Source organism: Anoplophora glabripennis, unplaced genomic scaffold, assembly GCF_000390285.2.
Source record: "Anoplophora glabripennis isolate ALB-LARVAE unplaced genomic scaffold, Agla_2.0 scaffold392, whole genome shotgun sequence".
In the NCBI taxonomy this organism is placed as follows: domain Eukaryota; kingdom Metazoa; phylum Arthropoda; class Insecta; order Coleoptera; family Cerambycidae; genus Anoplophora; species Anoplophora glabripennis.
The window spans coordinates 362,711-434,799 of record NW_019416500.1 but is presented as its reverse complement, the minus strand read 5'-3'; the positions used below and the strand labels follow the sequence as shown (position 1 = coordinate 434,799).

Genomic DNA, 72,089 nt, shown 5'->3' with positions numbered 1-72,089 from the left:
ACATATCAAAGTTAAGATAAAACAAAATGCAATTTTCGCCTGAAATAGAGCCAAATTAATTAATCTGTAAATTTGAAACATATAGATTTCGACTTGGCAAAACAAAGTTGCCTTTTCAATTCCCCTGAATGTCTGTGAGTTTTAAGAAAATAATATACCATCCTTTATTTCTCCCCATGAACATTTTTTTACACGACGATTAATTTCCGAGACATTAAGCCGTTTCCATTAAAATGAAAATGAGACAATTGGTATTTCAAGTAATGCGCTATTTTTATCGATCCTGTTTTACATTCGACAATAAGTAATAAACAGCGTTAATTAATATTGACATAAAATAAATTAATATATCACGAACGTATTCTAATTAAATACATAAAAATTCAAAACAATTAATGAAGAGATAAGGAGCTATTTTTATATGAAATTATTATAAATGCAATAAAATAATAAATAATGTTTCCATTAACCATTTGATAATTTCAGAATTTTATTGGGGGTAATAAATTTTATGCTAAACAATTCGAAATAAACTTATTACTTGTAATTTTATGTTTCAGGTACACATCAAACTGGTAATAATACTTGTTTTATTATTAGAATATAAAAATTATTCGTTCCTATTTATGTAATTTTGTACAAGTTTACTGCTACACATTTAATTGTCGTCCTTAATGGATGTATACATTTATCCAGGATAAAATTAGAACAGATCTATCTCATTTACCTATTTCCGTACAAGTTCCTGCAAACCTATATCTGAATATCTCCTTTGCTCACGTGCTACATTTACAAGAATCCAGTAATCACGTACTCCTTGTTTGGACTATAATAGGGTATACGTTTCCTTTTTTAATACTGTACTTATGAATATCGACAAAAACCTGCTCAAATACCTTATATGCGATATTTATTGCAACCTCTACTATCGCGATTTATAGTCGCTGTTGTTTAGGTACCATCTGCAACTTATTTATTAAAAAAAAACCTCACATCCATTGTTGTTTAGTGGTTGTCATAGATGAAATCGTAACATCAATCTAGTTTGAGTATTGGAGAACGAATCTATTGGCAGAGTAATAATAAATCACTTTGTTCAAGAATGAAATCATCGGATCACTAAAATGATTATAAATCTCCTTCCTTTAGCGTCTTGTACAGGACCGTAAATAAATGTACATATTTTGAACGTGTTTGGTCAATATTGAATTTTAAATTATATGAAATTTAGCTCAAGGATCTTACCATAAACGATAATAAATAAAATCAGATATAGCTACGTAGAATGTTTAATATTGAACTGCGTACATATTGTTACGGCGAGTATTGAAAGACCATTTAAAAAACTCCTGTGTTGATGAATTTATTTTTGGAATAATTTATGTATCTTTGAAGACCAAGTCAAATTTCAGTACGGGAAAATTTACATAAATTTGTAATTAGAAGAGTTCACCCTGTATAGTTTTCTGGTAACACGTATTTTTAAATCAACTGTTCAATAATATTGTAGCAGTGAGAATTGGAACTAATCTTCTGTATAGTCTTTCCGAAGTCAGTTGAACATGCATAAAAACGCCTAGTAATAAAATTTAATGAGTTTCATAGGCCTCCCTAAAAAAATTTCTATTATATGTTCATTTGACCAACAACATATTTTTATTATTTATGTCCTCAAACATTTTTATTATGTATTGATGGCAGAGCTGGGTAATTCCTGGTGAAAAAGTAATTAGCAATTACAATTCCCTTTTTTTCCCTGTAATTCTAATTGTATTTAAGTACTATTTTTTATTAAAGTAATTTGGAATTGTAATTACAGCAAAATTGTTATAGAAATTGTAATTTGTAATTATATTATTTGAACTATCGAATTACAAATTACTTCTATAAGTACAAATACTTTTTCCAATTACAGTTACTTTTTCTAATAATTATAATTACTTTTAAGATCATGCGTATTGCGTAATTGCGTACAGACTTGCAGACTTCTATTATTTCATTTGAGGAAAGCCTTGTGCCGCGTGAACAATAATAAGTGATTTGGTGAATTAACCTCAGAATTAACAGAGTACATTTTATTTTATTATAATTATTATTAATTTAGAAAATATACGAAGTAAAAATATGTTGTCTATAGCATCAAGTTTTATAAAAATATATATTACGTATCTATGTGTATTCAGCCTTTCACTCGTACTTGTTTGATTCGTAATTTTTTTAATAATAATTATTGCTTTCCAGTCTACCCAAAACTACTGTATTCTATATTTTGCAAATGTACTAACAACCAAAAAAAAGAGCATCGGGTTGAATTAATTGCCTGACCAATAATATAAAATTATAGTATTAACTGAACTAGTTTAAATTATTAGATTAGGAATAAAAATATAAAAATTCTATATTAGAAAATGAATAAGAATAATTTTTTCATTTTAGTATCAATTCTAATAAATAATAAAACGCAATATTACACAACACTTTTAATTTAAATTTTTAACTTAACTTTTTCCTTTTTCTCTGTTTGGTCACTATAATTTACTTTATCATAAAAGTAATTAGAAAAGTAATTAGAAAAGTAATTGCTAAATCCATTTTCCGTGTAACTGAAATTAAATTAATATAATTCCTTTTTTAAAGAATATACTTTGTAATTGTAATTAGTTCCTTTTTTTAAAAAGTAATTTGTAATTGTAACTATTTTTAAATTACAAGTAATTACCCAGCTCTGATTGATGGTAAATTTCGTTTTGTTCCGTTTCAAAATGCCATATTGTAATAATATTAGTAAACAAAATATCCCTCTTATTTCTCCCTTTCGCAATTGGAATATGAATGATTAATAGAATCACACCAAATTTCGCATTGCTTCACTGCACTGCTAGGCCATTTGTTGACAACTGAATTTATGGCCAGGTCGCCGAGTGCGGCTGTGTTTGTGCCGCGTTTGCCCGCGCGCTCATTGTTCAACTGGGCGACCAAACCTGTATATGGGTATGGCTAAATAAATATGGGAACAAGTTTTTCAAATATTTCAGTGCTGCATTTTCGAGTTGCTGCGTCAGCGATCGAATCTGGTACATACTGTCAACCTCTTGGTTCTTCAATTAAGATCAGAAAGACTATACCAATAGTGCCAAAACTTCCTATTTCACTCACTGATCATTGACCAAGAAATGTCTGTATTTTTTACATTTCTCATAACATATTGAAGGTACATGCATGTGGCAAAAACCATGCATTTTGTTTTTTTGTCACGCTGTTTTGACTTTGAAATAACAATGAAATTCCGATAATACATTTTTTTAATCACCTTTCCAATATTATTTAGCAGTAACAACCATAGCTATTATTCGCGTAATTTATTTTTGTTTTAGTAATACCACAACTTCTTCCTGTAATTTTACGCTCAAGATTAAAAATTCCAGTTATATTTGGAAAACTTTTATATGCTTGTCTCATCGGTAAAGTTCCCGTTGTATATATTTCAGGGAGTTTCAGTATCTACATTAGAATTTAGTTTCTGCATTGGATTAAGTAATTAAATGTCCTACAATGGTATTTCCCTTTTACTACAGTTAACGAAATCTTCATTACAATCATTGAAAATTTGTAATCTAAGTAAAAGTAACAATTATTTTCCTTCTCTTAAAGAAAAATTAGGAAAAAGTCTTAGTATACTTTAATCGTATTATTCTACATTGTCGTAAAAATAATAAATTTTCAAAGTTTGTATTATTAGAAACTCACATTATAATGTTTTCAACTGTTTTTAAGTGAGAAAATGTTCTCAATAGGATCTACTAGCTTTTGTTCCTAGTGCATTAGAAATAGTTTTATTGGAAACAATGAGTTTATAACATAACGTAAGCATTATATCGGAATGAGCATACTTCTGGCTATTGGAAACTGTCTTGGATTGCGGTAGAAGCAAAGCTATAGCAACTGAAGCATGGACATATTGGATATAACTGTTCTCAGTGCTAAAATGTTATTGATTAAAAGTGTTAAGGAATTCCACTGTTAGTTCAAAAGTTAAGGAAGTAATTCATGTACTTTTAATGATAATGAATTAGTAGAAAAATACACAGGGTGAACTTTACTGTTGACCACAAAAAAGACTGGGAATTTTACCAAAACCGTTCTGGAATTTTTGAATTGTAAAATCAAATGTGATTGGTATTTTAATTTTAGAAGCAGACGCCTATGATTAAAATTAAATTTGGTTATATCAAAATAACAGCTTTGCAGACAATTACTTCAAACTAAAATGTCGAAACATTTTTTATGGTTTAAAAATACTTGTTTCTTTCATTATTTGACAACCAATAAATGTATACATCCATATTGTTGACATTGCCCTTCTACTAATTTCGTTAAAAATATTTGTACTAATATGAATATTCCTTTCCGTTTTCTTCCAGCAGACAGCTACCAATACCAACTGCAATCCATGTGGCAAAAATGTTGGAATACCAATCAGAGTCTTGTTCACAACTTGCGCTTCCGTGAGAGAGGGCCGCTGAAGTCCTGGAGACCCGAGACTATGGCCGAGGCAATATTTTCCGTACTCAAAGAAGGACTGTCCTTGTCGCAGGCTGCCAGGAAGTACGATATTCCGTATCCTACATTTGTGTTATACGCTAATCGGGTGCATAATATGCTGGGACCTTCAGCTGACGGTGGATCTGGTGAGTATTTTTTAAGAGGATAATAGTCACAGAGAGTTATCACGTGCCACAGAATAGTCTTTTAGTTTATTTTCCAAATTTAGTTAGAAGACAAAAAAAACGTAAATTATCCAGTTTTTCCTTAGAAAATGTGTTGTTCAGTCAAAAATTTCTACTCCGTCCTTTGACACGATCGAATAAATGTAATTTACATAAAAAGTAAATTTTATTTTAAGGTCCGACAGTAAATCGTACATCCTAGTTCAGATCCGTACTTTATTTTCACATGATGTGACGAAAAATAGACATATTTGTAGAAGCATCATTTTGTATACAACAATGACTTGGAAGTAAAGAAACCAAACATTCTTCTGTGTTAAGGGCGGCAGCAAGCTTTAAATTTTTTTTAAAACACAGCTTGATTTAAGGGAAAAGTATTAACGTGTCAAATTTTTAGTAGCAGTTACGGTATTTTTTAAACCATTCTTATCTATTAAAGCTATCATTTTTCACGAATTAGGTTCTCGTAGCACCAATACAAAAACCATGTTGCCAGCAACTATAAATTCAAGTTATTATTGATGTGTTAGGCTATGATGCTTTGAATTAATTGTTCATTATTTTGGTTGTTTTATGAAATATTAGGGAAACAGCTCATTTACTAGTTGTTGAAAATGTCTAACAAGCAAATAGTAGTGTTTAATTTGAGGAAAATGTAATATTTCATTCATTCCTTTAATGAAAGGGATTGTCTAAAACTTAAAAAATGTAAATGTTATGTTTACATATCCATCTACCTTTTCTGGTGGCTCCTACACAATGTAATCCTAATAAGAACATCGTAATAACTAATATTAACCTTTTTCTACAGACTTGAGGCCAAAAGGACGAGGAAGGCCACAGCGAATATTATTAGGTGTTTGGCCAGACGAACATATAAGAGGTGTTATTAGAGCTGTAGTTTTTCGAGATTCGCATCAAATCAAGGAAGAGCCGCATCTAACCACATATCCTAGGCTGCATGTAAGTGTTTGTATATTATTTTTCTTGTTTTCGTTCAAATTTGATAATTCTTGTGTTGTACTTTTTCGTCTTTGTAAAAATAGTCGGCCTCTGAATGGTACTTTTGATAAATTAATACTCACGGCAACTTAAAAATGCATATAGGTACCTAATGTACAGGGTGGCCCATTTTGGCCGAGATTGCTGTGTACAGGCTAAACAGTGCTAGAGAGAAAAAAATATAGTTCTAACATTCTCTTCTTATGCGCTAGATACGTTTAAACAGATCATGACCAATTCAATTGTTTTTCAATATACAAAGGGTTTCTCGAATCTAGCCGATTTCTATCAGCCCCCTATATCTGAGCTTTTATAAGAGATATATAAAACGCTGTAGTTTTTTTTCTTTATTTCAAATTTTGGGAGAAATGTCATTGAAGTTTATTATTTGTAATGGAACACCACCATTATTTGTAATTTGTTTTTTTATATTACTTTTGCAACACTATAAATAGTCTATATAAATATTACTTTTCTTATATATTACAAAAAAAGTACTTAAAAATTATTAAGTTTATGGTTTTACGAGAGGAATTATTGTTACTAACACACGTACTGAAAACTTTCTACATATGTAAATTCGTCATAATTTGTTGGTTTTATTAATATTTTAAAATTTACATTAAGGTACTCTATTATTTCTTTCAGTGTCCCTGTTCTGAGTTTTGAAAATTTTATTTCTCTGTTACACTTCTTCAAATTTGTCATTATTAGTTATTACAGTGCTTTTAAAATATATTTAGGTATGTCCGAAAATCTGAAAAAATTTTGTTTAGTAGGTACCTACTAACAATACTGAATCGTTTCCACCCTAAATGGACCAACCCCCTCACCCTCCTTTCCCCCTTTATACCCCCTTAAATGCCGGAGAAACCATCGCTTATTAGAGGAATCTTTAAAGAGCTTAGAGATGCGAAAGACATTCAATTCCTATGAATCTTACATATAAAGAGTTTTTTGGTTCGCTGATCACGAGTCTGGTCTCAGAATCACGAAATTCAAAATGGCGGATCCAATATGACGGACAAGAAAATTGAAATGTCTTCAAAATGCACGAATCTTTTTGTAATGGGGTTTTTTGGGTCTATGATCTATGATACGAATCTGGACTCTAAATCACGAAATTCAATAACAAAAATTTCAAATGTCTTCAAAATGCATGAATTTTTGTGTAGTAGAGTTTTTTGGGTCTCTGACCACGAATCTAAAGGCAACATTACGAAATTCAAAATGACGTATTCCATATGGCGGACAAAAAAATTTAAAAGATCTTCATAATCCTCAAATATTTGCTTATAGAAACTTTCCTAGATCACTGATTACAATAATTATGAATTCAGAATCACGAAATTCAAAGTGGCTAATCAAATATGCACAAACATGTATGTATAATTATTGATTTTTTCTAAAGGTAAAGGAGGGTCAGGGGGTTGGTCCGTTTAGGGTGGAAACGATTCAGTATTGGTAGTAGGTACTAAAGAAAAATTTTTCAGATTTTTTCAGCCAAAAACTGGCCTTAGGGGCCCTCCTCCTTTAAAACATAATTTATGAATTTTTTATAACAAATATTCATTTCAACTATTTTCTTAATATTAATAATTAAACATTTAGAAACTTGGAGAAAATATTTGAAAGGTAACTAAATCTTGGTGAAAAAATTTGATTGACAGAAGTGTTTTTTGCAAAAGAATTAGGTACCAAAATGAAAACTTTTTAGAAATTGCTGACTCCACCGATAGCAGGTCTTAACAATTTTGATTATTATTAACTTTAAGCGCCATTTTGCAGCTCCAACTATTTTGATTATGGAGAATGGTTGTTATTAATGCATTCTACCTACCTGTCATTAAAAAAAAATTCTTTAAGTTTGTAAACGCCCTGTATTTTAACAGCACTGTAAGAAAAATTTATAATTTTTACCTCCTTACAAAAAGATGTATGGAGAACTGATTAAATTAGCCAGGATTTGATGCCACCCCAAAATTTAGCTCGAAAAAAGGACCACAGAGTAGTTTTTTTGTCTTGATTTAACCTGTACCCTGCAATCCTATTCAAAATGGACCACCCTGTAGATCGGTGCTGTAATGGTACAACAACGATACATTTGTTGGAATGATTCTACACCATACTTTGACGTTTTTCGCATATTGTGTGTATGTATTTTTTATAAATGCTTTTTATAAAAAAAAAATATGTAATAAGAACAATAATAATTGAAGATTCTGATTTCTATCAGCCCCCAATATCTGAGCTTTTATAAGAGATATATAAAACGCTGTAGTTTTTTTCTTTATTTCAAATTTTGGGAGAAATGCCATTGAAGTTTATTATTTGTAATGGAACACCACCATTATTTGTAATTTGTTTTTTTATATTACTTTTGCAACAATATAAATAGTCTATATAAATATTACTTTTCTTATACATTACAAAAAAGGTACTTAAAAATGATTAAGTTTATTGTTTTATGAGAGGAATTATTATTACTAACACACCAAGCCCCGTGATATTTTTGGCATAGATGTACTTTTTATAAATGCTTTTTATAAAAAAAATGTAATAAGAACAATAATTGAAGATTCTGATGCAAGGAACAGAAATTGAACTCATCAGACAAAATCACTTCCCTGTGATGGACTGGTACAAGAGTGGGAAAAATTACATGTCACTTATTCTGTTTCTACATCACATGTATTGGTTTTTTGAACTTAGTATTTATCTTGACCATTTTTTTACATTTATGTATCGAGAGAGATTTTGACTATTACTTATCCACCTTTTCCCCCCCGAAGTAATTTTAAAAATAAATAACACGTTTTTTGAGCAAATTGTCTCACTTTTTTATATAAATATTTCACTCTAACAACATATTGTCACTTTTTTATATTATTTATATAAAAAGCAACTCACTACTCACTCTAACAACATATGAAAATATTATACTTATTTATTTAGCCAAGTGATATGACAAAAAAAATACCAAAGTAAAAATCTTTTTTTGCATCTTTTGACAAATTTACCTTAAAACTGCATGCTGAAAACCCATTAATACATTATTAGCCACGTAATCGACCTGCATATTGAAAATATCGAAATATTTGTTTTCGGCATTGAATCAATTTACCGAATCTGTGTTGTACCATATTGATGTCATACAGAAATGTTGTTCACCGATCTGTTAGGAGGACTTAATTCTATTAGATCAGGAAAATTAGCGAAAAAAAAAAGAAACTCGAAACAATTTCTATCCGTGATAGCGATTATTGTAAAATTGTCTAAAGGAACATAATACAAGACATCTCCCATCTCGTGAGTCAAAAAATTTTATTAGCTAACTTTTCTATTTAAACATATAAGTGAGGTAAACAGTTTTTTCACTTTGCAGGGAAAACCATCAATATTAGCGAAAAGTAGGGAATAAAATTATCTACAAAACGAGACTTGTTAAATTAAAATCGGTTAATAAACAAAAAAGTTATTGCAAAAAAACAAGAAAAGTGTCAATTTTTTCATTTGTTTATAACTATCGAATTTATTGTAAAAATTGTATAAAACCTATGACAAGTTGAGGGTTTTGTCATACTTTAAAAGTGTGCCAAAAGTGGGCGCTGTAGATGCAACAGTTTTCGCACAATTCAATTTGTTTATAACGGGGGCTCCAAAAGTTATGAACGTTAAGCCTCTGTACAGGCGTTAATTTTCAACCAAACATGATTCTGAAAGCTTCATTGTAATCTTAAAGACGTAATTAAGCGACCTATTAAAAAATATCACCGTTTTTTTGACATTAACATTCTCAAATTGTGCATTAAAAAACCGTGCGTTTTTCGCTTATAAACAATTTGAATAAAATTGTTGCTATTTATGCTACTTCACCGAAAATAGATGCAATGGATAGCTGGCAAAAAATACAAATTTAAAAAAGTACCCTCTACGACCAACAGGAGCCAAGATAATAATTTTTTTTTTAAATCGTAGCGCAATTGTTTATAAACATTAAGACTTGAATTTTTCGCAAAATAAAGTTTACGACGTAAACTACGATTTCCCGTGAATTGCATTGAAAAATGTGGAAAATTAACGACTCACGAACCCTTTAAAGAGAATGTACTTGCTAAGTAAAATGTTCGGCGTGGTGGTGGGGGAAGCTGGTCCAAGCGAGTCGCGTGCGTGAGAAAAGTGAAATCCAAAGTTCGCTATAAATTTTGCAATATCTCGGCTTCTATTCATCGTAGATTTTTTTTTTATACTGGGGTAGCTCGACAAAAAAATAACAATGGGCATATTTACGAATTCGTAATTTTATTCCCCACAAGCTGTCTTTAAGTCACTTTTCGCTAAAATTGATGGTTTTCCCTGCAAAGTGAAAAAACTGTTTTCCTCACTTTATTTGTTTAAATAGAAAAGTTAGCTAATAAATGTTTTTGTCTCACGTGATGAGAGATGTCTTGTATTATGTTCCTTTAGACAATTTTACAATATCTCGCGGATAGGAATTTTTTCGAGTAAAAATTTTATTTGCTTGGCCTATATAGCAATTATATAATTTTGAACTGTTTAATACCAATTCTCAAATAATATTAGCAGGATTCTATTCTCCTAAATTTTGAATTATCTCTTCGATAAACTATCGAAATTTAGTCCAATAAATACTTTTATTTTTAGGACGGAGTAACGGTCCAAAGTTACCAAAATCAGAATTCATGTAGTAACGGATCAGACCCAAACAACGTGTCACCTGGAGCCGCCGCCGCCGCCGCTGTGGCCGCCGTGGCCCAGGGCTTGAGACAGCAGATGTGCAGCATGGTGGCCGCAGCGCACAGCCAAAGTACGGCACACGACACCAACCCCGTAGCTAGTTTAGTAAATTCTCTGGCCCTGGCTGGCCACTGCGGAAATATGACGATGCCCAGCAACGGGGCACCTCCGATGAGCATGAGTCACATGGCTTCCATGCGTAGCATGAGCAGTCCTGCAGGGAGCATACAAGACTTGAGGATAAGTCCCGCAGAATCTGCACTAGATAGTCCCATATCTTCTCCACTAGGTTTAACAGTCTCCAGTTCCATGGAGCCCGCCATTAATATGAACATTGGTAATAACATGGACGTCGGCATTGGTGTGTCGGGAATGACATACAAACCGGCGAGGTCATTCACATCCCCCAGGCCCGAAAATCTCTTCCAAGAAGACATTGACGATTTGGTCAAGCCAATGCATTCTTCCACTCCACGTCCGAAAGATAGTATGGCCACCATAAAAATGGAGCCTCTAGCAGAGTGTCGCGGCGAATGAACCGAAACAATGTTACAATGTAATGTGATAAATTATTATTAGTTTTAGGGAGAAAGTAACCCTACACATTTTATTTATATTGTTAAAAAAGAAATTGAATTTTAGTGTGTAGTATATTTTGGACAATTTTATATAATTTATCTAGAAGCCAAAGTTTCGGCCAGTTCTATGAAAGACTGTTGTTTATATGTATACTATTATTCTAAATTCAAAATTAGTATTCGATTTATTGTAGTGGTTTGAGATCACATTAGCAGGGAAGAGATATCAACATTCCCCATTCGCTTTACGACAATCTGTTTTTGGAATCCAGATGGTAACTCTGTAGGACTTTGTAACCGTGGTGGAGTTGTGCATTAAATATCCTACAACACTGACATTATATTGTATTCGGGCCTCTTGAGTGTAAAGATTTAAACAAAATTACGACGATATTCTAAATAGATACACTATCCAGGCACCTGTACACGTATACAAATTTATTTTAATTAACATTCAAGTGAATTACATTACAAACGGAATATTTATGAATGCACGAAGTGTGTTCATTAAATGGACTTAATGATGAATCTGTGATATTACGAAGGACTTATAAGTTGCGGTTGTTTTCATTTATTGAAACACGCTAACTTGTTCAGATATTACTTGAGGCCCTATCTTGCAGTGCACCCAAAATATTTTAGGAACCGTATAATTTTAGTTGCATAACAATAATAGTTACTACTTAGTATTGAAAGAAATATGATATGATATACAGGGTGTTTGTAGATAAGTGCGAAATATTTTAGGGAGTGGTTGCCGAAGTTACTTTGTGAAAAAAAGTTCATATAAAACTAGGTCGAAATATGCTTCGTTTCCGAGATAGTGTTTAAATTTTAATTTTTTATTTATTTTTATGAATTATTTCAGTTTTAAAGATTTAAATTTTTTAATAAAAAAAATGGGACGCCACTGACTTTTTCCCGTTTTGATATTATTTTAGAAATCCGCCGTCAATTCTGAATGAAATTGGTCACTTCAATTTTTTTCATAGCATGCACTGTTTTTGAGGAAAAAATAAAACATTTTATTGCAAGTTGTGTATTTTCAATTTCTATTGATACATTATCTAGTAGGTTGCTGTCAATATTTCTTAATAAAAAAATACGTCCATCAAATTTCGAGTCAATATCTTTAAATAAATAAATAATTAATAAAAATAAATAAAAAATTAAAATTTAAACAGTCTATATCTCGTAAACGAAGCATATTTCGACCTATGTTTATATGAATTTTTTTTCACAAAATAACGTCGGCAACCACCCCCTAAAATATTTCGCACTTTTTTACAAACACCCTGTGTAAAAAATGATAATTAAACAGTATTATCCAATTTTTATTAAAATTTTCGACCTATATCGATATCTAAACTATCTAAACTGCTGAAGAAAAATTAGTTCTATATTGAAGTATTACATTTTGGATTTAACAGAATTAAAACTACTAAATTTAATATTGGATTTCTTTACACATAAATTTTCTGAATATAATTATTTTTAGTATTAATTATGTAAATTTATTACAATATTTACATTAGGGTGGCTTAAAAAAACGAATATTTTTTTTCGTGTCTCTTGTGAAAATATGTTACTTTATCATGTTTTAAGAGCCCCCTCAAAAAATCAGCTCAAAAAAATTTTTATAGAGGTCGATGAAGGTTTTTAAAAATTTCCAATATCGTCAAACACTGAATTTTTTAAAAAAAATTTTTTTCGTTACTTTATCATTTTCTAGGTTGAAAAAAATCTCAATTCTGAACATTTCAAGATATTTTAATTTTTAAAGGTCACTCGTAATTATTTTAACTTTCAAAGTAGTGTCCCTATATTTTCGAGCAAGCTCTAAAAATAAATATCAATGAACTAATAATTTTTTTTTATTGAATTTGATGAACAAAAGAATAGAAAAAATTTATGAGACACTTAAATTTTAAAAAATTAAAAAATTATAAATATTTGACTCACAATGTGGTTGTAAATTTTTTAATTTTTTAAAATTTAACTGTCGTGATTTTTTACTATTCTTCTGTTCATCAAATTCAATAAAGAAAAATTATTAGCTCATTGATATTCATTTTTAGAGGTCGCTCGAAAACATTTTAGGTACACTACTTTTAAAGTTAAAATAATTATAAATGACCTTTAGAAATTAAAATATCAATTTGAAATTTTCAGAATCGAGATTTTTTCAACCTAGAAAATGATAAAATAACGAGAAAAAAAATTTAAAAAATATTCAATTTTTGTTGATTTTAGAAATTTTTAAAAATCTTGAGCGACCTCTAAAAAAATTTTTTTGAGTTGACTTTTTGAGGGAGCTCTTAAAACATGACTAACATATTTTCACAAGAGACACGATAAAAAAATTCGTTTTTTTGGGCCACCCTAATTTACATATTTGCAATACCTGAAAAAATTATACAGAATATTTAATATTTGATCTCTGCTGTGCATTACATTCACTTTGTTTTTAAAATATTATCAATAAATATTACAATACGCTTCGGGTTTGTGTTAGTTTAAAAGAACATTTAAACGAAACATGTAACATTCAGCCTCTGACAATTTTACTCTAATAATTAAATAATTATGTGAACATCAGTATTTTAATAGTGGTTTTAAGGCTTATGCTGATATTTAAACTACCATAGTTTTCCAGATTGTTACCCCATAGCCTATATATCGGGTCACCACAGTTACCGATTTACATCACATTTCCCTAGCCTCAAATAGAAATCCTTGACCTGCCCATGTTGCTCTCGGTCTAGGCTCTGTGGGGGCGGATCCGCTATCGAACCCCCTAGATTTGCTCTATTGTTGATTTCGGTTCTTGTTGCTGGTTCTAAGACCACTAAAGACGGAACCGCTCCTCGGACACTGGTGATCCTCTGACAAGTTCGTAGTAGCTTTTGTAACTGGTGACATCCAATGTACCCAAACTTTTCATTCTTCACTTTCGGCATCTTATGATGTGACAGTAGCGAAGCGTTTGAAAGCATTGATTACAACCCGTTACCGATGCTGCTCAAAGGGTAATCGTTGCCTGAGAAGTGGTTCCGTCCGTAGCGGCTCTAGAATTAACAACAACGACTGAAATCAACATCAGGACTGACCTAGGCGTTCTGGTAGTATGTCTGCCCCCACAAAACTTAGCCCGAGAACAACAAGGCAGGTCAAAGGTTCCTAGTTAATACTAGAAAATGCTATGTAAGTCTGTACTTAATATCACTATTTTAGGCTTTTAATAGTTTACTATTTTAAAAGAAATGCAATGAAAGAATCAAAATTCAAATTTATGAAATAACAGCTCGTGCGACAAGTTTTTTTTTAAATTATAAAACGAAGTCTATTCGAATAAGGTTTTTTTAACGTGCAAAATATACTTGTATAATAAATGCAAAGGCACTGTTATAAAGAAGAAATATATTCTTTCGTCTCTAATCTAATATCGGCCTGAAGAAAAGTTGTAAGTAAATTTTAGCTAAGATAAATTTCTTGTAATCGAAGTGGTGTTAATACGAAAAAATTTAACGGCCGCTTTCAAATAAATTATATGTGAAAAGAGTGAAGACTGACGCCAAATTGATTATTTTTTTAAAATGTTTCTATGTCGGGCCATGCAAGATTAACACAAATTAAAAATTATATTTAAACGTAAGATTGTGAATCTTCAACTATAATTTACTCGTGTTTAGTGCAATTTTAAGCAGTTCTGTAGTTCACTTGATGAAATTGATCGTTTAGTTTTATTCCTTGTTTTAATGTACTGTTAAAATATTTACGTTTTCTTCTTGTATATTTTAGTTTTAGGTGTACAGATGCGTTAGATATTTATCTTCATATTATAGGCATAAAGAATTCTCATGTTAACAAACTAGAATTTTATTTTATTAAAAAAATGTAAAAAATATACACCAAAGTTGTTTGATAGTACGAGAAAATATTGTAGGTACAAAGATATATAAATGAATTTATGTATGTGCGTATTACATCACACATTTTACAATACTAGCCCCTACATACTAGCCACTGTGTTGTTTCAGTGCAATAACGTTTCTTCAATTTTTAGTTCGTCGAGAATAACAGGCACACAAAGAATAATCATATACTTTTTATCATAGTATGATACCCCCCTGTATTTTGACCCGCTGAAGACGATGGAGTCGTCAGAAATACTGCAACATATCACGATTTTCCCTATTTTCAAAAAATAGCTCAAAATCAGTGGAAATCTCGATTTTTTTGTTAAAACAGGTAAGATTTTGAAATTAAAGTACACAGACATGTTAACAGAGTCAAAATAAAAACTTTCCAGCCATTTTTAACCAATTTTTAACATTAAATTGCATATGATCCTCAAGAATATAATTTAGAGAAAAAAGTGTAGAAATAAAAAGTTTTTATTTTGATATATAAACAATGTAAAAAAAAACAAATAAACGCGAAATATTCTTTCCCTTTCCCTTTTCTTTTTTTTTTAAGTTTTGGGAATATGTCTTTCCAACATCCTACTATTATATTCATGTCCCAACTTATACCGCCGTTTCCTATCTCGAATATCATCTTTCCCCTTGCTCTTCGCTATAGTCTCCAAGATTTTCCCAAAAGTAATTCTTATGAGAATGTAAGAAGTGCCATTTTACATTCATTAAACATAATTTTTTTAATTTTCCACTAGTTTCTCCACTAACGTTAGTATTCTTACCTTTTTTGCCAAGGAAATTTTCAACGTTTTTTAAACTAAGCCATGCAACTTTATCTATAGATCTTTATCTATAAGATAAAAGAGAGGATGAAAGAAATATAAATTGTAGTTACAAATAGGTACAATAATTTAAGTTTTTGTAGATATACTTTTAATAAAACCTTTTTAATACAAGAAAAATTTACAAAAATAAACTATAAATAACTAAGAAATTTCTTAAATCTATGTGTAAACCTACAAAATTAAAAACGTTTTGTTTCCCCTACAAAATACATACACTATTGGACGAAAGTAAAGCAACAAACTGCCAATTTTGCATTTTTCATTTTTTTATCAATTTAAAATCGGGATATGACAAGAAATAAACTTTTATTCGTATATCTTAAATGTAATTGTCACCCATAACAAACAGAAAAAAATTATACGTCAATGTATTAGGTATTATTATTGTTATTATGTATTAAACATTAGGTACTGTGTTATAAAGTAATAGCAAAAAAGTAAAGCAACATTATTTAATGAACAAAAAAATCTGACAAATCTGTTAACAATATCCCAACTTAAGACTTAATTATTAACAGAGCTGGGTAATTCCTGGTGAAAAAGTAATTAGCAATTACAATTCCCTTTTTTTTCCCTGTAATTGTAATTGTATTTAAGTACTTTTTTTTATTAAAGTAATTTGGAATTGTAATTGCAGTAAAATTGTTATAGGAATTGTAATTTGTAATTATATTATTTGAACTATCGAATTACAAATTACTTCTATAATTACAATTACTTTTTCTAATAATTATAATTACTTTTAAGATCATGCGTATTGCGTAATTGCGTACAGATTTGCAGACTTCTATTATTTCATTTGAGGAAAGCCTTGTGCCGCGTGAACAATAAAAAGTGATTTGGTGAATTAACCTCAGAATTAACAGAGTACATTTTATTTTATTATAATTATTATTAATTTAGAAAAAAAAACGAAGTAAAAATATGTTGTCTATAGCATCAAGTTTTATAAAAATATATATTATGTATCTATGTGTTACTGCTCTTATTTTGAGTTGAGAAAACTTTTGGTTCGGTTACTCAGCCTTTCACTCGTACTTGTTCGATTCGTAATTTTTTTAATAATAATTATTGCTTTCCAGTCTACCCAAAACTACTGTATTCTATATTTTGCAAATGTACTAACAACCAAAAAAAGAGCATCGAGTTGAATTAATTACCTGATCAATAATATAAAATTATAGTATGAACTGAACTAGTTTAAATTATTAGATTAGGAATAAAAATATAAAAATTCTATATCAGAAAATGAATAAGAATAATCTTTTCATTTTAGTATCAATTCTAATAAATAATAAAACGCAATATTACACAACACTTTTAATTTAAATTTTTAACTTAACTTTTTCCTTTTTCTCTGTTTGGTCACTATAATTTACTTTATCATAAAAGTAATTAGAAAAGTAATTAGAAAAGTAATTAGAAAAGTAATTGCTAAATCCATTTTCCATGTAACTGTAATTAAATTAATATAATTCCTTTTTTAAAGAATATACTTTGTAATTGTAATTAGTTCCTTTTTTTTTAAAGTAATTTGTAATTGTAACTATTTTTAAATTACAAGTAATTACCCAGCTCTGATTATTAATAGAGTTGATTGCATAACCATTATTTGCAATAACTTTTGCACACCTTCTGAGCATGGACAAGATCAACTTTTGGATAACGTTTTCTGGTATACTTTGCCAAATTTCAATTATTTTATTCTGTAAAGCTTTTTTGTTACTGAATATTTCTGTCCTTATCTTTCTTTCTACTTCTTCCTACAGGTTCTCAATGGGATTTAAGTCAGGTGATTGTGATGGCCAATCCAAAACTCATACATTATTGCCACGAAACCAATCTTTCACAAGCTGCGAGGTATGCTTAGGATCATTGTCCTGCTGAAATATGAATCTCGGAGGCATTTCCCACTCTGCATATGGCATCATAATGTTCTGAAGGATATCTCTTTACACAAAACGATCCATAATTCCATCAATGAAATGGAGAGGACCTATTATGTTTAAGGAAAAACATCCCCATAAAAATACAGTTCCACCGCCATGCTTAACACTTGGTGTTACATAAGCAGGATGGAATCTCTGATGTACGGGTCTTCTTATGCGACGCATACCATCAGCTAAATAATACTTTTTTCCGGTCATTTTCAGTCCAAGTCAAATGAGCTTTGGCAAACTCTAGCCTGGCAGCTCTATTTCTTGCTTCTACTAAAAAGCTTCCCCTCAACTAACTTTCTACGAACTGTGCGCTCACAGATGTTTAAATTTCCAATATCCGCCATAATTCTGGGACCTGACTTCCATGGATCCGAGCGACAAATTCATTTAATCAATCTGTTGTCATTTGCTGATGTTTTTCTAGGTCTGCCCGACTTCGGCATATTATTTAAATGTCCACTTTCTTGAAATTTGCACAATATCCTCGAAACTGTGTATCTGCCCACTTCAAACCGACGTGCAATGTCTGCCTGACTCTCCCCGTTATTAAACGCAGTTAATACTCTTTGCTTTGAGTCAGTATTGATAGCAATACCTTTAGGCATTTTGAGAAAACTTGTTAATATCGTAGGATTATCGATTATTCACTTAAACATTAAAGAAGAAAAAATATCGAATAAATAAAATTAATAACTGTTGCTTTACTTTTGTCTGCTTAAAATTAGCACACTTAAGACAAAAACCATATAACAACAAAACTGAACTGTCAAACCTAAAACCAAATAATTGAATGACAGCAACCTACTACGTAACGCTTGAAATTACGTTATTTTCTTAATTTTTTGTTATCAACTTCAGACAAAGTCAAAAATACATTTTTTACATAAATGTTGCTTTACATTTGTCCAATAGTGTAGGTCTTCAAAAGTGGTGCGTTAAACATACAGGGTGTTTTTAAGTAGAGTTCAAAAATCCAGGAGTGTATTGTATAGCCAAAAATAAGGAGTTTTTGTTATGTAAATGTGGGGTCTTAGGACAGCCATTGTCCAGCAACAGCGTTTCAAAAATTAAAAAAAAATCAGTTTTTAATTTTTAATTTCTAAACCGCTTGAGATAATTTAACCAAATTCGGTGTGCATATTTAGTATGACAGTAGGTATGAAACAAAAAATTACTAGCTTTAGAAACTTACCAGTGGTGGAGGTGTGGGTATCATCAACCATTATTTGCAAAAAAGATATATCACTGTATAGTATTACAAAGAAAATTATCTTCACTTTTTGTTTCTTTACACTTTTTTGTATTCCAGACCGATTAACAACAAAATTGACTTATTTGATCAAGTACATTTTTACGATACTTTTTACATTACTTAAAATAATAACAAAATAATTAATTTTGATCTCTACTTAATAACAGGGTTCATAGTATAAAAGTAATAAAGAATTCCCTGACTTTTCCAGGTTTTCTCAGACTTATAAAAAAAAATCCAGGTCACTTGTTCATTTTTACATACTAATTGGTATTTATGCATTAAATTTTTTCTCGACTGGACTTCATAATCTTTTTTATACCCTAATAACCTCTTATAAATAAAGGTTTCAAAACCACAAAAAGTATTCTCTTTCAAGAATCCAGGGCCGGCTTTCACAAAATTTCCAGTTGCAAACATTAAATTCCTTGAGTTTCATGAATATTTTTTAAATTCCCTGACTATTCCCTGCTTTTTCTGAAGAATAACAAATTCCCTGACTTTTCCCGGTTTTCCCGGCCGCTACGAACCCTGTAAGAAACACCCTGTATACTTTAACTCCGATAGATAATTTTTTTCTTTTTTATTTAAAATTCAAGAGCAAAATTTTTAAAATATAGAAGCATATTAGCTATTTCTTAACATAAAATTTAATATTTTAAATTTTTTTTCTCAAACAACTATTTATACTAATTTACTACCATTGTTTTTTTTTTAATATGGTGTTTTAATTTTCAAAATTAAAGTTTAACTAAATAAAATATTTTAATAAAAATTTCCAATATATTCCTGGTTTAAGAAAATTTTTATACTTTTTCGAATTTCTAGGGGAGGGTCAGCTGCCCTCCCCTACCCCCCTTTACCGACGCTCTTGCGTTGTTCATTACTTCAACAAAAGTTGTATCATTCAACATGGTACGAATGTGGGACCCGTCAAATATTCCTTCTTTTAGTTATTTGTCAGGATCAGGAGGCTGTGAGAAAATTTTTCTAAGTATTTGAAACAGTTTCCTTCTTTACTTAAAGCTCTTACGAACTGTTTTAACACGCTTGTATAGTTTAATTTCAAAATCTTAACTGTTTTAACAAAAAGTCGAAAATTACACTGATTTCGAGCTATTTTTGGGTTATGGGAAAATTCTTACGTGATGGGGCATTTCTAACGGCTCCATCATTTTCAGCGGGTCAAACTATGGCAGCGTATCACTGTTAAAAAGTATATGAATTTTTTTTTTATGCTGGTATTTAACTTATTTGAGAAGGTCAGTGATTATCAGTATTTTATTGTAATCTTGCTGGTCTCGTTAAATTATTATTTTATTTATTTAGTACATATTGTAATTACATCAGATGTATAGGTATTTTAAACGTACAGATATAAGCTTTGTTAATTTCTGCCGTTAGCTTCTGCATCTCTAAATAATCCCGGTCCTCCCGAGCGTTTCCTCTTGCAGGCGTGTGTTATGTAAATACGAATATAATCAAAATTGCATGCAAACAAACGAGTAAAACTGGGGAAGTAAGGTGTATGGAATCGGGGAAACGCACGGGAGACCCGTCCCAGTAAAGTTTGTACATGATAAGAAGCTATAATTCCATGAACTGTAGCAATGCCAAATGTATCATATATGTTATGACGTAGTAACAATAATAGTGAAAATAGGTGTTGTGTATGTACAAAGTGTAGTGGAACTCGAACCGTAAAAGTGTTGCGCAACGTCAAAAGTTGCCGCTCAGTTCACCATAAGTAGCACATACATTAAAACCGCAGACGTTTATTCTTTCATATTAGTTTTAGGAGGAGTCACGGAGCCAACATAAAAATATTTTTGTGATTTGTTTAGAATATAGGATATGAGATAATGTACAAAATTTATATAAATCTTGTAAATGTAGAAAGAAAATATTACAATTTAAATGAAATTATAAATGCCTTCCTGCCATTTATGGGTCTACCACGCTCGTTTGTCTTTATGCATGTTGCGAGGTGATAAATATTTTCAAAAAGTGGCCTTTAAACTTTTATTAACTACTTTGGATGTTATACGCAAAGTCTTGGATATCTATTTCTCTAACGTTTTATTCATTAGTAGTGATCTTATGTTCGACGACTAGGCTTAGATGTGTTCAAAAATGAAGTAGTAAGTGCCTTCCAAAAACTATGACCACTTATGTCATCCGAGATACTAAATTTTTAACAAAATTGTGCATTTTGATGTGTTTCAGTATGGTATCACCCTGAATGGCATGTTCTTTTTCATATCTCTGTAAATTACATTTATATAAACTTTATTATGTAAGCGAAAATAATGTGAGATTGGCATTTTTAGATTTTTAGACGTGTAATTACCCAAAATTCAGGTAAAAGCTTTATTTTAATGTATACTATAAATATAGTTCGATGTTAGTTCAAATATAACATAGCATAACCTACCTAAAGTTATGATAAATAGCCTCTTTAGTCAGTACGCAATAATTATTATTCATTCAAGTTGTGCTACTCGTAGAGACAGTCTGAGATTACATGCAATGGTCCAGTTGTACACAGGATAAGTTGTTATTAATATACATGTGCAGTTTACTTTGTATTATTTTTATATGACTTAATTTATTCAACTCCTTGAGTTTTTTCATTGTTTGAACTTATGCACATCATTATTTTATGTCTGTATGGTAAATAAAAATTTAAAAAACTGAAAATGACCTCACTTCGTTTATTATTCTTCCTTTTCATCTCTTCCCCCATATACCCCCAGTCATAATGTCATTAATTTTAGGCACAGCGATCAGACGTTATAGCGAAACAGCTGATTTCCTATAGTAGGATCATATTCGATGCAAAGTAATATATCATTGCCTGTCAAGGAATCCAGTGCAGTACAGTTTTAAGGGGTTTAGAAATTGAATAATAATTTCTTTATGCATTATGAAGGGATCATAAACTATTTATTTTAAATGTAAACTATTTATTTTAAATGTAATTATAAATGCAATTTGTCTTTTAAATTTCACATATGTACTTACTACATGTCACCTCTATATGCGCCACTGTTTACTTGTTTTTTGGAGACGGTCTCTGATTTACGACCAAGCTTCCCAAGTTAATATTTGACGTATAACCAACCACTTCTACACTCGATGCATCTGGGCGACTACAGCTACTACCAGAACACACCATTTTACATTCAATTTAATTTTAAATTTGCAATGGCTCATCTTATGCTTCCTAAATATGATGGCATGAGTTTCCTTTGATAAATCACTGACAATTTTTTGCTCTACTTTGCATCGAATATGATCCTACTATAGTTGTAGCCTCGTCCAGTTTTGCAATTGCTTTCAAAATCAAAGTGCAATGGATCTCAACTTTATTAAAATTTTATGGACAAATGAGTAAGTGTTTTTTAGACATTTTTGTCATTTTAAATAACCATGTACTATACATCTCTGAAAAGTAATACAATAAGATATATGTACTACAAACTGAATAATTATCTACTCGAACATATGTAATACTATAAAAATCAATCATAAATAACAGTGAAAACGTTAAGAATATTAAAGTTAGACCGGACAGGACGATGGGTAAAGATTCACTTTCGATGTAGGTCGGTGGTCAGGATGGTCCAAAACAGGGTTTAAATAATGATTTAAAAATTTTTTTTTTCAGCGTATATATGCAATTTAAAACTTTAATGGCGTATTTGTATTCTACTCATTTTTCTCTATCTTTCCTTAAAATTAATGACATTATGATTGAAACACCCTATATAAAAACTACTGAAATGATGATCAAGACAAGAGATTTCAGGGCATTTACTTAGAGAAGTAAAAGTGAAAAAATAGTTACATAGTAATAGTTGGGGATGGGACAAAGAAATAACAGTTTTATTTCCTGCCGACGAATGGAGATAAAACTGGTTTTTCTACAATCTATCCCCGACTACCATCATTTGAGCAAAAATTTTAAGGTTCCAAAAATATTTTTAAAGATAAGACATTGTTGTGTGGACATCCGCGCGCAAAACAATATTGTTAACTTTGTGGACCCACATATCTGTAGATTCATGCGAAAAAATCTGTATAAATCTGTAACAAAAATTGCAAACTGTAAAAAAAATTCATAAAAATTGAACGTAGCGTAGCTATAATTTTTGCTTGAGGTGCACCCAGGGCTGCACAAAAAAGCTTGCAATCAGTGACTTAAACTTGAACACGTTTTGATTTGATTAAAAATTGTCACACAGTCATCAACTTACCGATATGACAAAGATGATAATATTAGATCTTTTTTTTCTGGGGAGAGCCGTGCCTGCACCCTTCCCCCCTAGCTACGCTTATAAAACCAGTGATAGTGATAAAGAGCTTTGTTTTATTTATTTGATGTCTCAGTTATTCTCACCTAATTGGAACAGCATTCAGAATAGCTGAGATCTCACTTAAATAAAACTCGGCTAATACATTAGCTAGAGCATGCACTGTCTAAGATACCCCAGTTGGACTAAACTCTCGTAACTGTGCGCGCTATCACAAAAAAAAACAGACCTTTTCCAGACAGTCCATTTTATTTACGACTACAGCACAAAAAAATATTTCACTTATGAAAAGAAAACATGAAATGAACAACAAAGATCCTGTTTGGGATTTTTTTTCAAAATGTGCAAATATGGAACCCAAAATTGGATTAAAAAAGTTTCATTATCTTCCTTCAATTAGATTAGCTAAAAGATGGAGATAGTTTAGGACCTACAAGATTCACAATAGCCAAGTTTAATTAAGGATAAACATATTTATCAAAACCATAAAAAATCCTTAAATTTATAGTATTTAAAAATCTGAAATCGTGTCAAAAACCCGTAGATTTTCTAGTTTTTCCACTTATTATGGAATGGAATCACCCTTATTTGTCCCTTATTTGAAATGGTTATGATTTCCTCTGTCATTTATTTATATATCATTTCCTAATGTTTTTCTAACATTAATAGGTACATCATTCTTTCAAAAATTTAGTGGTTAATACCTATACTATATTTAATGAAAAAAAAAAAATCTATGATAAAATCAAACAATATAAAAATAAAAGTATATTTATTTATGTTCCATTGTTCCTATTGCAATTTGATGATAATGAACTTACTTTGCTCCATACAATAATGCATACTACATTCTTTAATCATAGGCAACCAATTATGCACTTGGTTTTGTTGATAATTGAGAGAACTTTTTTTGTCATTGAAGGAAAACATTCTACATATTTTTCAAATAGGTAAGTGGGAATACTAGAACAGAATATATAATTATTCTACAATTTTACTAATTAGTTATATTTTTATCATGAATCACAAAATCGGTGTGGATGGAAAGAGAACTGTTCTTGTATGGTCAGCTTTAGTTTAGGACCTTTTTATATTTAAGGTTGCACCGGCACACTGGCTATAAGCTGTCAAAATCGCCATGTTTTAATTGTAACATAAAGTGGAGGTGATTGATTGTCAGGAATGTTGTTATTAAATTTATATTTTTACAAAGGTATTTTGACCGTATTTGAATTACACCCGTCCCTTTTTGGTTGTCGTTTCGTTTTCCTTTTTAATTTCCTTTTCATTGTAAAGGTTGATACCCGTTTTTATTTGTTCGTCCTACTGGCTCATATTACCAAAATTTGCTTAATATACAAAATTCAGATATTAAGCATTTTCTTTCTAGTTTATTCACCAGTTTATTATTTTAAGCTTAAAGTGTGTAGAAATGAAATACCACGACTTGGCTTGTGTTCTATTTAGATTACTTTTAGTTCATTTAGGTACCTATATTGGTGTCAAGTTTGATGGTTAGAGAAAATAAGTATTCGTGTTTTAGAATGATATCCGAGGTGATGGCTAATGGAACTAAGGAAAAATGGGACCCAGGTGAGCCCAGAGTGCATTGGATATTGTTTTATTTTGTTAGCAATTTTATTTTCGTTGAACTTATTAAAGCTATCTTTAGTAGGCTTCTTATGGTTTGTTTTTAACATAACTTTAATATTGACTGCAATTAATTATTACATCCTGAATATTGTATGTGTATTTGCATTGTTTGGATTTTTCAAATTTGGATATGTGAATGTACAAGAATTTTTTCGTAATAAAGTTTTGTGGTAGGTACCTAAACATTGGTACATTAACTAGGTAGGTATTAGGTGTCAAATAACAATAAATGCCTGGCTTTTATGACTGAAGACATCAACCTGTGCTTTAATATTTATCCACTTAATTTTATCATATTAAATATGAATGTTTACAATGAATGAATTAATGCATGATTTTTATTCTATTTTGGGCATCATATTCCTAATAAATCATACTTTTTGATTGTGAAACTGTTTAAAGTAAGGGTAATAGCACAAATTTAAGTATATCGTGAATTTTAAATTTACTATAAATTTATTTTAAAGTGCATAAGTTCTGTATATCTGCATACTCGTTAAAAAAGAGGATAAGTACCTACCTAGCAAAAAATAACAAATCTGCTTGCAAATCTGTAAATAACAAGGAGAGTTTTTATATTTTAAATATATGTCGGATTTGTTATTTAGGGCATAAAGTAAATCAAATATATTGCTTCAAATTTCTACTAATTAGGTGCCTATACTATCAGTTGTGTTGAAACAATACTAGGTACCGAGATAAAACCGGATAATCAGTTAGTAATATACATATGTAGTGTATACAGGGTGTCCCGAAATTAATGGGACACAGCAAGTTTGGCTTCCTGGTGATAAAATAATGCGAAGCAGCCAAACTTAGCTTGGTCAAAATTCTTAAAATTTTTGGAAAGGATTCGAGGGTTTTCTGGGATGAGAAAAACGAATCCGTTGTTAATCTTGCTCTAAACGCTAAAGGGCGCTACATAATGTACTTTTTTTGGATAAACATTGGTCATAACTTTTTAATAGAGATATTTTCTTTGTCTCTTTTTCATCGTCAGAAATCTACTATTGCTCTGTGTTCAATTAACTATATATCACTAATCACTAATCTAAATAAAAAAAAATTAGATAAATATGGAACGAATACACTGAAGATGAATTTTTCGATACAAAACGTCTGAATCTTGTTTGGACTGAGGCGATATAGTATTGGGGGTCATGAAAGCTTGCAAAAATTGTAATAAAATGTCCAGGGTCGTATTTAAAAAAATGAAGTTGATGATGGTCCTGGAAAGACGAAACATTACATATAAAAATTGATTATGCCATTCGATAGAAGGCAAAAAGTGACAATGAGAAAGTGTTCTTCTTTTTTCAATATCACTTCAAATAAGGCTGACATTAAACAAAAACGGATTTCCAAAATTTCGGATTTCTTCAGATATTTCGAAAACTGATCATGTTAGCCTTGATTTCTCAGAGGCATAATGTTGGTCCCCTGATTACGGAACTTTGCCCCCATTTAAGGTACTTCGTACATCTTACTGCTTCCGAGAACCCTGTAGTGAGAAACGAATTTGTAACAGCCTGTATAATAAAATGCGAACGTATGGGAGTCATATGGAAAACTTTCTGTTTTGCCACCGAACATAAAATCGATAGTCATATTATGTTTTCGTTCAGAATAAAAAATCCAACCACTTTAACACATAATGTTTTAAAAAGTACAGTAGAACCTCGATAATCCGAACTAATTGGGACCGGGGGTGGTTCGGACTATCGAATCGTTCGGATTACCAAACAAAGTGCTTTCCAGGCATAGTAGCATGCAAAAAATGAACAGTGACATACTATTTCCCATAAAATGAGGAGCACGTTGTATTGTTAAAGGTACAAAATAGTTTGTTTAGTAGTAAGGTAACTATATTTGTTATATAACTGTTTACTGTAGCAGTTAGAGAGCAATTCTGATTACATACTATTTTTATTTTTCCCAAAACGGCGTTCGAATTGTCGAGCGTTCGGATTACAGGGGTTCGGATTATCGAGGTTCTACTGTAATATCATTTAAATTTATCAAAATATGTGCTCAGAAACTAAAGGTACCTATTCACATTACAGCACCTGTGCTGCCTAGTGTAAGTAAATAAATAAATAAATAATTTGTAATTGTATTTATTCTAATATTTTATTGAACAATTTTGCTGGTTTATTTTTTTTATTGATGTTGAGTTTATCTCATAATTCTGCAACATATATTTTTTCAAATTGTGCTTTTGTGCATTTTAGTTTTTACATTATCCATCCCGTTTCAAGCTGTTTATTTTAAAGAATAAATATTATTGTGTTTTATTGATGCTTATTTATTCACTCGGTTAAAAGCAATCTATAAAAAAATAAAGACAATGGTGCCGAAGATTGTTTTCATTTCGGAGTCGTACTGGCGCTGTAACTTTAAAATGCAATGGTAAATGATCGATAATTCCGAGGATAATTCCTTGAGATGGGTTGTTTAAATATTAATCGAAGCAATAAAATAACAATAACTTGCAGGCATTTTATTTGTAATCGTTGTTGACTGCAGCATGCCCTTGATAGAAGTATAGTGTGAATATTTTACTCGGATTTTCAAAATAATTTGTGATACGTAAACGGAAAATTAAATTTTGTGGAACTATAAGTATTGGATTAGTTGTAAAATTAAAGATTTTGCAACAGTTTTAATACGTGTTTCGTTTTGGATGTGGAACATTGTGGAATATGTAACATAGGTAATGCCGAAAAATGAATACAGGTCGCTTATGTGACATCGATCTTAGGTCCATTAATTTCAAAGGTATTTAGAATTATCAATTAAGCACAAAATTTATCTGGTAGTAAAGCCTATCTGAATATCGGTTACAATAAGTACATCCTGCTTCATTCAGAGAAATTATAGTTCGAGAAACAATAAAGACAACAGAATTGACAATTGAATACGACAGACGTAGCTATGCTACGGGATTGGGACTTCAGTTACATATATTTGAAAATATTACAAATGATATCACATCTTTGTATTATGGCATTAAATAGAGTGAAGTTTGGATAAGTAAATTACATACTCATTTTGATACACATGTTTGAGACAACCTGTATATATAATTATATACAGGGTCGGAAAGTCCCCGTGGTTCATCGATCGTTACGTGTTAGCGATAAAGTAAGTCATGCCACAAATAAGAAGTGGATCTTATTTGTGGAAGGGCGAAATGGGCGGTGTCTATTAGAGGCCTTCATTATAGCCATCTTTCTCTATCGCACGGATTTCTAAGACTTTCTTTATCGCTCTCACGTAACGGCCGATGACCCATGGGGACTTTCCGACCCTGTATAATAGACCAATCGAAATAACTGATTTAGAGGGGAAAAATGAAAATTGTTACCTGGACTTAGATAAGTGGAAATGGTAAAGGGGCTTATAATAATCATAAAAAAATTAATGCGTGAGCAAGAGCGACGGAGGGTTGATTTGAGGGATTAAAAAGTTATGAAAAATTGTATCACTGGGATTTCTGGCGAAAGTTGACGTCAATAAAAAAGTATCCAATACAAAAGTTGTAGATCATGATCATTTTTCGTTTTTTATTTCTCATTTCCGCAAAAATAATAACGAAACTTGGTGAAAGTATACCTTTATGTGTCTTAAATAATCACAATTTTTTTTAGATAAAAAAATCACGAAGTTTCTGAGAGGCCTGAAACAATTTTTTTCAAATAAAAATTCTACTTAGAAAAATCATCGTACAGAGTTCTGCCGGTAATCATTTTTTTCGTTTTGATATATACTATTTGGTGAAATAAAAAAATCTGTAATCACATTTCAAAGACATGCTCAAAAATGCAAAAAAATTAAAAAATAACTTGCAACAATGAATTTTTTAATTTTTCAATGAATGTTTCAGTAATTGTTGCAACAATGAATTTTTCATTTTTTCAATGAATGTTTCAGTAATTGTTGATAATTTGTTTAAATTAAAAAACATTCAAAAACTGATTACACCATTTAATTCTACGGAAAAAAAATACAAAAAACTGTGTCTCATTGTTTGATCCAAAACTTTATTTTTGTACAGTATAGCTATAAACATAAAATCGAATAGTGAATAAATAAAATAAACAATAATTTTTTTCGTAGGATCGATTACTGTACTTATTTTATTTTTTTTTTAATTTTGATGAATTCATAGATATACAGTGTGTCCAAGATAAGGATGGGATAGCATTAAGATCTGGGAAACGGTAAGAGATACGGGGTGGCTCAGATTAGAAAAAAGTTGTGTTTTTTTACCTAACAATATGCCGTTTAGAAAGTTTTAAAATTCCGGGCAGTTCCGGAGATAGCCGGAAAAACCCGAAATTTTGCAAAATTGTTTAATTTTTTTCTGGCTTTATTTGAAAACGAATTTTAAAATAAATTACATATTTACAATGCCACTTTTTTCGCTCTATGGCGTCATTTTTACAATCCGACGTTTCATCTTCGAGGGGCCATCATCGGGTTAATTTTTTTAAATACGTCGCTGCTATTTTCATGACAAAATCTAAAGTCATTTTTAATTCTGAATTAGAGGATATTACTGCTGTAATCGCTTAAAAAGTTTTTAGCTTGATTTAGCTGTCATTTAAAATTTTTCCTGAGTACGGCTCTGAACGCTTTCAAAATATCTATTGGATGAAGTCACAATAGTATAAAAGTCAATACCGCACAAAATATCCAACAATTTTTTTTACTACTATGTACACTCGACGCAAGATAAAGATTTCCAACCTAAAAGGCATACTACTTTTACAGGGGTGAGCCGGTGGACTATTAATAGGAATTTTGGGAGGCATCAATAATTAGGGGCGTGTCATTTTTTTTTGTGTAGGCACGTGCAATACATAACAAAAAATTGCAGGTCTGAAGTACATATATGCATTATAAAAAGAGAAGAGTATACAGGTTTTGAAATAATTTTGTCTTGCCACATTATTTTTCTTGTCCATGAGAAAATTAATATTTTGAAATAAGAATTTGTGTCATATTTTGCAGAAAGTAGGTAGGTCATGAAGGCAACAAAATAAAAAAAATATCGTAAACTACAGTTTTATTATACTTATACAGTTTCGGGAGGAAAGGGAAATATTTTAAGGACGTGTTCTGGAAGTGAAAATAAGTAAATAAGTTCAAGACATTATGGGTCCCGAAATGTTTCCTTTCCGAGATAGATGTCGAAAGAAATTTAAAATCAGGTTTTTTCTAAATAGTATCTCGAAAACGATTTAAGATATTACACTGCCACTGTACTAATTATACACCAAAGCTCAGTGTAATATCTTAAATTGTTTTCAAAATATTTAGAAGAACAGGATTTTTTTAAATTTTACATCTATCAGAAAGGAAGCATTTCCGGGCCCATAGTGTTATGAACTTATTTACTTATTTTGACATTATTTTATAAACAAAACAAAAACAAAACGAGTTATCACGGAAATATTATTTTTGGGGGTGAACATGAGGGTTAGTTTGCATTCGTTTTAGGATAAAAGAAAAAATATTAGTCGTTATTAATATGTATTTACCTTTTTGAGATTAAAAATGGATATTGAGCATACAATAATTTAAAGAAACACATGTTTACTGACGCACGCGCATTGACAATAGCGAACGAAATAATCTATCTTTGTCATAAGCATACGAGTTGTCCACAACTTCGGTACCATGAGTGCGACAAAGCTAACGTGATTTTTTATTTTTGTCCTGGCAGTGTCGTAGGAGCTAAATAAAATTCAAAATATAAAAAGGTAAATAAATTTGTATCTGTCTAAAAAACAAACGTAAAAAAAAATCGAAGGCAACTTTTCATTATTTTAAATAATCAATGGAATAGTATAGAAAAAAAATTGTTTTAGTTTTGTTACATCATTAAAATTAACGACTAAAAATTTGAACTTGTTACAACTTTCTTATTAAAAATTAAAAATTATATCTATTTCTCTGAAAAGAAAAGTTACATTTTTTAAGTAGATTGAAAAAAAAATACAAAATTCATTTTTTTCTGCTTATAATTTTTTTTTAAATTTTTGAAATCTTCCCTTAAGTTCCAGCCTCCCTAACTGTTAATTTTAATAGTACAATAAAAAGTCAAGAGGCCATTTTTATGTAGAATTGTGTGCTTTACAACTTTTATAAGAAACTTCAACTGATCATTGAGGGCACCTATACAGTGTTCATTAATGGCGTACAGAAAAACCAGAGGCCCATTCTGTGGCTAAAATTAAGTAAATTTTTTTACACACACGTAGGCTTTTAAGGCCGACGCACAGTGGGAAATATTGGAAAAAATTCTCGCCACTCGCCAATTTTCATCGTCTCGTCGTGATTTTTTTTTTTAATAATCTCGTGGCAATCTGAATTTTCATATTCCGGAGAGGTTTTTTCGAAAACCCTTTTTTATATTTTTTAATGCTTAGGGAGCGACCCAACCTCAATGTCGAAGAAAATTTTTTTAAATACTCGATGTTCAGTTGTAGAAAAAAATGTTTAAGAAGTATCTGCTATTAATAAAATTGATTATTATGACCCTTGATGATATATTTGGAGTTAGGTTTTTGAAGAAAAAACATCAGATAAGTATATCATCAAGGGTCATAATAAGGGGCGCTCCCTAAGCATTAAAAAAAAGTTTTTCGAAAAAACCTCACCGGAATATGAAAATTCAGATTACGAGATTATTAAAAAAAAAAATCACGACGAGACGATGAAAATTGGCGAGTGGCGAGAATTTTTTCCAATATTTGCCACTGTGCGCTGTATCCGAGCTGCAGGATTTCCAAAATTAAAAAAAAATTAAAATTTTTAATTTTCTTAAATCCATTCAATCTAACTATTCGTAAGTAGGTAGTAGACGTTTTGCAAGATTTATTAACTAGGATGAATCGATTTTTCTATTGTAATATAAATGCAACTCTTTTAATAGAAACACGATAATAAAAAATGCATACGGAGTCGGCTATAAGAGTTTGTCGATTAGTCCCATTTTAAAAATGCCATTCTACCAGGAAAGCATTTTTGTACAAAACTCGTAAAATGTCAGATGTGACGGTAAAATATTGTCACACGAGTTTAATGGGAACGCCCCATATAGACAAGCGGTTAAGCCATCGTATTTCAAACAAAATACGATTCAGATTGGAAACCTTTATCTTGCGTCGAGTGTACATATTGGCAATATTAATTAGAAATAATAAAATATATGAAATATTTTAAATCGTATTATTTTTTTATTAGGTACAACTTTTTAAATTATTGATTAAACAAAATTGGTTCATTAGAAGGATACGAATTATGATAGGATTTTGTTGAAAATTTGAATACCCAGGCCAAGAACTTTTCAATCAAAATATTTTCAAAACTGTTACACTTCCGCATATACCGGAAATTGCATCAACTTTGTTATTTTTAATAAAACCCTGTATATTATTGCATTTTTGGATTCTACGTTAAATTTTAGGGTCACATTGTATAAACTTTTCTATTTTAAAATTAGCCGTTTTCAACATAATGCGATTTAAAAAAATTGCATACAGCACTGTTAGCGTCAAAAATATGCCTCGGAAACAGTTGACTCGGAAATCTTTATTTTTGGGATAACAAAAGTAGTAGTCATGGGGTTCCTTACGATGTTTTCAAAATTAGCCAGTTTTATACAGGGCCCTGAAAACTAATTGACAAACCTGAGGAGATAAAACAAAGTAAACTAACTGTCGACGAGAGCAAGCAAGACACAATCACATCCGCACCATGTAAATAACCACACTGAACTTGACCTAGTTACTGGATTGTAAACAGTTGATCAGTTGATTTAGTAGGGCGATGTAGGGTCGGCGTAAGGTTCACGTAATAATGTATTATCAATTTCCTGGAACACACTAGTTCACAGGCTGCTTAGCGAAAGTTGTTTATTTCCATCCTTTGTATCTTTTTGTATCTTTTGTATCTCTTTGAAGGATTGCACTTATTCCAGAAACACGCTGTATATACGATATTTAAAAACTCATATAATGTTAACTCTTGTGTTTCTACCAACATGGGTCCGTTCCAGCCTCGTTTATGTCTATTATTTCACAGTATTCTAAAATGTTTCATTTTCTGACATTTTCAAAATATTTCCAAAATGCCATTAATATTTATATGATTTGGGTTGTGAAATGTATTTAAAATAAACATATTTTAAGTATTCAAATAATGTACTCAATCAAGAGTGTGCGTACAAACTAGCACTTAAATAATTTTGTAAAAAAAATATGTACGCCACAGACTTTTCTGCTTTTCTTTATACAGGGTGTTGCCGTTTTAAACGTAGCAACTTTAACAGTTGATAGAGGATTTAAAATTTGAAGAAGAAAGTGTTGAATTTCATTTTTTTAAAACTATTTTCGTGATATCTAAAAAACAGTAAGTACTAACGAAACCAAATTAGGTACGTTTTGTGGCAACATGATGTCCTTTAAAGAGGACCTATAAACGATTCACTACAACGACCAGTGGCGTGCTAGATGTGTAGTTAGTGCCCTCTCTTTTTAATAGAATTTGTCTGCAAGTGACCCATTTTAAGTATCACGTCGAAGTCACCACTTGAGGGTTGCTTTCGGTGTGCATCAAAATAAAACTCTCAACGGTAAAATAAAAGTATTTTTATTGAAAACAAAGTGTGGTGAAAATAAATGTTGTCGGGGCGAGCGTTCGCTGAAGAATCCTCTTGTGGAGTCGCTTGCAGGTATATGTATTCAGTCCCTGGCACCAATCTGCCGTGGTACTCTTCCGGGAACTATAGCGCTTACAACGGTTAGTCCGGTCAAGCGTCAGTCTGGCGCTCTTAACATGATACTTAAGATGGGTCACTTGCAGATATGTACCCACAACAAGTTAAGAATGATAATTAAGGATAACTCCTTTTTATGTCGAACATTTAAAATGGTCATTTCGTTGAGATGTTCAACGTTTATGTGGTTTTCAGCCTTAACACGTCTCCTTACGTCCCTTCAGCAAGCTAGCAACCTGCCATCGACCGAGGAGGAATTAGGATTTCTGAGCGATTTGCTACAATCAAAGGAACTACACGCCCTATTCATCGTTCACCACAAGGTGATCAGTAATGGAGCAAGCGACAAGTTCTTCCCGATGCTGTCGACATCGATGGATGTCATGGCTGATGTCCTGGAGGAGCTCGTCAATCGGCCGTACATGTCGGACGACTGCAAAGAACTTTTTTACCTTCTTCAAAAACCTCATGTTCAGGTTTGTACTAGGTAGTATTACGGTTTATTTTACGATTTATTTCAATATATTTGCAATTAATACAAGATGTTTCTCTGGTTATGTTTTTAAACTCATCTGTAGAGAGCCTTAATTACCTACACCTGACTGATAGAATAGGTATTAGCTTTGTTTGTGGTAGCGATTTTGAACAAGTGATTCCAACCAAGGGAATTTCACCCTAGTTTTAGGTACATTTGCGCTTGTAGGGAAAAAGGAAGGACAAAAAATCCAAATCTTTTGTATACAGGGTGATTCAGTCATAATGTCATTAATTTTAAGAGCAGGTAGAGAAAAATGAGTATAATACGATGGCGTGATTAAAAAAAAATTTAAATGCATATTTAAGCTGAAAAAAAATATTTTCAAATCATTATTTAACCCCCTTTTCAGGCTGTTACTGACCGGCTGACGTCACAATATTATGCACGGCTACGATATGAACCTATGAACAATGCGCCCTAGATGCAACGTTGCCATATTTATATATTTTCGCTCATATAAAGACAATAAATAAACGGTTTTGCTCACGTCAGCCAATAATAATTTAAAATGCTATAAATTATTTTTTATTTATGCAATCAACATATTAAATTGTTATTGTTGCCCAGCAAGAACCTCGAGGTCTAAGCATGCCTTGCCAAAAATCAGTTTTTATTAGCATCATAATTTTAATATTTTAACAACATTTGCTGTAAGCCCGAAGGGGAAGGTTTTCAAACAATTCTACTAAAAATTAGTAACGCGGCCCATTCAGATGTTCAGGTAGAAAATGCGGCCCAATTAAACGATCGCCATTGACATTGACACCGAATCTCCTCTGAAAGCTATACCACCGACGAGTAGTGTGCGGGTAGTAGTGTGTTTCATCTGACCAAATGTGACTATTATGGCTGCAAAGAAATTAGCTGTTTCACTTTAAATAAGATTTAATATTGAAGTTACAAAACCCCAAAAGTTCAAATAATTTAAATTTCATTTCATAACCATTTCAATTTCGTTACAGAAATAATGTCATAAAAAACCAACACTCACTAGATAAATTATAAAGAGAGGATAAATTGTATGCAGTATTTAAATATTGACTGCAATTAGAAGAGAGACTTGTATATTCCATAAAAAAACAATGGGACGGAGACAAATAAACAACTCGGTACGTCGTGTTTCCGACCTAGGATAACCTGTGGTTCAGTAACCTTTTAACCCAGTTTTAATTTGCACACGTGCACCATATAGTCCAGGAGCCAGATGTGCAAACAACTTATTCTTAAATATTTGACCTCTTGAATCCAAAGAAACTTGGTCGCAAAGCCTGAAAGTGGTCAGTTTAATTGTTATCAACAAATTAAATGTTTAAATGGCTGTAAAAAGTTTATTTTTATAGCTAGTACAATTTATTCGCTAATAGTTACGTTTTCTCATAACAAATATGTATTTTTTTGAAAATAAAAAAAAATTAACTTTAACTAAAATTATTGCAAATTTAGGGCAAATTTCTTACATTTTCCGTCTCCGTGCGCACTAATTTTACCATATCTGGTTCTACTGGACGGATTGAGACGCACGACATCTCATTTTAACGCTTGAACTTTATTTTACAAGATAGGTAAGTTCTATTTATTTATTAATTTATTTAATAATTAATGGCATCTTAGAAAGTTGTGAAATTTCAACGAAAATGCCGGTTTTAATTGTTTACAAGGTTTTTTTTATTATTCAACTTCGACGAAAAGCCAAAAAAGTTACCGGATATTGTTCTTTGCATTCTAACAATCAAGCAAGGCATGAAATCATTGTTAGGATGCGAGGAACAATAACCGGTAACTTTTTTGGCTTTTCATAAAAATTGAATAACAAAAAAAGTTTTATAAACCAATAAAGCCAACATTTTCGTTGAAATTCCACAACTTTCTAAGCTGCCATTAATTTTTAAATAAATTAATTAATCAATGGAACTTACCTATCTTGTAAAATAAAGTTTAAGTTTTAAAATGAGATGTGCGTCTCAATCCGTCCAATTGAACCAGAGATATGGTAAAATTGGTGCGCGCAGAGACGGAAAATGTAATATATTTGCACTAAATTTGCAATAACTTTGGTTAAAGTTAATCTTTTTTTAATTTTCAAAAAAATATATGTTTGTTGTGAGAAAACGTAATAATTAACAGATAAAAAATTGTACTAGCTATAAAAATAAACTTTTTACAGCCATTTAAACATTCAATTTGTTAACAACAATTAAACTGACCACTTTCAGGCTTTGCCACCAAGTTTTTTGGTTTCGAGAAGTCAAAATACTTAAAAATAAGTTATTTGCAGCCGTGGAATTCTGTTTGGCTACGGAAACCTATCTGGCCCCTAGCCCCTAGACTAATACGAGTGTAGTAGCAAAAAGTTGTCGGTCTTTTATCAAAGGAAAATCGTATCAACAAATTTAATTTAAAATCTAAAATACCGGCTATGTTTTCGTAGTAGCTGTAGTCGCCCAGGTGCATCGAGTGTACGAAGTGGTCGGTTATATGTCAAATACTAACCTGGCGAGCTTGAACCTGAACTTGGCAACGCTGTTCCTTTAGCCGACAACTGTTCGTGACATTACGTTACAAAATTTTCCGAGCATCCGGGCATCGGCAGGGCAGCCCTCGTAGCGGGAGTTATGGGTTGATTTCCTTCATTTTTAAAAGTCGAGTAAAAAATTTTTTTTTCCGATTTTCTGTCTTTATTAAGCCTTCCGAATACGTGGTTAAAATTAATGACATTATGACTGAATCACCCTGTAGAATAATGTATAGAACAGTGGTTTTAACAGGTACCTACCATAGAATCATAAAACCGTTTGTGAGGCCCATTGTTAATTTTCTACGCCAACCAAAAATTGTCAAAAATGAAAATATGAGAATCTAAATTCTATTTAACATGAAACTACACGAAAAATTGTGTCATCCCGTGAACGGTGAGCAACTATGTATCATTTTAACTCAAAATTAGTCAAGTTTTTATTATTTTTTGTCCACATTACCGATACGTAAAAATTAAAAAAGTTTCAGTCATATTTGCTCCACCGATAAGGGATAATTACACCAAAGATCAAATAAATTTTTAAATTCTCCTCTTGAAAAATATAACTAGTGAAATTTTCAAGTTGCTTGATGAACGAACAGTGAAGAAAGTGGCTAATTCTAGAATTGGTTTGTTTTTTTAACCGTAACATCAAGAAACTCCTTTAGAAAGCGGTTTTCGAGATTTCAAACTGTCTTGAGCAATCAATGATTGGAGAAACATTCGGATTCGTGATTTCATTGCTCCATAACCCCATATCCTAGTAGCTTTATTACCTCGTAACCCCATACGGAGTGGGCGAGTATGTAGATCCATGAACTATGTGGGAAGATCGACCTCATACAGGACCCAAAGGACCCAAATTACAGACTGTGTGTTGACAGGCGTTCCTAACACCATAATCCTACAACCCCTTAACGCCATAACAACTCAAGGTGCGCCAGGAGGTATAATCGCGAACCTCTATGAGAATAAGGATTTCATATATCAGTTGACTTTATGTTGATGAGAAAGGAGGGTTAAATAACTCCATAATTCCGTAACCCTATATCTCGAGGAATTGGGTCCCGTGCAATCTTTAACATGTGGAATGTAAGCTCCTGTAGATCCATGATCTGGGGTCTACAGATTTGTGTTGCAAAGTCACCTGGGTTTTTTCTTTTTGTATCTACACTCGAAAAACGTAATCGTAATTCCTTGACTGTGATGACGATTTTTTTCGTTCAAATAACAGGTTACAAAATTATGGGGTTATGGAGATAAGGGGTTGTGGGGTCATGAGGTTACGGGGTTATAGGGTTGCGTTATAGGGACTACAGAGTTATGAGGTTACGGGGTTACGTAGTCATAGGACTACGGGGTTATGCTGTAAAGAGATCAGGAATTCCAATGATTTTAAAATCACTCAAACCGGTTTGATATATCGAAAACTGCTTTCTAGATGAGTTGCATGATAGTCAAAAAACGAACTAACCCTCGAATTCTGATTTATTGACTCAAGTTCAGCTCTGTTCTATTTTTAATGAAACACGCTCTATTATGCACTGAATAATACAGGGTATTCAGGTACTTGATACAAAAAAGTCGAGTACAAATAGATGAGGTCACAATAATAACAGTTCTTCATAATTTTTTTTTGATACAGGCGTTCAAATGTGGAAATTCAAAAGTTATATTTATTTACAGTCTCTAAACTATTAACTTCTGCATGATGCAAATTTGGTGATCGATAACACATACGTATAACTTGTTTTTGATGTTATAAGTGAAACTTCATTATGCCCAGAACGCCAGGGGAGGTCTATGCTCATTATTAACAACCCAGAATTTTTGCATAGAAATGCTTTTTCATGTATGTACAAACAAATAACATTCGTAGGCTTCAGAGGTGTGTGGAGGTGGAAGGTGTCCATATTGAAAATGTATTTTGATAGATTGCTTTCTTTTAAATTATTTTTTTAACTTCTTTTAATTTATCCTTGTTTTATTTTTCTATTTTGTGTTATGTGTAAAGTGTGTTTGTCAAATTTTGTTAGTGAAAATTACATTAGTAGACAGTAAGATTTTTTAAGCTCTTACTTTTAAAATATGTACGGTTCTAACATAGTATTTATGTCCAATAAAAAATTAAAAACAAAAAATGGTGGAGGCACCGTTCGATGTGCACTCTGATATAAAATCACAAATATTTCCTAAACTGTTAATTTTAGCGAGTTGAACAAAAAGGGTATTATCGTTGGCAAATTCTTCAGGGAACTTATTTTTGATACAGGCAGCTTGCGATCGTCATCTATGCAAACATTGTGGGTTATTAACCATTGGGCATAGACCATCCCTGGCGTTCTGGGCATAATGAAGCTTCACTTACAACATTAGAAACAAGCTATACGCATGTGTTATCGATAACCAAATTTGCATCATGCTGAAGATAATAGTTTAGAGATTGTAAATAAAATACCTTTTTAATTTTCACCTCTGTTGGACCGTAACTTATTAACGAAGGTCCGTATGAAAAAAAATTATATGAAGAACTGATATTATTATGACCTCATCTATTTGTACTCGAGTACCGGGATACCCTGTATATAAACTTCCCCGTTTTATTACCCCATATACCTAGACGCAGGTATATTTACAGTTCATTTGTTTTCAGAGATTATTTTTTTCAAATTACTGTAAGTTTAGGTTTTAAAAAATTGCCAAGTTATGTTAGAGCATAAATACAAGAAAGGTAAGCTAATTAAATGCATAAGTTACGGTTATTATATATATTTTCAAAATTACTTAAAAATTATTATTTTTGTATAAATTTTTCTAATTGTTGAAGTTTACGGAATATTTTAACTGATATTCCTTTGAATCGAGCATATATTTTTCTAAACCAGACATCGTGAAGCCTTACCGCGGTGTTTTTAAAATGAGGTCAAAACACTAAGTCAAGGAAACTATCCGCAGTGAGGATAAAATAGGAGATGTATAAATAACTTGATCAATACTTGAAACAACCACTTTATAGGACACGTGAGTGCAATGTGTTCCGGATTAAACTTCACACTATCGTGCTGTTTACAGGAAAACTTTTTAAATATAACTCAAAAACTATCATTTAAATCTAGATGGCAAAAATAAATATTTATTTTGAAGCCGAATATAATTACTATACCCCTGTGTTATTGTACCGAGTCTTACTGCATTATATATGAAAAATTATAATTTATACAATATCTTTATGAATCCGTGAGGTGAGTCAAAAGTATACAAAAGTCAAAGAGTATTGTTATTTTCGTATTACCTTTTTTTTATTGTACCTACTTTCGATTTTTGTTTCCTAATCATACACCTCCTTTACTTTTAAATATTTTTATTGTTTTCTCAAGTTTGTAGGTGTAGTAAAGCCACTCAAAAATTGGAAAATTTTATTTATTACGATGTAAATTAATGTCCAAAATAACAAAAACAAAAATTTTATTTATTAATTATATCAATTTTTTATATGAACTAGTGAACAAAATTTGTAATTAAGCATCATAAAATCTTAGAAATAGATGTTAAGTCGATTTTTTTCGCGAATTAAGGCTTTTAGGAACATTGTAGAGTATATTTATTTTCGACAGGTTACCTCGGAAAAAATAATTCTATAATACAGCTAGGATGATTTTGGGTGGATATTAAAGTGCATATCCATATTATGTATAGCAGTGCAATCAAACCTACTTATTTTACCTTCAAAAATTTGATATTCCACGCCGTAGGTATATGATACGCACTGTTTTGGATTTTAGGGTCTCCTATGTGCTCACGATTCTGTAGCACAGAAGGATTACTACCCCCATTTACCCGAAATACCTCCTCAAGACGTTGACGAAGATGAAGAAACAATCAAGATAGTGCAACTCGTCAAAAGTAACGAACCATTAGTAAGTAGCTATGATTATTTGAGTTTTCACGCAACACAATGTACGCGAATACATTTTTCATTTTCTCGATGTACATACATAGATGAATGTATTATCCTCGTAACGAAAGCAATACATTTTCGGTCATAAAACTGTATCTCTTAAAATACACTCTAAAAATATTGTGCGACGATCATAAGATGTGCCTTTATGAGTCAATATTCTGAAAATATACATGTAACACATGCAGTATTTATAGAACTGGAAGGAATTCATATACTTGCAGTTTAAGAAATACACTTACTGGTTATAGCATCTTTATGAATATTATATTGATATTCGTTTCAAGACTTAGCAGTAAAAAAAACGGCGACGGCGTTTCTTTCAAATTTTCCCCTTATGATAGGTAGGTATATAATTAATTACTGATATTAATATGATACGTGCTACGTGCTTACATATTTTTCCCTGAATAAAATAAAAAAATTTGTATGTATCCAAAATATAAACGTAGGTAAGATGAGTGACTGGGCTGTTTTATAAAAATAGATAACATTCCACTCCCGACTTTTCTAGAACTAACTACTGCTCTATTAATTCTGATTACAGTGACTTTTTCATAAATATTTTTTGAGTTGTCGGTTTTTAAAGTGACGAGAGTTACAGGCAATTAAGGTAACTGATGAGATTATATGAAGCAAATTAGGATGGAAAAAGTATTTAGTAGTTTCATTCGATAGTATTTGGGACATATACATAAAGATATTTTCTTACAGCGTCCCACAAAATTAATTTGATAAGGTGTGGTGGCCTTCTCAAAATTATTTTAATATTCAGGACATTATATATGCATTTGTTTAGGGAACACCTTATATTGTTTTAGCTGGCAACAGTGTGTAGCTTTAGTCTTACGATTATAGAAGCAGATTATTTTAATAGAATTCCAAAGAAAAAAATTCCTATACATGTGTCGAGAAATGCTTATTATCCAGGTTAGAATTTCTCAAAATGATTTGAATGAATATAATCGGGACGCCTTGTTGTACAGTGGTTTTTAGGGGTTGAAAGGGAAAAATTCTTTTATTAGCTGTAAGGTAACTTTTATTTTAAATAATTGTACAATTTAATCATTCGAAATCTTTAAAAAGTAATTTTTTATCATTATTTTTTGCATAGGGGTACTTTTCAAGGGTTAAATAAAGGGTCGAAAAGATCAAATATATCATAAAACATGTTCGAGAAGATGGAACATTATTTAATCTTTGTGCTTGAACAAGATTTTTATCAATAAAATGCTTAAAACTTAATTTTTTCACTTAGGGGTAGTTTTTACCCCTAAAAACAAAATGCGTCAATCGGGCTTATGTCACTTTTGAACTTGAGCTTAAGATGAGCTTTATTCTGAATTTTCATGCAAATCCATCTAGTTTCAAAGAATTCGGAGGTTACAGCTGATTTTCAGCTTCAATAACTGTACTAAATGTTTTCATTTATTTAAAACAAACAACTTCATTTTTCAAAGAAGGTAAATAATTTAAATGTTGCTAGTTTAGATGAAGATATCAAAATTTATCTTCTGACCTTATTAAATAAGTCAAAAGTTGACCTATTTCAAAGATATTTTTCTTAAAAAGTATAAAACTTTATTACCTACAATATCTGGAAAAAACTGTTGTGAGCAATAGACTTTTTTTAGTAGTGACGTCACATGCGGCAAATAATAGGCAACCCCCTAGTGCACACTGTCATGAAGAATTTCTTAATATTTTTGCTAGATCGATTTTCGACCTATTTGGACATAAAAAATGGTCACAAAAAATGGCTTCTTTGTCATGACCTTAAATATCGAGATATTCTGGAAATATTTAAGAAGTTTCAAACCCCAAGTGACAAACTAATAGAATTATAGAATTTATATATTTAAATTTATAGAACAATATTGACTTTTATAGTAGGTAATTAATAAATTACAATTATATCAATGTTACTGAGCATGCGCATTAAAGATAATTTCATGTAAGCGAAGTAGCCGCGCAACAGGATATCATTCAAGAAAAGTTTTGGTATTGGTTAAGAGTACGTCTATAATAAACCACTTGAAGAAAAAAACACTCGATAGACACACTGATACAGTACAACACCAAGAAAAACAATAAAAATACTTCGCACAGAAGTACACAAGGGTCAGATTCGGTCTTTCAACTACGACAGTTTGTTGCGTGTTGCTTAAATATGTGACATCACACTAAAAGAGAAAATATCTCGGAAACTAAATGTTTCCCGATTGATGTTTAGGGATTTTATTATTTTTTGTGATTTTAACGGGTGTCCCAATATTCCGCAAGATTTGATTTTTGCGTCATTTGTGTGGCAAAGTCTGGCCAACGAAAAAAAAGTGACAGCTGACAGTTCAGAGTTATTAAAAAAGGAGGAAATTTTTAAAATAATGAAGATTTGGCAGCTACAATTCGTAATTTTCAAATATGGTCGGAAGTGTGTTGCTGTTTTTTCTGTCAGAATTACTTCTTGCGTGAATTTTGGGATACCCCTAATCATCACCATCTGATAAAATTTGTACTATGTAATTCAAGACACACGTCTCTGTAGAAATCACTTTGTTAGTTTTTCTTAATTTTGTTTTGGCACCATTTCTAGTTGATTAGCGAGTAGATAAAAGACATAGATTAAGTGTAGACTGACTAATACCAAAGAAATTCATCTTATCTTTCTTTTTTGCAAAGACTGGGGCACAAAGTGCTGAACCGATAGTTGTAAGTATTTCAGAAATACATAAGCATTTCCCCCCTTTCTTTCTTAACTTTGCACATATACCTGCACTACAGTTTTGTATGTAGAACCTCAGAAAATCGCTGCGGTCGGCAGATTTGTGGTTCTAATATGTTTTTCCCGATAGGGCGCCACGATTAAGACGGACGAAGCAACGGGAAAAATTGTTATAGCCAGGGTGATGCACGGCGGGGCCGCCGACAGGTCGGGGTTGATCCACGTGGGGGATGAAGTGGTCGAAGTCAACAACATGAATGTGGAAGGGAAAACACCAAATGATGTTCTTAAAATACTGGTAAGTTGTTTTATGAATTTTATGTCTACAGGATGTTAATGAACTTATGTTAAATATTTTTGCCACCTTTTGAGAACTGCTGATTTTTATAGATGTTCGATGTACCCACCATTTGCTTGCACACAAGCTTCAGCGCGACGTTGCAACTTGCTCGCACGCGTTGCAACATTGCCACGTCCTCTCGACTCGTGTTACAAGCTTCAGCAATACGATGTCGCAGTTGATCGATGTCGATGATCGATTGTCACGAACTTCCGTGGAATACACATAACTTTTCACATATACTCTCTAAAAACAGCACAGCAATCACTACAACAATGTATTACAAACTGACTTTCGAATACAGTCCAGCTTCATAAGAAACCTGCAAACTCGTAAAAAGTGTTATAGAATTTTTTGTTTTGTAAGTATTCGCCGCGATAAAATACATGTATTTCAGCAGTTCCAAAACAGTTTTAAACACATTTTTAATTACCTTTTTTCTCTATGACCTTAAACTTCCGATACAAGTTTGTTACATCAGTTAACTCAGTTTTTGCTCCTTTTTCACCCCTTTCAATTTTTTTACGTAAGTTCATTAACACCCTGTATAACACTAGAAGAATATACGAGCATACAAGGTGTGTTTTAAGACCTTGTCATGACCTAAATAGGGTTAAACAAAGCCCATTTACCTTTACCTGCTGCTAGCACTTCAATTTTTTTTAGTTGTATCTTGAAAATCAGATTTTATAGCACTATTTACAGTCCAGACGGTATCTGTTTCAAAGAGTCCATATTTGGGTGAATCGTATATCCACGGAGATTTTTGGCTTTTTGGCTTTCAAATATCACTAGAAATGAACATTTTTCTATGCGCATAAAAAAAACGTGGGCAGCACAATATGCCCAAAAAATTAGAAAAATATCATATTTTTCTTCCTATTTAATTATGTATCTTTTTAAGAGTTGATTCTAGGCGAAAATGGAAGAGGAAAAAAATGTTTCTAATTAAATTTTACAAAATATGATTATTATTGTAAAAATCGAAAAAATCGTCAAAAATGGTGTTAAAAAACTACTTTTTAGGGATTTTTTTGGGGTCTTTAAGTTGGGTTTAGGACCTTATACTTGGCTCAAGAAAACTTCATGTTATGTAGAATCATCACACCAAATTTCATCAAAATCGATTCAATACATTACATAATAATTTTGCAATCCAGATTTTGAAAAAAAAATTGCAAATTTTCAAAATTTTGCACCGCAAAAACCAGGGCCCTTAGATACTTAAAAATTTAATCACATATGTATAAAAGGACTCTCAAGCTTTCAAACGCTTTTTGAAAAATTTGAATCCGTCAATTAGGAGAGCTCTGGCGCTTGTTTAAACATTGGTCGAATTTTTGTACTATAATTTTTTTTTGTATTTTTGTAATATAATGAGTTAATTTCGCATTTGCTTATATTTTAAACAGTAAATAATATTTTAATTATACTTTAATCACAAAAGAAATGATGATTAAATTAATAATTAATGAATTAATTACTAATTTTCGACATATTTTGAGAATAATTGTTGTTTAAACAATTTTAGAATATTTAAATAAATTTGTTTTTGACCTTTAATAAACATATAAGTTTATGTACTTACTTTTGATACAATAAAAAAATAAAGTTGATAGTTAAAGGCAGTTTAAAGGTAAATAATTATCGGACTGTTGAAAGACCAATAATTATTAACGATAGGTATTTGAAAATACGCTAATTGTTTTTTTAAATCGCGAAACATCGATTTAAAAAAAATCATCAAAATCGAACCTCCAGAAACTGAGATATTAAAAATTTGTAAGCGCGTCACGGTTTTGAACTCGCCGATTCAATTTAGAGCAGGCCGAAGCGGCCGCGCTCTCTGCTGTGCACAATTTTGAAAATTTGCAATTTTTTTTTAAATCTGGATTGCAAAATTATTATGCCAAATCTATCTAACCGATTTTGACGAAATTTGGTGTGATAACAATCATGGTTCATTCGATTTGTAACTAGTCATATTTTGTAAAATTTAATTAGAAACATTTTTTTCCTTTTCCATTTTCGCCTAAAATCAACTCTTAAAAAGATACATAATTAAATAGGAAGAAAATTAAGACATTTTTCGAATTTTTTTAACATATTGTGCCGCCAAAAGTTAAGCCCACGTTTTTTTTTATGCGCATAGAAAAATTTTCATTTCTAGTGATATTTGAAAGCCAAAAAGCCAAAAATCTCCGTGGATATACGATTCACCAAAACCAACAGATACCGCCTAGTCTATTATTAATATTTTACCAAACAGAAGCGTTTACTGACATTAGGAACCAGAAATAAAATAAGTTATATTCTATAAAACATTTAACCTTGTTATTTATTTCTTATTTTACGAAATATTTTTACCTCTTTTCAGCAAAATTCCGAGGGAACAATAACTTTTAAATTGGTGCCGGCAGACGGAAAGGCATCTTCAAGGGAAAGCAAGGTTAGAGTCAGAGCGCACTTTAACTACGAAGCTGCGACTGACCCTTACATACCTTGTAAAGAAGCTGGCTTAGATTTCAGTAAGGGAGACGTTTTGCATATAGTGTCTCAGGATGATGCATACTGGTAAGATTGTCACTGAAGCATACAAAGAACTTTTTTTTTAATTTGTTGAATTTGTTTGTACTCTTTACCACCCGATATTTTTCTTAGGTGGCAAGCGAGAAGAGAGGGTGACAGAAATATGCGCGCCGGCCTTATTCCTAGTAGGGCGCTCCAGGAAAGGAGAATAATTTACGAGAGAACACAACTCAAAGACGGAGAAGACAGTAAGTAGTAGACAGTAGGATGCACTGTCCTGTCAATCGCATGATGGCTTAGCATCGCACTGCTCCTCACTTTATTCTCATTAGTTAGTTATCAATCATCTTAATATTATTAAATTTGTTTATATGTAACTTCCAAATTTCTTTCAAATTTTAAGTCATTCTAATATTAATAACACAATTTTCAATATTAACAATATTCCTAATCTTCAAAAAGTTATTTTTGTGTTCATTTATTTATTTTTTGGATGAAAGATGCCTCCATGAAGGTTTTTTTAATATGAGCTTTCACAGCTGTGCGCCAGTTGTAGATCTCTGTTTTCTATTTAATGTGTGACTAAAATTTGGCCAAACTTTGCTGAAGGATTCTAGACAAAAATTAATAAGAAGATCCATATAATCACGTAACCAGAACTGCTTTATTTTCAAGATATAAGGTATCCAAAATCAATAAGAATATGAAGTTTATTTGAAAAGTTGATGCTACTTCAAATAAACACAACTTTTGGTTTTCCGTTACTTTAACACAGCGTTGTTTTTAATATCAGAAAATTCATAAACGTAATTCAAAAATTTGAGTATAAATAAACAATCTTTAGCAACATACATGAATATCGACTCAAAATATTAGGATGTACAGTAATTTTGTTGCGTTTAAAGATATTAAAAACTTTTACAAAGAAATTCGCTTATTTTAAAAACAGTAAAATAAATAATAGAAAAATGTATTCCGGAACTGTATATTTTTTTTGCCATAACACGTTGTATATATTTTCTGATAGGTTTATCGTTAACGTGGTTGAAAGAACCTGCTCCAGATTGCTAAACATTTGCTAAAACTAAACAAATGCCGTATCGTGTTGATGATGCATATCGATGCATTCGAGAGTATGTATTCACGTGTCAAATTTCTCTACATTCGTCAAAAATAGCTAATGTTCAAAATCGGTTGACAATTAATAGGAATTTTTAGTAATATTTGCTACAACAGTACATTGTGTGCATGAAACTATTCAACGTTTTCCAAATAATTTATCCAAATAATCTGGAAATACTTGACATATTTGTATTTGGCAAGTGACCGCAGTCGGTTTAAAAACTAGTGGCAAAATATTTAGCTTCTTATAACTTTCTAAAATATTGCGTTTATGGTACAACCGTTTAATCATATCTATTACTGCTAGAAATTGACCTATTAAATTAAAATTTTTAGCCATAAGTGGGGATTATATCAAATGATGTAAAAATGTATATTGAATTCTATGAAAAAATTCAAAATTTAAAGCATATCTTTATGTCGTTTCTAAAAATAAATCTATCACAATGTTCAGGTCAGGCAGGCCAATAAGAATTGCTCCATCACATGAGTTTTTAGAGATAACCTAACCTAAAAGTGCGAAAAACAGCTTTTACTATATTTGATGCTGTTACATTACGAGGTAATTTTCTTCCTCGATTCCCAGGGCTGTGAGTGAGGTTATCCAGTTGACGGTCATGTAATTTTTTCAACGACCTCAACTATTTCAAAATTGTTTATTGCAGAAACGAGCGATGAAAAATTTTCTTTGCCTTCAGGACGCTGAAGAATGTTAGCAGAGTGTTAAAATGATACATTTTGTATTTCCGACCTTAGATTCGTAATCAGCGACCATAAAAACCTGAAAGAGTGGGAATTTGTAATTTCTTTTTCTCTCATTTTGAGTCTTCATTTACTGCTACTTAATTTCCGAATATGATATGATTTCTCGAAGAGGAAGGAAAATATTTGAACGACTCAAAACACATTTTTGAAGGGGCGTAACAAGTTTTGTGGGGAAAATTACCTTGTGATGCAGCATAATTTCAAATACAGGGTGACCTGTTCATGTCTCAAAAACACTTGGGTGCAAGTTCCTCATGGGAAAATAATAGGGATAGTTCATGTAAAGTTCTTAGACGCCCAGTTTTCGAGATACAGTGTGTTGAAGTTATTACTTTCCAAATGGTTTTCCTTAATTATCTTTAAATCTGCTAAAGATAAAAATGTCAAAATTTATACACCAGTAATCATCAACTGTGCGTTAAGAATAATGTGCAAACGGTTTCTTTCTGAAAAGCAGTGTCGCCGATACAGGTAATTGAAGGGGTACAATCAATGAAAAAATATGTTAAAAGTCAAAATTGATTACATTTCTAAACGGTTCTGTAAACTCTAAAGCATACTACAAAAGAAAGGTATGCTTGTCGAAATTCGGTAGCATGTATCATTTTCGAGAAAAATGAAGTTGCATAGAAGGAAATGGGGGACAATTTCAGTATCTACTGTAGTACGTCGAGTTTGCACATTTATTTAATTGTGCAGCTGTTTTGTTCTGTATGTTTCCGAGCCTGTTTCCTAATATTTTTCTGTTTTTATCACTTTTTTTAAGCATTCATGTCAATCAACAATTCAGTCCATTCAACAATTGTTTATTTTAATAATGGTAGTGTAGTAGTTTACAAAATCTAAAATTAGTTTAATTTTTACTTTTAACATATTTTTTTTTCGATTGTACCCCTCCATTTACCTGTATAGGCGACACTGTTTTTTAGAAAGAAACCATTTGCACATTATTCTTAACGCACAGTTGATGTTTGCTCGTGTACAAATTTTGACATTTTTATCTTTAGCCGAGTTAAAGATAATTAAGGAAAACCATTTGGAAAGTAATAACTTCAACACACTGTATCTCGAAAACAGAGCGTCTAAGAAAAAAACTTAACATGAACTACTCCTATTATTTTTCCATGAGAAGTTTTTTTGAACTATAAACAGGACACCCTGTATAGCAAAAAACGGTATTTTTTGTACTTTTTTAGATTAGCATGTCGAAAACCTGACGTGATGGAGCATAATAGCAATTCTGATCAGATTTAAGTGTAGCCTATGAAATACCTTCAGGCAAGTATAGCTCGGTTTGCCAGTTTTTTGGACCTGTGTTATCCAAGTTGAATTTAATCATTATGAAAATCATTTTCATATTTTTCATACAATTCAACGTGATCGTAAACTACTATTTTCAAGTTTGAGGTTAACTACAATCAATTCTAGAAAATTTATTTTCTTGTACCTTGCAACAACTTACATTGTCAGCATTGTTTTTATGCGGTCATATAATGTAAATGTGCATCACCAAGGTGAAAACAAAGATCTACACATCCGTCAGTGTCTTATAAAGTGTTTCACTTATAACAGTGTTTAATAATAATTAATATAATAATAACAATAATTTTGATTTTTTACTTACATTGAAATATATCGATTTCCCTTTGTTCTGTTACGTTTTCTTTCACATCTCCATTACTAACAACTCATTTGGTGGCCGTAGGGCTTTGCTCTGTTTCAGCTTTGCCTGTGCTAACCTGCAGTCAGTTCCCGAAATCCCCTCGTTGTGCATCCAAACCTAAAACTAAAAAGATTATGTATGATACAGCAGAAAACGACGATTTCGATCGGGAGCAGATCGCCACCTACGAGGAAGTGGCCAAGCTGTACCCCAGGCCTGGGATCTATCGACCGATCGTTTTGATAGGCGCCCCGGGGGTCGGCCGTAACGAACTGAAGCGGCGCCTTATCGACACCGATCCCGATAAATATAAAACACCAACTCCTTGTAAGTGACTTTTTGTTGAAACATATTTTCAGCCTTTCAGGTAATTTCATAATGTTTTTAACTCCCCTCCTATATAGTTTATACAGTGTGTATCAGCCAAATGGAATAAATTCAATAAAAAATAAATGAAGGCGTCTTCGAAAAAACACTCGGAAACGTCGATTGGTATTTTTAGTTGTGCATTTCTTTCAACAAAAACTTTTCATGCAGGGTGTGTCATGTAACAGTGGTCAATACCATCTTTGTTATTTTAAATGCAACACCCTGTATATTATTCAATTTTTGGATTCTTCAGAAAATTGCAGACATATTTCATGTACAATTTCCTAAACTTATCTTTAACTGTTCCGGAAATATTAAATGTTTTCAGATTCATTGCAAAAAATTAACATTAAAAAAAGAAAATTATTTGATTACAGAAATTCGCTATAACACACTCAAAAACTAATAAGTAATACTGATTACACAGGCACACAAAAAAATATCAAGACCCAGATAGTAAAAACCGAATATGACCATAAAAAAAATTAACTAGCCATTTGCCCGTTACCACCCCCATACACCCTCTTCTGTGTGTATTTCTATGTTTTCTGAGCCACTAAGAACGAAGAAGACTACCAAAAATGAATTAGACCCCTTCGTTACCCCCTAGCGTCACTTTACCACCTCCATACACCCCCTTCTGGGAGTTGAAATGTCAGTTCTCATACAAAGTCGGGTAGGGTGAGTATTCCTTTGTTTTTTGGGCCACTAAGAACGAAGAAGACTACCAAAAATGAATGACCCCCTCGTTACCCCCTAGCGTCACTTTACCACCCTTATACACCCCTATATGAGGGTTGAAGTTGGACATATTCATTAACTGTTAATTCTTTCAAATAGGTATTCTCGTTATTGATCTCTCAAAAAATTGTTATACCCTTCGCCAGTTAAAGAACCATTAAAGAAGCATACCTAGCATACCACACCACAAAAATATGAAATCGATTTTCAAAATTTCTTTCTCTTATAATTCTAGGATTATCATGGCTGCAATGGTATGATGTATTAAACATGCCGTTGCAGAAAAATTACTTTTATCTGCCATAAAATAATTTTTGGAAAGTTGGGATTATTATTTGCATTATTTAAATACCAACGACAAAAGCGTATTATTCGTTGAAAGTCATTATCATGAAATTTTATACACAACGTATTCGGTTAAATTATTATCTATGGATAATGAGTCAAAAAAAAAAAACATTAATGTCAATGTAGGAGATGTTCAAAATGCTCGCCGCGAACGTCTTGGCAACATCTTAATAAAAATAAAAATTTCTTCCAACATTACTCAATATCTCAGGGCGTGACCGATCTAATCGCAAGTGTAATTCGTCTTCTTAAGTCAGCGAAGTCTAGGGGTTTTGGTTTTGTATATAATACTTTTGAGATATCCTCATAAGAAGTCTAATGGTGTCAGATCAGGGGATCGTGCTGGCCATTCCATCGATCCTCGCCTCCATATCCATCGATTGGGAAATATTCAGTTAAGGTACTGCCGAACATGGTAATGGGGCGGTACTCCATCTTGTTGAAACCATATCATATTCGCTGGAACTTGTGGGTTTGCTGGATCAGGATATAAGTTTGTCCAAGTTGGCACGACATTATTTTGGAGCAGTGCTAAATAATTATCGCCATTCAAATTGCCATCAATGAAAAATGGACCTATGATATGATCTCCAACAATTCCTGCCCAACCATTAAACTTTTCAGGGTATTGCGTATGTTCTTTTGTGATCCAGTGAGGATTTTTATTAGATCAATAGCGGCAATTTTGACCATTAGCATGACCGTGAAGTGTAAAGTTGCACTCATTAGAAAACAAAACATGTTCAATTGGTTCACATTCTTATCTAACATTGCTATCATTTGTTCACAAAAATACAGTCTCCTATCAAAATCGTCTTCCATGAGCTCCTGAGTTGGTTTGATTAAATAGGGATGCATTTTATTTTCTTTTAATATTCGAATAATCGATGAATAACTAACATCGAACATTGGGGCTGCTTTTCGACTAGAAGTATGTGGGTTTTCCTCAAACTCGAGCGTAATATCCAATTTGGTGTCATCACTTATTGTATTGACAGCTGCTTTTTTTATCTGCCTTACATATCCAAGCTCGCGAAATTGTATTTCTATTTTACTAATTGCCTCTTGGGATATAGGCGGCAAATTTGAAAATCTTTCATGAAATAAGAGAGCAACTTCAATTTGTGTCCGTGTGTTATCTCCATAACCAATCATCTGTAGAATTGTTATTTTGTGCATTTCTGTTAAATGAACCATTTTTTTGATATGCAGTTAACGAAATTCTAATGACTTAAACACTGACAACTCCTGTTATGCAGGCAGACAACACGTTGCTAAGGCCAGGCGTTTTAAACAAAAGTAAACAAAACTATTTATACCTAGTTTTTTTTATTTCATATCAGTAAAATGGAACGCTGAAATTGGTTTTGCTTACTTTCGCATTACTGAGTGTGTTGTAGCGAATTTAATCAAATAATTTTCTTTTCTTAATGTTAATTTTTGCAATAAATCTGAAAATACTTAATATTTCCGAAAAGTTGAAGATAGGTATAGGACTGTATTAGTTTAATCTTTGATGCTTGGGGAACAGATAGTACAATGAAAATTAATGGTATTTCGTCATATAAACCGTTTTCGAGATACAGTGTTAATAGTTTAAAAAAAATTCATTTATTGTAAATATCTTCTGAAATAATAGAGGTATTTGAAATAAATTTGGTGTACGTTATACTAGATCAAGTTTCCATAAGACACTAATATCAAGACTTTTGCATAACCAGTGGCGGAGATATGGGAAATTAATTCGACTATTTTATAAAATAAATATACGATCCTGTGCAAAATAATAGTCGATTATATTTTCTGAAAAAGCATGCCAATGGGAATAAAAAATGCCTCTTACATTTTGTCGATATCTGTCTCTGTTTTACAGCAGATTGGATTTCTCTATTTACTTTCAAATTAGTCAAATATTGTGCGCTAATGGATTTTTTAAATTCCCGTTAGCTTGGTTCATTTTTCGAACTTGAAATGGTCCAAGATCCTGTATGTACAATGGAATATCAAATAGGATTGTCGGAAATGCCTTCAACATACTCTGTAATTATTTCGTCTAATAGTCTTCTCTTTCATTTTGTTTTGTTTTATTGGAATACGATTTTCCAAGCTGAACTTTTAGGTCATCCAAAATTACTACTGCTGACTGATTTTTATTAACGACGTGCGTCTTTTCCAGATACCTCTCGAGCTATGAAACCGGGGGAGGTAGATGGTAAGGAATATTTCTTCGTAACAAGGGAACAAATGGAGGAAGACATCGAGGCCACCAAATTCATAGAGTTCGGCGAATACAAGGGCAATCTGTACGGTACTTCGGCCGAAAGCGTTAAAGCAATAGTGAACGCTGGGAAAGTTTGCATTTTGAATCCTCATTATCAAGCGCTTAAGATGCTAAGAACACCACAATTAAAACCTTATATAATATACATAAAACCGCCAAGTTTAGAAGTGCTTAAAGATACTAGGAACGCTAATCACGCTAGGTCCACTTTTGATGTAAATAATTCACGAGGTTTTACGGTAAGTTTCACTTTTAGTTAGAGAAATTACTTCTGGTTTACTTTTTCCACATATTCTTTGAACATTGTTGAAAATAACATTCTATAGGGTGTCCGAAATCCTGGAAACTAATGGACTATCCTTCAAGCCAATTTTGTTGTGCAATTTTGCAATTTATTATATTTTAGTTTGTTATTTTTATTAATGTTTTTTTTAATGTTTTTTTTTAATGTTCTTGAGATCACCTTTTTACCTAAAATAAAAATTTAGAGGTTGTCAGTGCTAAGCACTTCTGAAACAATCATTGGATTTGGATAAAAGTTTATTAAAAAAAGATGGCTTTTTAAAAGGAAAAAAAATTGGGTATGTTTCTGGAAAAAATATAATTGATGAAGTCATTACTCGTTTCTGTCAAATCCCAAAGATAATACTTTCGATTGAAAATGGGCTTACCTCATCCCATTTAACACCACGTGTCCCAATTTTTATTTAAATTTTTTAAAGATTTAGAAAAGCAGTGACATAATTTAAAGTAAAAATGACTGCTTCTAGGGCCTTTTCGTGATAAACGTTTGAAAAAGAGAAATAAACATAGAAAAAAATTTAACAAATTTAAATTTTAAATCCATTAATAGTTATTTTAAGAATGTTTACTCACCTGTTAAAATTAATTAAAGAATCGTCTTCTCGTAAACATTTACATTTATTTTGGAACATTTTGCATTTAATTGGTAATGATGTGACAATCAAATTGATATACATGATATTGATGATTAAAAATAAATTTAGTAGTAGGTATTAGAATAACAAAACATGGTGCATGCACAAAGCGAGACCAAAGGAAGCTTTGGAACATGTTAGGAGTTCTTTTCTGTCTAGAAGTTTAACCAGTCCTTAATCCTATAGAAAATATATAGGAGGTCACCAAAATTGCGTCAAGATAAAAAAATAACCATCAGAGCTTTCTTTCTTTCCTGAAGCTTACTGTATTTTTAAAAAGATGTCCAAATGTCTCATTTTCAACGAATTGTATGTTTGTTTTCTTTATAAAATTAGAGATCTATACATACCGGGTGCTTACAAACTTGGGGATGATATGTGAAGAGAAAACAAATCGAGGAGCGAAAACTCGATTGTCAGAAATATTTTTGCAAGGAAAATATTTTTATACACTTAATGACTTACCACATAGATACGATAAAAACTTTTTTGGGACCGCTGAGTCTGCCGATAGTTTTGATTCTGTTTACAATTGTTGGTGTCCATTAACTCATTGTCCCCGTAATGACGAGCCATTTTTCGCACTTATTGTACACACACACCACAGAGGCAATGTCTTTTCTCAAAAAGAAAACATAGTTAAAAAAGAACACCTCTTTTTATGCAACATGTAACTTGGGTACTATTCCAGATGTTCTCAATAAGTTTCAACAATTTTAATTGTTATTAATTTTAAACGCAATTTTGCAGTTTCAATAAATTTTGACTATTGAAAATGCTCCTCAAGTTTGTAATCACGCTGAATAATAATTTAAAATTTGATTTGCAGGACGAAGAATTCAATGACATAATTAAATCCTCCGCCAGAATAGAATTTTTGTACGACCACTTTTTTGACGAAACAATTGTTAACGCAGATTTAGCCGTTGCCTTCAGTCAACTACTTACTGCTGCCAATCGCGTGGAAACGGAACCCCTCTGGGTGCCAGCTTCCTGGGTTCAGTGAGAGTTCCACCGCATTGTTACGTTAGTGTTAGACGACTTGAATATACTTTTATTTTTAGAATTCATATTTAATATTGTTAATACCTTTAGCGTTAGACTCTTCCAAAACAGGTTATTTTGTTACCTAACTGTTCTTTTCCGTACGATATCGTTAGACACTGTTAGGTACGCGTTTTTTCGACGTAATAAATTGAGAATATAAAGTTGCAGACGGAATATATTTTATACTCAGCAAAAGATTTATGATTTGAGTTTGAAAAGAATTAACGTGTCTTTTCTCTAGGCCTTCGCATAAAGGTAACTTGTGTGACATCTCTTACAGTTAGCAAAATTAAAAAAATATTTTGTTAAGTTAAAGTTGAGAGAAATGTATAAAAATAAAAAATACTGACACAAATTTCTTAAATTTGATATTAAACAAAAATGAAATGTTGACGAAAGACTGGCTACACATAAATTCTAACATATAATTAGGGTAATAGAACAAAAAAAAAATTAAGAGGATCTTTTCTTATAAACAATAAGCCTATTGTCTTTTATACTGTCTTCTATTTTCAAAATATTATTATGGCGATGACTTTTGGGAATATTAGGAAATTAATTTAAAAAAATATCTTAATACTTTGTACTTTGAAAACATACAAAGACTTACAGTTCATAAATCTTATTTTTGATGTTCTATTGTGCCCAGAATGTATTGTACTTTATACTGAAACGCCTGCTTCAAAATATAGTTGACGATCCTAAATGGTTAATCAAATTTCTTATTAAAATGACAATAACTAGGTGTATATCGTTATGAATCTACTGATATAAAAATGTGTGTATTCGTCAACGAAATAAGCACAACATTTTCTTATTTAAAGAATACAGAAATTTGATTTGGAAATATGTGAAAACTGATGAGATAGGGATAAAACTACGGCAACTTTTGTGCGTGTTTTTTTATAGAGTGTCTCTTTCGAGTAAAGTCAATCCTGAAAGTTTTATCACCCCACGAAAATTCAAAAGTCGCCAAACTTGAAAATTATTCACAAAAAATTTCTTTTTCTGCTCCTTCTTCAATCTATTTTTTACTAATAATAATAATTTTTAATGTACTTATACAGGCTGTTACAAATTCGCTTCTCAATACAGGGATATCGGAAACGATAAGATATACGAATTAGCTTAAATGGGAGCAAAGTTGCGTAATCAGGGGACCAACATTATGCCATGATTAGTTTTCGAAATATTTGAAAAAAAAACGAAATTTTGGAAATTCGTTTTCGTTTAATTTCAGTCTTGTTTGAGGTGATATTGAAAAAAGAACACTTTCTCATGGCCACTTTTTGCCCTCTATCAAATGGCAGAATCAAGTTTTATATGTAACGTTTCGTCTCTCCAGGACCATCATCAACTTCATTTTTTTGAATACGACGATAGAAATTTTATTACATTTTTTGCATGCCTTCATGACCCGCAATACTGTACTGCCTCAGTCCGAAACAGATTCAGACGTTTTGTCTCGATAAATTCATCTTCAGTGTATTCGTTCCAAATTTATATAAATTTTTTATTTAGATTTCTTTGTTTATTGAATTATCGTACACTGTAAGTGTCGTTAGACCCTGTGAAATCCATCTAGTTATTTAAACTATTACCACAACGCGTTACAATAAAACATTTATTATTATTAACTATTACCATCACTTGGTCATACACAACTCCATAAGCTGTTGCGTTAAAATTAATTATTACAATTTTAATTTTACTATGACAAATTAATTCTTAAAAATGCATACGAACAACCAAAACGCCAACTGAATATTATTTTTTAAAAATTTCAGTAAATGTTGAAAATGAAGATCAGCGTAATATTATGGGAATTTATTATATCTGTAACCGCAACAATATCCTGCAAAAAAATAGATCGGAATTTGTTTGAATTTTGAGCACTCGAGAAGCCTAGAAATAACTAGGGACACGGGAATAAAACTCTAATAATGTTTTATTTTAATGCGTGGTTAGATAAATTTTTAACGAATATACTGAAGATGAATTTTTCGAGACAAAACATCTGAATCTGGTTCGGGCTGAGGCAGTACAGTATTGCGGGTCATGAAGGCTTGCAAAAAAAATAAAATTTCTAGGGTCGTTTTTTTAAAAATGAAGTTGATGATGGTCCTGGAAAGACGAAACGTTACATATAAAAATTGATTATGCCACTCGAGAGAGGGCAAAATGTGGCCATGAGAAAGTGTTCTTCGTTTTTCAATCACCTCAAACAAGGCTGAAACGAAACAATAACGGATTTCCAAAATTTCGTTTTTTTTTCAAATATTTCGAAAACTAATCATGTTAGCCTTGATTTATTAGAGGCATAATGTTGGTCCCCTGATTACGCAACTTTGCCCTCATTTAAGCTAGTTTGTATATCTTACCGTTTTCAAGATCCCTGTAGTGAGAAGCGAATTTGTAACAGCCTGTATTTCTTGATTGTTCTACTTTTACTTGTAATTTTTAATTTTTCTGGCTTAAAAAAACATTTGTCTTACTTTGTAGTCAAATAACAAATAAACAAAAAATGAGAAAGAGTTTGGAAAAGCTACCCTAAAAATAGTTGCAATACTTTTTACCCCTCCTATCAGTTGCTACCCATTTCCAAATTAAATGGTATGATTTCTGCTCAACTTGTTTAGAATAGTGAAATCTTTCACAGGACCGCGTCTTCAAGGGTCTACCCTTGCCTCTAAAGGAGCTTAAAGGTTTATTAACACTTTTTTCTATTTTTGGCAGCATAATCGTTAGAACAAGTTTGGTGAGCTAATTACGGGACATACTATTTTGCGATTATTTGTCCTTAACTACGTAAATCGTATAATTTGTTCACGATTATAACACTGGATTAAAAATTAGAAAAAAAAAGGAAAAATTACTTTTGCTTAATTTCGATATAATTAAACATTACCGAAATAATTCCCAGGCTCTACTATGAGTTTTAAATTATTGCTTTAGCTTTAAAGAAAGGTTAAACACGATTTTCTGTTTGACAATTCTTTGTTCTTCAAAAGAACTTTTGTTTCTGAGAACAAGTTCTTACTGACATTGATATTTGACACTTTATACATCGTCCTTTCCGGAGATCTATATTTTCCTTGCATTTCCTGCAGCAAATTATAAAGTGTTATTTACTTCTCATCTTTTAATAATAAATTAATAATGATGTTAGTAAAATAATAGTAAGTAATTTGGATAAATAATGAAAGGAATATAAAAATATTATTTTAGTTAAATTTTATCAAAAATGGCGAATGCGCCAATGTTAATAAATCGTGTGTGTAATGTGATTTTGAGCTCTTATGTCTTCGAACAAACAAACTATTTAAATAATTTAGAGACGTATACTATTACTTGTACACAGGGGGGGGGGTGGGGGCAAAAATATGGACCAAAATTTTATCCACTTGTTTATCTTGTCAAAAACAACTTTTTTCTAGTAAATGTTTTCGGAAACATTTGTCCGATATTTTAAGACCATTAAAATAACGCTAATGAGCTCCTTATGCATTAAAAAAAGATACAAGTAACTTATACGAACGTTTCATGGTCGTTAATTATTTTTTATCGCTAATGTAAATATTAAATAGGAGCAATAATTGGCTCCAATTATTTTTACTGATTTCTCTTATTATTAATCCAAGTTAAGAGTTTTGACTTTTAATTCTAGTGGCGGGTAACAATGATAGAACATTTTAAAGGATTGCATTGTCTCAAAATCTAAGAAGTTTTCATAAAAACATATTTAGACAAAAGTTGTCGATTTTGAGGAGTTTTAACTTGATTATTTGAGTAATTTTAGCACTTATTTCTCGATCACCCTGTATATAGTCTACCTAGGTAACTACATTATTATAAAAATATTTCTACGTGTTTAACCAAGCAAAGTTTTTAAAATAAATATATTGTTTTTATATTTAATAATAGAAATATGTAAGTAATTATAGGCCAGGAAAATAAACTGGGAAATGACAATTTCGCGACTTTTTATTTCAGCAAGCTGAATTTATCACTATTGATGCTAAATATTATGTACAATAACATATTAGTTTCCACAGTCAAAAAAATGGGGGGAAGATTGTTTACAGGGTGATTAATTGTATAATTTTTATGTATATTCACGTTCTTCGCTTATAACTTTTTTCCGTTCACTTCCACGAGAAAACAGTAAAGTACTTTTTTTTTCGTCTTCAAAAGACCTACAAAACTACTGTACTTGTAAACTATTCAACTTGCCGGTTCCAGATTTCGTGAGTTATTAGACAGTGATAAGGAATGAGAGGATGCGATGCTAAAACGTTGTGGTAATAATAACGCAGTTTATAAATGTTTAATTTAAAAGTTATAAATAAACTTGTTCTGTTTATAACTTTTGATCTAATCAATACTTTTTGACGCTCGAGGGCTAGTTTTGTAGGTCTTTTGAAGACGAAAAAAAATACTTTACTGTTTTCTCGTGGAGATGAACGGAAAAAAGTTATAAGCGAAAAACGTGAATTTACGTAAAAATATACAATTAACCACCCTGTAAACAAGCTTCCCCTCATTTTTACGACTGTGGAAACTAATGTGTTATTGTACACAATATTTAGCATCTATAGTGATAAATTCAGCTTGCCGAAACAAAGAGTCGCGTCCAAATCTATATTTCCTGGACTAATTATACTAAGTTTGATAAAAAAGTAATGGGAATCTTATCGGATGTTGAAAATCGTTGTCCTTTGAGTACCCTTTTGAGATTGGGAAATAGGAAAAAGTCACAGGGGTCGTGTCCGGAGAATAGGGAAATTGGGACATAACAACGGTGTTGTGTTTCGCCAAGCAAAGCGGTATGCTCCGGTGCATTGTCGTGGTGCAAAATCCACGAGTTGTCTCTCGTGTTCTTGTCGTTTTCTCCTGATTGTCTCACGCAAATTGCATATAACTTATAGTAGTACGCCTTGTTAACTGTACGACCTAGCAGTAAAAATTCGCGATGAACTATTCCACTGTAGTCGAAGAAAACGTCTTCTTGGCCTTATTGGAAACATTTGTACCATTGATAAGCTCGTGGCTCTGACATAGTATCGTCGCCAAAGGCCTTCTTTAAAATTTTGAACGCGTTACTGCTCTTAATTCCTTTTTTAACAAAAAATATCAAGGCAAGTCTTACTCGTTCGCTCGCTAAACTCAAACTAACCTTTGAAAATTCCCATTACATTTTGAACAAACTTCGTATGCGCTTCTTCATATAGGTTCATATTTAGACTTAAATAAATTTAAATTTTAACATAAAGTGAACTTTCAGAAATTTGTGTCAGTGCTATAAATAACACAGCTATCTTTAGAAGAGAGAAAAGAACAAACAGTAAACTATTAACGAAGAAAATTTTTGGTTTATAATTTATGAGATGCAAATTTTAATCATGAATCCTACCGACTGATAAGAGCATTTATAACAATCATTTTCGTTTGCTTTTTTGACGTAATTTTTAATTAAGAGAATTACACAACGTTACTTTTCACGCTAAAAACAATCCCGATTGGTATTAGAGATAAGTCAGTACGCGAAAGCGTGGATGAACGACGGTCACTATCTTTTAACCTTAAGAAGCTTTACAGACTATTAAAATTACAATTTAATAAATTTCTAGGGACCTTGTCAATACGATATTTATATTTAATAATTATGAATATTAAAAAAATCTCGCATAGTTCAAAATTGAAGTGATAGTGACTATTTTCTCCACGGCTTCGCGATATCTAGTTTGTAAATTTTATATTTAAAATTTTCTAGTTATAAACGAGATGCCTAATTACCTACTAGCAGACAAGCTAATTGTTGATTAAATACATAATTAAGCAATTAGGGATAATTAATTAGTTATTTACGATAGCCACCCTTCTTTTTAACATTTCGTAAATATTTTAGATGTGAACACTGCCATTTCGTATATGAATGAATTGATTCTAAATTGGTGTTTTTCATGAGACCTTTCTCACTTTGTGTAATTCGACTCATCACTAACATTAAGTATTAAGTGTCGGCTTTTAGACAAATCACTGTTATTTAACGAGTTTCTATTCCTATTGGAGAGATAATTAATGAAATAGTAGTCATATTAGTTTAGAAATGTGTTATATTTCCTACTTTCTGCCATTGTTTGCATTTTAATTTTTATGAATTACTTTGGAATTAAATTTTACAAGGTACAGAAATTTATTCTTTTTGTTTTCGATCTGGCTTTCAGCGCTGCACTAAAACAATTTTTTCGCTTCAAATATCACAAAATACACTTTCAATATTTATTTTAATGTAAATGCCCATTATGGCCTTACTGCTAAGTATGGTTTACATTTAATACCAGCTTTAAAAGTAATTTTACAGATGAAAATAAATTAATGTTTTTTTTTTGTGCAACAAAATGGTACGTCTTTGTATCTTCTGTTTTTTATTTTTCAAGGGGATGTAGATACCATTCTGTTACGCATTTTATGAAATGAAATGTCACTTTTGAAAGTTATAAATAATGTCCTTGTTTCGAAATATTATTTACTGAAAAGAAATTTTTGGACGAATTGGGCCTTATTTAATAATTTTTTAACCTACCTTCTATCTGTAAATAGAGCTGTGTAAATCCAGAAAATAAATCAGTTTTCAAAAATTTCACTTTGTTTTACTGTCAAGTAGTTTATACCCTAAACTTTTACATTCTTGTATAAAATTACGTTTTTCTGCCAAGACTTATTGTTATTGAATATGATCTTAACAATAACATCACTGGGTTCTTCTTCTTCTTGTGGTTAGGTCACAAAATATCCGTAGTTAGGATATTTTGTGGTTAGGTTCTATTCAAGTCGCATAACACTGCGGCTTTATCAGGCCTATTGTGCGTCCCGTTCTTCAAATCTATTACTTCATTCTTTTAATAAAGTCCAAAAGCTTCCTTGCCGACACTTCTCTCAGCTCCTTAGCTTCCAAAATGGGTTTTCCCAGAAGCGTCATTCTACTACGTGCACATTCTGGACACTCGTCCAATATATGCATAGAAGTTTCATCCACCAAGTGACATAGACCGGATTATCTACAAGCCTTATCTTGTATAAATGTTTCTTAAACTGACAGTGTCCCACTATAAGCCTGTCACTTTCTTGAGCTGAAATTTATTCAACCTCAGCAACTCATTCGTTCTTTTCTGCAATGGACATAATAAGTTCCTTTTCATGACTGCTCTGGTCTCGAAGCATTTCTTATGTTTTGACTCAGTCCCTCTGCTCAGAGCCTCCCTGACCACACTGGGAGATGTGCCGCAGAAAAACTCCGATCAATGAAGTCTGTTTCGGATCCTTTATTAGCAAGTTCATCTGCTTTCTCATTTTCATCAATGCCTGTGTGTCCTGGCACCCAACACAACCTAACTGTGCTATACACGCTATTATCTCGAAAATTTCTGCTGATCGTAAACCTTCTAAGACTGCAGCTTGCACTCCATTTGGGTCCATGTATTCCTGTACCCCTGGCCATTTTAAAGTTATCCGTAAACCATACCAGGCTCCCGTTTGCTCTGATCCTCTACTGGAGTCTCGAATGGAAGTGAAACCTTGGAGCAATCTTATCGGATACCATCCCCAGAATTGGTTCCGACACGGTTTCCATAAACCTGGAATAGGGACTACCTCTTCAGTCCGGTCAGTATGCTGCTACGTTTCTCTTTCCACCACTGTATGAAACGGTGTACCTACTCTAAAAAGAAAATACCAGGCTATTTTTTGCAATTCTTTTTGTACTTTTCCTTTCTAACAGTGATTCCACGTTTCTATTTTTATTGCGATTTACTTCTTTGCTTTTCGAATCGGATGAAATATAGACGTAAGTAAATTACCTAACGAAATCAAAATATGCAATCAGAAAAAATGGAACGTTAATATAAAAAGACATTAAAAAATATCTATTCCCTTTTTTGAAGGTAGTAGAAGGTAGATAGGAGAACAACTTAGGAACAACAGTTTGATACGAAACTAGTTTCGCTTGTGCCTATTTTTAATACTTCATGCATTTTTATATTAACGAATGACTAATGACTAGAGTTCGGGACTCGGTCGGATGATCATAGGCTTTCGCTGCAGCGCATCGTACAAAACCGGTAATAACGGCAGTTATTATAATTAGAGTCTTGGCTAATGTGAATAGAAAAGAACATTGTCAAATATTTTTTATTTTACTCGGTATTTTACCCCTTCCTTGTTTATATATTTTTTCCAGGTTGATGAAATTCATAAGAATATAACCAGGTTTGTTTTGCAGTCAGATATTCACAGTCATAATACAAGAAATGCTAATATGCTTAGAGCTGAAGGCTTCCGTCTATTCAAATCAGTACATAATTCTTTAAATGTGAAGCTTTATAACAAACTTCCGTATTCTGTTAGACTGTTAAACATGATACGTTTTAAATTAGTAGTTAAGAAGCATTTGCTTTTATACAGTGGAAGATTTTCTGGCGATGCCATATTAAGAATAACATCTATTGCAGTAGATTAATGTCTGCTTTATTTATGTTGTGTGTAAGTTCTTGTTTTTTTTTTAGTAATTTTATTTATGTAGATATACATAATAGTTTTTATTTTTTTGTTTTTTCTGTGTATTCTGACTTGCCATAAACGTATTATTGTACATCAAATGGTCAAATAAAACTGTCTATCTATCTATCTATTGGCTTCACGTTTGTTTCGTGTGTAGGTGTTTTAATATTCTAATAATGTCGAACGCGCCAAGGGGTAAAAAACGACCTTTCGCTGATAAAGTACGCAAACTTATTTATTTTTATTTATACCTGTATATTTTTTTGTTTACGACGAACACGCCTATGACTGGCCGACGAAAACCCCGAACTCTAACTAATGACTTATGAAATTGTCTCTAATTTGTTCCTATATCATTTTCTATAAAAAAAGAGGGCAATTTCCTTTTGATGTAGTGTTCAACTGTTTTTCTGATGCCATATTAAGATTCTACAATGGCTTTTTCTTATCACTGCATTTTCTTTTATTCAAATATCTTCATGGCAGAGAAATAAATCGCAATAGAAAGAGAATTATGGATCATTTACCTAAAATAATTCAACGTTCTATTTCAAATTAAAAAATACTTATTTTATGTATTCCTCCAGGAAAAAATATAGATATCTATGGGTAAGTAGAAACTAGAATATTTAATTATTATAATATTAAGAGAAAGCTGTTATATTTATTTATGTATTTACTTATTTACTCACATATATACAGGGTTTCCCAGAAATAAATGCCAAAATATTAACCACACATTCAATTTATTAATAAGCAACAAGTCTGGTTTTTATTAAAAAAAAAATTTTGAATTTTTGTTACCCTCCAATGTAAGTCGAATCGCTTCACTGAGTTAGTTATTTTAGTATTTCTTTTAATCTTTAGGTAATTCGTTAGCGTTATTTTAATGGATAAAATATACCAAACAAAAACTTGTTACTTTTGATGGGTTAAGTATAATTTTTGTCATTTATTTTTTGGCCACCCTGTATATATTAACTTATCATAGAAATAAAATAGCACAATAGTTACGAAAAGTAATAAACTTAAAAAGAAAGATATAATATTGATGCAATTTCTAATGCAATCTTCCAGTTGGCAAAACACCCTTTAAAAAATAACAATTGCTTGTATTGCACTTATTAAAAAAATTAAATACTCGTTAACCGCGAGTTTGGGATGTAACTGTCATTTGAAAGTTAACTAAATTTTGTATGATAAACTCTTTGATTTTCTATTAAAGATATAACTTTTTTGAAATTAAAAGGTACTAGATAATATTTAACACTCCCCCGCCTGTAATAATGTCTTCTAGGTGAACTTGCTGAACCAATTACGACGTTCCTGTTGACATTCCTTGGTCTAACACGATTCTTTTTAAATCAGTTCAAAGATTTTAAATTAAAAATCTTCAAACTTCAACCAGTATTACGTAAGAATTGATTTTACATTTACTGGCAATAAATCTTCTGCTGCGATTCTTATTTCTGATATGTCTCCTTCAGAATTTTTCAAATCCATTTTTTTAAACAGATACAAACAATATGGTGACTTTAACCACGGCGTATTGTTTATGTCACCATAACAACGAAAAAAATTGTAACATCTACCAAAGGTTTGACAAGTTAGGATGAGTTTTTATTGTTAATGACAGAGAGAGTTGTCATCAAATACAAATTAACAAACACTACTACAGGGCTAAGTGACGTAACGTTTCTTAAAAATCGAATATTTAAAAAAATGCGCAGTTGTAAACAAAGTATTGTACATAATACTGGTATTGGTCGTTTCTACTGTAGTGCGGTAAAAGCCCTGTTATTACATTTATTATATAATATACAGGGTGTTCATGAACTTATGTCACAAACTTGTATCGAAAGTTTAAGATTATACAGAAAAAAGCTAATCATCTATGAAAATCAGCAGTTCTCAAAAGGTGGCTCCTTGCAATGTTGGGGTATGTTAGATTTTAAAATGACATTTTACGCAACATAAATCCGTATATTTACCTCATTTTGACAGTTCTTTAATACCCTGTACTATTAAGATAAACAAATGGCCAGAATTGATATCAAACTCAAAAAGCCAACACAAATTAGGTGCCACAACGCACTAAGTGACATGTATCTTCTCCTGTTCCTGCATCAGTCTATAGCGGGAGTTTTTTGAACCAGAGGAAAAGAGTACATTCTTAAACTAATATCTATAGAGATCTCATTCTTCAAAAATATTGATTTATTTCTTTCTTGTAGCAGAATTTTCAGATGCTCTTAAACGTAGTAAAATAGTTTTAGCCTTACTTACGCCACCAACGTATCAAAATGTGTCAGTTTCAGATGCAAAAGTATGCAGTTATTTCATACGCGAGTTAAATAGGAAACGAATGTGAATGAAACCCGGTTATTAAAATTCTGGAGTATCGCGTGGCGCATAATAGACAGATGATGTTATTACCCGGAAGCAAAAAAATTTGCATTTAATTTGACGGTATATTTAATTCAACATAAATGCATAAAGTTGGTAACGTGATATGGAAATTTATGATAAACGGGTGTATTTTTAGACAATCAGTCAGTCGATGCGCACTATACCTGACATTTTAATTCAACAATAAAAACAGAAAACGAGCCGGTAACGAAAGTTTGATGATATAGGAACACTGCCAAATATTGTAATTACCGAATGACACGATTTTAAGTTATACCTACAAGTCTGTTTAGACGAATTGTTGTTCCGCAATAAATGCCGTTGAACACAGAAAACACTGTTGTAAAAGTTCACAGAATGGGGTGTTTGCCACCATTTCAGATATTAACAGGAAATGAAATAATTTGACGAAAAACTTGTTACGTATTGTTCTGTTTTTATTTGAAATATGGCATTTAAATTGACAACTAACCAAACAGTAGGTTAAGTGTGATTGCCAAAGGTTATCGCATTGTTCCAATGAGAAATGATCGATTTAAATATGGTTCACATAGTCCAATCAATTTGTCACGGCCTAATGTTAAATTTACAAAAAATACCACTTGGAAAAATATATGGTGATATGGGAAAAAAAATTAAGAAGTCGAGATAATGAAGATTTTGAAAGTACGAGCGCTTTTGAACGTGCGAATTTTTCGGAGTTTTCGGAGCGGCCGAGTACCGTTACCCTCACTCCGCCGCCCACCACAATTAGCTCGCGCCGCGCTCGAATGCTTCGGTTTTACGCACAAAATGAACCATTTTTTTATTGAAAATATAAGTCTTCAACTCCAATCTCTGTAAGAATGGACGTTGTAGCACTTAAATAGCAGCCTCTGGATTTGTTTTGAAAAAAAAAAAATATCTCGTCTCCAGAAGGCCGTAGAGCAACGTTCTTTTTTAAAATTCGCGTAAAAATGCCAGCAATCGATTCCTGTAATAGACATTATTAGAAATGAAAATCGAAAAAATATTCAAGAAAAACGCGACCAAAAAATTTTTACTTTTTTCATTTCATTTTTGGACACTTGAAATGAATAAAAATCAGTATCATTCTTTTTTACCATGAAAGTACAACTGTTAAAGGATAAAATGAGCCCTGATTCGTTTCTCTACGACTTTTCGTCGATCAAGAAGCGCCGATTTTCGAAATGACCTTTTTTTTTCGAAAAATCGATACAGGTAACTCGAAAAATTTTTAATATTTTTTTAATTTGAAAAAGGCAATTTTTTGCTTGACGAGGGCTACATCAGCAACTAACAAGTTTCAAAACCTTAATTTGCAAGAGATACAGCAAAAACAAAAAAAAGTCTTTCTCATTTAACTTTTTTCGATCAGAGTTCGTTTTTTTTTTGTTAGCGAACATTTATGAATTTTTTAGGTTCGCCGTTTATGCACCACAGGAAGAAAATACTATCTTAGATTTTTTTCCTATATCACCATATTTTGTATCCAGGTGGCACTTTTTGTAAGCTCTTCTACCTATTGACTGGATAACATGTTTTTAGTGTTGTAGTGGTATACCCCTTTTACCTGCTTTTTTTTATTGGTTTCTCTTTTAGCGTAGGATGCATTTTAATGATACGCTTTAAAAATTTATCGCTCGAAAATAATTATGTATTTAACTCAAATTTCCAATTAGTAAAAATGACATCAAATGTCAAATCAAAACTTTTGTGTTAATCTTAACAAAATGTATGCGCATCTGTTGCAGCGACATTACTAGGGTTCATTTCCACAGATTTGTAATTTACATTCGTAAAAAATAGCAATTATAGATATACATTTGACTAGTGGACAATAATTGGTAAGTATATATCATGATTGTGCGTATATTTAAGGGGATCTTAAATAATGCGTTAATCTTTAAATATAAATGTGAAACTATTATGGCCAATGAGTTTGTTTTAAATAACGAAATAGCCACATTTTATAGCAAGTAAATTTACCACTTCTTTTAGTATTCTTTAATGCGTTTTTTCCTTGAAAATGTTTGTTAGAGGATCGACAGACATTACTTGTACCTGTTTATAACGAAAAAAAATTGCAAATTGCGCTGAGAAAATTTTAAGTTGAATTTTTTATTGGTATATTTATTACTTAAAGTCTGTCCTTTAAAGTAATAAATAGAAAGGTCTAAGAAGTAGAATACTTAAAATTTGTAGCTATGGCACTTTTTTATATATTCCTCGTTTAAAACATTAAGCGAGTTTCAAGATTCGAAATCTTTAAAATCTTCTGCGTTTTTATGGATTCTAAAGTAGAATATATTTTCCACTGTTTTAAATTAGGACTGTCTCTATTATGTATGTTTTTACTAAAAGCAAACCAGTAATCATTCACAACAGTCAAGAAAATATATGAAGGAAATGTCAGTCCTAGCAAAGAAATGGAGAATATATCAAGAAACGAGGGGTATCATGGAACAACTAAAATTAACAAGTATGCAGTAATGTAGAGAAATTCAAAAAATAAAAGTAGAGGAGATATTAAGATTAGGGAACAATAACAAGTAAATCACACGAGACAGTTAAAGTCACGACATTATATGTATGTGCAGGAAAACGTCTTGATAAGAACTTCTACCTAATGCTCTTGCATGGTATGTGTGTATAATAAATGGTTTAAACCAATATCTAATCTACAACAAACAAAAGTACCTTAGAAAACTAAGAAAAACATAGAAATTGCATCCTGCGTCAGCACTTTAATAATTTAATTTAATAATATTTAATATTTTTTTCAGTTATTATTATAGACAAAGCCCTTTTCTCTTAAACTTAAACTGAAAATGATGATTTTTTTTCCTAGAATTTCTTGTATATATCTAGCGAATTTTCAAATAGTCCTTCAAATCACCTACATTAAATATACTTTCCAATGTTTAAGATCAATAAAATCTCCATAATATTTTGCAAACGACATTGCTGTGATGTAATAGTAATTTGTATCTACAGGATATTAACCACTCAGTCACTTTGATTAATGAGACAATCAGGTTTTTAATTATAACTTGGACTTTTTATACACACCCTAAATTTTGTGGTACCCGTATCAGGAAGTAGCTCATGACTTATGTTAGTTTGAATTAATGTATATTACATATATTTATTTTTTAACACACAACATGGCCATTAAAAGTTCTTTATTATTAGAGCACCCTAATAGCAGGCAATGCTTTTTGAAATGTACATAGTAACGTGATTAGGTAAAAGCGGTATACAGAGTGTATCTAAATCAAGGAGCACAAATTCTGACAGATGATCTTGAGGACAAAATATAATTATATATACCTTAGTCCAATAATAAGAGTTACCAGATGATAATAAGTTGCAAATAAAGAAACTTTTAATTTTAGCCCAATGCTTGTGTAGTGACGTACTACAATCCTTATCAGGTCACTTTTTAAAATAAAAAAGTTAAGCCACTGGCCAAAATTACGTACACATAATAGTTTTGATTAAATAGTACCTTTAAACACTGTAATAAGTTCCCCTACTATTTTTTATAAAACATGGGATAGGTAGATAAAAGGATAAGCTCTTTTTTCGTGACACACCCTGTACTGGTGTTCCACCTACCTGAAGGGCAACACTATAATTACTGGGAATACATGACAGTCAGTACGGATGGAAACATATGAATGTATACACTTTTTAATTACTTACTACATGCATTTTATTTATTCATACTAATCATTATTTGACTTGAATGCCTCATATTTGATTATCGAGAATGATTTATTATTATTGATGAATGATTATTATTTTTCTTTCAGTACACTCTTGTCCAAGTAAAAAAGTTATATATTGGGCATATTTCATAACAATTCTTCGGAACACGTAATATACGTATTTTCATAGCTAGAAATGTGCTGTATAAAATGGAGACCATTCAAACACACAATAATGTATGTTTGAAACATTTGCGTGAGAACTATTTTTGAATTTAAAGTAAAAATAAGAGTATCCATTTTAACAACATAATATCATTGTGAAATGTGATGTTTTCCGGGACAATTCCTGATTTTCTTTAATATTATAATAAACCAAAATTATCATAAAACTAATTATATTTTAAATTTCTACAGATTTAAAGTTCGATGCACATGGTTGCTGCCAATTACAAAATTGTACTTCCTTAACCTCAGCTAGGAATCTTTGACCTACTCTTGACTCTTGTTGTTCTCGGTCTAGACTCTGTGGAAGCGGATTCGCTGTCAGAATCCCTAGACCCACCCTGATGTTCATTTCGGCTCTCGTTGGTTCCAAAGCAGCTATTGACCACGGCAAAACAACTCGAAAAACCGCCGAATTTTAACTACAATATAAAACCAATATTAACCTGCACATATTTGTAAACTGAGCAACTACGATAAAACGGTCTCTTACAAATTAAGGCACCTCTTTAACAAATAACTGTTACTTTCTTTTTCAATTTGACCATTTATACAGAAATGGACATATTAGGCTATTGATTATAGGATTTTAAAAGGAAAAAAAATCAAAAAATTTATTTTTTGCTTTTTTTTAAATTGTTTATTAACGATTTTTTGCATAAAATTTTTCTTTTAAACTTTTTAAATGAGCCATTTTGATGGAAAATTCAATTCTCTACAAAATTTTTCCTATGAACTATACCGAAATTTTGCTTCGTTTTCGTGCTATATTTAAAAAACTGCAAAAGTGCCTTTTCATCCCTATATTCAATTTCAACCCTCTAATTTAATATCACCCAGCGGTTTTTTCATTTTTAATGACCCTTCCAACAAGTCATGTGATTAAAATCCTTGAACGTTTTATTTCCTTCCTTTTTTTGCAAAAAATGATAATTAAAACGTAGGTAGGTATAAGGATGAACGCGACGAAAATCGAATTGGCTAATTGTAAGTTTGAGCAGCCATATATCAGTCAATTTTCATCCAAAAATACTTAACAACCTCTTATTTTCAATGAAATTTTATCTACTTTTTTTCGATGAAGCAATGCCTATACCTCTCTTTACTCAAAAAAAAACTAGAGGCAAGAAAGTAAAAAAAAATTTAAAAAATCGAATTTTCTGCTTTTTTTCATCGCATTTTCACCCCTATCTCCAATTTCCACCCTCTAATTTAATAGCACTCCGCGGTTTTTTCATCTAAAATGGTCCTTTGAATGATTCATCCAATAAAATTGCTTGAACGTCATAGTTCTCTTTAACCCTGTTTTTTGGAAATAATCAGTAGCCTATATAAGTAATAACCGATTCTGCATTAGCTAGAAAAGATTCCGTATACCCAGTATAGTATTATTTCAAAGAAATCAAAACAAACAGGAAATTCGTAAATTAGGAAACTAATTTCTGGCAGCAGTTTAGCGCATGCGTTTTTAATTTAAAATGCTATAAATTAGACACTATGTTTTCAGTCTAAATTTATTCACTGGCGT

The 72,089-nt window shown here is 31.5% G+C and overlaps 2 protein-coding genes across 5 annotated transcripts; both read left to right on the top strand.

The window, feature by feature from the left end:
- The first annotated feature begins 4,426 nt into the window (after positions 1 to 4,426).
- Positions 4,427 to 11,059, top strand: LOC108909784 (protein bric-a-brac 1-like). Its single transcript, XM_018714207.2, has 3 exons — positions 4,427 to 4,688; positions 5,539 to 5,690; positions 10,395 to 11,059. Exons 1-3 carry the CDS (start codon positions 4,451 to 4,453, stop codon positions 11,022 to 11,024), a joined length of 1,020 nt encoding a protein of 339 aa, XP_018569723.1. The 5' UTR covers positions 4,427 to 4,450; the 3' UTR covers positions 11,025 to 11,059.
- Positions 11,060 to 24,474: 13,415 nt separating this feature from the next.
- LOC108909786 (MAGUK p55 subfamily member 7) lies at positions 24,475 to 56,697 on the top strand. 4 transcript variants are annotated; one of them, XM_018714211.2, is made up of 10 exons: positions 24,475 to 24,551; positions 24,882 to 24,931; positions 33,975 to 34,255; positions 40,615 to 40,749; positions 43,643 to 43,810; positions 46,230 to 46,426; positions 46,514 to 46,629; positions 49,974 to 50,258; positions 53,566 to 53,909; positions 55,438 to 56,697. In XM_018714211.2, exons 2-10 carry the CDS (start codon positions 24,883 to 24,885, stop codon positions 55,612 to 55,614), a joined length of 1,752 nt encoding a protein of 583 aa, XP_018569727.1. In that variant the 5' UTR covers positions 24,475 to 24,551; position 24,882; the 3' UTR covers positions 55,615 to 56,697. The 4 variants fall into 4 exon arrangements, with proteins under 4 accessions (XP_018569727.1, XP_018569729.1, XP_018569728.1 ...); XM_018714213.2 differs by lacking the exon at positions 24,475 to 24,551 and having other exon boundaries at positions 24,844 to 24,931; positions 50,082 to 50,258; XM_018714212.2 differs by lacking the exon at positions 24,475 to 24,551 and having other exon boundaries at positions 24,844 to 24,931; positions 50,079 to 50,258.
- The last annotated feature ends 15,392 nt before the right edge of the window (positions 56,698 to 72,089 follow it).

What these genes read in the sequence shown, in the direction of transcription:
- LOC108909784 (XM_018714207.2), top strand. Translation starts at nt 4,451, where the DNA reads ATGTGGCAAAAATGTTGGAATACCAATCAGAGTCTTGTTCACAACTTG. An exon ending in TTCAGCTGACGGTGGATCTG is followed by an intron (nt 4,689 to 5,538) that starts GTGAGTATTTTT and finishes CTTTTTCTACAG; the next exon opens with ACTTGAGGCCAAAAGGACGA. An exon ending in CCACATATCCTAGGCTGCAT is followed by an intron (nt 5,691 to 10,394) that starts GTAAGTGTTTGT and finishes TTTTATTTTTAG; the next exon opens with GACGGAGTAACGGTCCAAAG.
- LOC108909786 (XM_018714210.2), top strand. Translation starts at nt 24,850, where the DNA reads ATGGTTAGAGAAAATAAGTATTCGTGTTTTAGAATGATATCCGAGGTG. An exon ending in TTCAAAAACCTCATGTTCAG is followed by an intron (nt 34,256 to 40,614) that starts GTTTGTACTAGG and finishes TTTGGATTTTAG; the next exon opens with GGTCTCCTATGTGCTCACGA. An exon ending in ACTCAAAGACGGAGAAGACA is followed by an intron (nt 46,630 to 49,973) that starts GTAAGTAGTAGA and finishes TGGTGGCCGTAG; the next exon opens with GGCTTTGCTCTGTTTCAGCT.